The 72,089-nt window shown below is 39.6% G+C and overlaps 1 protein-coding gene across 1 annotated transcript; it reads right to left on the bottom strand.

Moving 5' to 3' along the window:
• Positions 1 to 36,342: 36,342 nt before the first annotated feature.
• Positions 36,343 to 71,160, bottom strand: C25H14orf39 (chromosome 25 C14orf39 homolog). Its single transcript, XM_049828312.1, has 20 exons — positions 71,083 to 71,160; positions 70,714 to 70,820; positions 70,422 to 70,651; positions 66,999 to 67,055; positions 66,608 to 66,664; positions 63,400 to 63,526; positions 57,897 to 57,986; positions 53,217 to 53,404; positions 52,693 to 52,735; positions 52,157 to 52,277; positions 50,853 to 50,947; positions 45,918 to 46,057; positions 45,376 to 45,455; positions 43,192 to 43,277; positions 43,032 to 43,096; positions 41,839 to 41,906; positions 40,000 to 40,157; positions 39,328 to 39,463; positions 37,778 to 37,835; positions 36,343 to 36,545 (listed from the first exon to the last, which is right to left on the bottom strand). Exons 1-20 carry the CDS (start codon positions 71,158 to 71,160, stop codon positions 36,343 to 36,345), a joined length of 2,187 nt encoding a protein of 728 aa, XP_049684269.1.
• Between the last annotated feature and the right edge of the window lie 929 nt (positions 71,161 to 72,089).

Below are 72,089 nucleotides of genomic sequence, written 5' to 3'. Positions count from 1 at the left end.
CTACAGGCTCCCTTTGGGGTTTTGCCCATGGCACATAGATACCTCCGCTGCCTCTGAGCACCAGGTACCCTGGGCTTTCTCCGGGACATTTGGTCTCATCGCTTCTTCTTCTTCTCAAATTAGATGTGGGCAGATGGGAGGTGTTCCCGCTTCCCCTTCCTGACCTACTTCGGTGTTCATCCCATGGCAGCAGCCACAGAGAGGAATCGGCTCCATCTCACGATTCAGTAGCAGAAGCAGACCCAGAGCCCCGCAGCTCGTCCTGGGTTGGGGACGGTGCGGCGCCTCGGGTAGCCGCCGCGCTTGCCTTGCTCACAGCCCTCAGAGGGAGAAACCTCTGCCGCACGCAGAGCTGGCACAGGCGTAACATCTGAGCCCGTAAATTCAGCCCCGTGGAAGTGGAACTTGTTCATACGGGTAGCTGAGGTCCGAAGCCTTTCCGCACATAAAGCAAGTTGCCGTTACCTTTGGAACAGTTTTGAAGGAGAATCTGCTCTTTGCTGGAGTATTGCATTAGCAACATCCTCAGGACTTGCACTCCCAGTCCGAATATGACTTGGGCCACACCTAAAAAGAGTTATTTAAGAAAGGAGAAAAAGACTGACGGGTTAAACTGACTTCTTTTACAGCCAGATCAGGTGGTTATTAGTGTTGAAAGTGTTTTCAGATGCGTATTTCTCCCTGGTAAAGTGAAGCGTGTATGAGCGTGACTTCGGCGTAGCTGATCAGCGATCCAAGAAAGGTTCAGTGCCGAGTAACAGCTTCAAGAGGACTACACGGCCCCTACCGGTATTACAGCACTAGGATGGAGTGTGTGCATCTCTGAGAGAGATCAGTCCGTGACACAGGGCAGATGAAGGCAAAGGGTACTCTGGCAGCCTACCCTCCTTTTGGAGCATCACTACCCTTACCTGAGAAAGAATGGAGACAGCTGCTTAAAAACGCTTCCCTGTCTTCTTTGCACATTCCTCCACTGTTACTAAAGACAGCTTCCCCGACCAGGTTTTTGAATATGCTTCTATTCCATTTTCAAAAAATAGTAAATTTATAATTTTTATAAATATATGCTTCTATTTTGTACATAGCTACGTGTTAGTATTTTGGTGCGATTTTTTTCAATTTCACGTGTCCTGGATGTGTGTTCAAATGTGTCGTTTCCTCCTGAGGATTGTAATTTTCGCACTGTGGGCAAAGAAGCCTCGAAAGAATAAGGTTTTTCAGGCAAAATATCCAAGGCACAATATCTGCTTTCATAAAGTTCTGGACATGCTGTTTGCCATTTCCTAATCTTATTCCCGTTTTTTTATGCTGCTGGAGACTAACTTCTGGTGGCAAAGTCCTTGTACAGAAAAAAGTGAATATTTTGACCAATAGCTTGAAATCACACATTCTTTCATTGAAAACAGTTAATTAGGAATTGAGCTCCGAAGTTAATTTCACCAAGGTCATTCACTGTTCTATGGGGTCCAGTGACCCTGTCTTAAGTAATCACAGCATTAACATACAAGGTTATAGCTTTCTTTTCAGTTGATGACATAATCTCTTTAATTGGTGTCAGGAGGCCTGCTTATGAAAGAACCATGGAAAACACCTATAGACTATAATTTTACTTTCCCCATTCACAGAGCAAATGAAACAAGCCTTAAGAATGTACTAGAGGCTCATTACATCTCCTAGCCTGTCAACACAAAGCCCCTCCATTTCAGTCAAAGCATTAGGAATGATCAATTCTGTTTACTTCTAACTTCAGCCTGTGAACTATTAACCTTTTCAGCAAAACTGGTGAATAGTAAATGTCAGATAATCCTCTCTGAGAAAGTTAAGAGGGTAGATAATGCATTTTAATTGATTAAAGCTTCCATGAACAAAAGTTTAAAATATCAACAGGAGAATCCCTCGCGATTCCTATTTTTGGTGGGACGTAATCCAACTATTCTGCGTTGACCCCAGTGTCCACTTTAATTTTATCTTCTCTGTGATAAAACTTTTCTAAAAACTATACCTGAAAATTAATATCCTGCTTAGCAGAAACTCTGGTTTTAGAAGACAAGTTCCCTTCCGCAGCTGGTGTGCACTGGCTCAGCAGGAGAGGAGCTACACAGAGTTAAGCCAGGGCAGGATTTACACAGGTGGTTATTGTAGGTAGATTTCAACAAATATCCCCAAAGCTCCAGAAATGGGTGTAAATACTTTTATGTGTTCTTTTCATTCCACAGTACTGGGAGTTACCACCTGGCTTTTTTTTTTGCTTTTTTTTTTTCAGCAATTTGGACTCTTGCATATTCTATGATCAGTTCAACTCCTTCACAGGCAATTTTCTTTGTAACTCCTATGAGATCTGTTGGCACTCTTTGAGTGACAGAGGGTCTCAGATTCTATAGTAAACAACACTACACTATTTCTGGAGATAGCAAGATGTATTTCACCAGCACCACAATTATACACGTTCTGCTTTTTTTTTTCCCCACCGCATTCCTCTAAACCTTCTACTCTTTCAGGTTTTTACCATCTCTTTGGGGGGTTCACATAACCCACTTTTCTACTGTTGCACATTACCTTCCAATCATTCCAGTGAGCTTAAGTTCATATTTATCGGTTGAAATCACCTTCGCAATTTTTATTTTTTGATTGAAAATAATTTTTGGTTTTGTTTAAAAAGGGGGGGAAAAAACCACTTTGAAAACAAATTGATTGTTTTCAAAGGAACTATCCTTTTTAAGAGAGAAAACTTTAAAACTAGAAGCCTGCTTTTTCTTGGTTGTGGGTGCACAACATGTGGCAGCCTTTCCCAATCCTTTCTTTTTGAACAGGCTGTGTTATATTCACATTGAAGTGAATACTGCTTACATTAACTCTCCTTAACTTCAGAGCCATGGCTATTAAAATAAAGGAAACAAAGAACCCAACTTATTCAATATACAAAACAATGCAAAAGACTGGCAAAAGCGTTGATATGGCAGAAAAATTGTTAAACATGTTTCAATAAGCCAGAGAATGAACTCAGCATTACCCATCTCTTACTAGCGAAGCATTATTCCACTGGTATCCTTATTCTGTGGGATGATCCCAAAGGAAAGCCCACACCAATTGCCCCTGGCTCTGCTACGCTGAGCACAGAAAAAACAAGATCTAGGTGTAAGTCATCAGCTGAGATATGCCCATCGGCAATTCCCTCCCCCCCCCCCCCCCCAGCTTGCTATACGGCTCAGAGCAGCCCCGTATGAGAAGCTGGGCTCTATGGATGAAGTCAGGGGGGGAACGGGTGGTCGGTTGGGCAGAGCAAAGTCGAGGACCAGGCGAGCTGTGGCCAAATCTCTCCCCTTTCGCAAGCAACAGTGGTGGCAACAGGCCCAGCGAGTGCCTTCTGGTGCTCAGCCCCACACAGGGGAGGGGGCATTTGGGCAGGAACGGGCATCTGGGGGTTATAGGTACAAGTGGGGAATGTGGTTTTTCACCTCTGGAAATACCCACTGGCTAAACGGTGGCCCTTGCCTTTCATCCCCTCCCTCTTTAGGAGAGCAGAAGGTGGAAACAGCTGAGCTTGAGCAAAATCCAAGTGGGTCTGTTTTGGTGGGATGAAGTATTGTACCCGTCAGCCTTATACTGGCCTGTTGTAGCCTCCTAGTGATGCTATTCTGTGACCATCAGATTATAAATTATACTGTCACCTTTCCCATCGTCTGGCTGGGGCACCAAGGTGTTTTTTCAGTCTTTTGTGTAGCTTTTTGGGGGGAGAAATTTCACTGCCGCATTTCCTTGTGCACAGGCACGTGACTTTTTTTTACGCTGAGGAGCATGAAGAGAAGGCGGTTCTGACGTCCAGGGAGGAAAATGCTGTTCTACCTGCACCACCAGTGCTTTAGAGAGTGAAGTGATGGGCCTTCTGCCAGTGCAGCTGGGACACTGTTTTGTTATCCAAGGAAGCTGGGTGTTTGTGGTGTTCCCTACCTGTGCTGCACTCTGGGACTCACTGGGATCCATCCCCTCTCCTCTGCAGTCTCGGTTTTGGACGTAACGATGTGCTCCACACTGATGTGCCTGATTAGTCTTACTCTACGAGGAACTCCAGATAATTTGGGGCATTGCCACTGGTTTATCTGGAGTTGCACAGTTGCAGAGTCAACTGATTGGTGTCAACGGGAAAGCTTGTCATGTGTTATTGTCGTTATCTGATCCTCCAGTGCATTAGGTGCTCTACAAACAGGACAAAAAAACCCGCTTCCATCCCAAAGAGCTAAGTGTGTCAACTGAGCTCAAACCCCTCTTCAGAGGGCTTCTTTTCTTCTGCCGAGTTTGCTGCGAGCATCCACGTGAGCTGGATGGGGCTATAGTTTCTCTCCCATTACCTTCTCCTCTCCTTCTACTAGCTTCTGGACTCAAGACGAGACCTACCGATAAGTCTTAGGAAGACACCCAGCTCTCCTGGTCCAGCACCCTCAGCTGTCCTGGTGATGGCAGCAGTGACACTGCTCTGTGAGGAGCGCTCACCCCAACTTCTGCCATGGACCACAGTAGAGCTCAATGTGTCAAGGCTTAGGTCTTTTAAACTCAGCCCCTTGTTTATTCTTCATATTTAGATAATCGTTATCTCAAAGCACAGTCCTGACTTCAACGCAGAGGTAGGGTTGTGGGTGTCTGTGGGCGCACAGGTCATACGTGGGTTTGCTTATAACTTTTGCACGGATTCAGTAATAAAAGGACTCCTCTCCTCAGACAGTGGTACTTCTTCGTTAGGCAGAACAATTATAAAATGTATTCTGCCCTCTGCACCCCGGCTTCCCCTCAGAAGGAAGAAAGCTTCTCTCCAACACAGAAGCACACCACAATTTTCTTATTTGTCTTCTCTTTTTTCAAACTTGTTTAAGTCTTTAGGAGCCGGTCTTGCCCATTTAGCCACAAAATGCATGTGCGTGCATGCGTGCGTGTGTGTGTGTGCTTCCAGTGAAAAGAAGGGAAAAAACCCACAGGTTTGAGTTTGTACAATGTTTGCCCCTTTTCCCAGCAGGGATGGGTTTTGAGAGCCAGGAGACAAAAAGCATGGCCTCAACAAGCTGAATTTAAAAAAGAACATCATTTTCATTATGTAGTCAATCTCAATTACAAGCAAATGTTTTCTCTGTTGAGACTTTTCTCTTTTCAGAGCATTATGCAAGCCTCTTTTGTGGGTTGAGAGAAAGGATCAGTGGTCAATAGGGAGCAGAGTGTTGTGTACAGTGGATTTTTGTATCCTTTAGTCTACTACATAATGCGTTTTGTCAGGAGAACAGCCCAACATCCTGAGCAGATTTGCTGAATTAAAGAGCACAGCAGGGATAGGAAACTTGTTGCTAGGTGACTGACAACTGCTGCATGTCAGTATCTCTGCGCCGGAGGTTACTCTTCCCTTTTCTTCCACCACTCGGTCTTGCCTTTTAATCTGCATCTATAATTAACTCTCTTAATACCGTGCAGCCATTTCTTTCCCTTTTGCTTCAGATGGCTGTCTTGCCGTTCTTTAATCTTGAACGGAGAGGAAAAACTATTTAATTTTTGTGCTTCGCTTGGCGGGGAGAAGTTGGGAGTTTTACGCAGCGCGATGTCTCATGTCTGCGCTGGGATGAGATGGCTCTTAAATGGCATTTCAGAAGATATGTGCTCTTTGTTCATCTTAATGCTCAGTGAAACATTTCTGTGTTTACCGTTCTTTCTAAAGCCTGTTTGTTTCAGTTCAACTTAATTGAAACGCGATTGCTTTTAACTGTTTAGGTTTGGTGACCTTCCAAGCTCTTTCACTTGTGTATTTTGCAAAATAGATTTTCTTTGTATGAGGCTCTTTCTTCAATGACTGGAAATCCAGGGCTGCATCTGGCCTAGATTTGTAGTGGCAGAAGTCAATTAAACAACGGTACTTACCCTGCTTATTTTTATTCCTATTTTTCATGTGCAGATCAACCATTTGTGAAGCTCTGCGCTGTTCCGAGGACGGATCTGCGTTCAACAATTGCATCCCTGGCTTATACCCATCAGTCGCTCTGGAAATGTATTTATTTTAATGTTAGTTTTTATTCCAACAGCGGATCCAATATACATGGTATTTAGTAAACGTCCTAATTGCGGGAATGTGATAATTTGCTTGGGTTTTTATTAGAAAATGACAAGAAAATACATGCCAACCTTTATTCTGGGCACGCTTTAAAATAGTGAGCTCTTTTCTGCATTGTATGTGCACGTGTTTTGGGGACGCTGAATTCAGAAGTTCAAAGGAATTAAAACAACAATGAAAGCTCTTGTTTTTTCTTGCAGGTTTGTAATATAGCTGCAGTCATGGAAAGCATGTACCTTAGACACTCTTTATACTGAAAATTAGACAGCAATTTAAGAAGAATAGCCAAGTAGATGTAAGAGGTGCTGCTGGTGAAAATAGGTGGCAGTCATTGCTTCTAGGGGACTGTCCCTTGTTTGCTCAGTAGACTGCTGAACTTGGGTCATTTAAAGGGGGAAAAAAACCCAAAACCCAAAACAAACCAAAACAGACTGTTAGTAGCTGTTTCTAAGCAGGAACTCTTTCCCCACCAGTGCAAAAGGCGTTACTGACACCAGAAGATGTAAATTAAATCACTCTCTATCAGCTTCTGTGAAACAGGTCCACTGAGGGCAGGTTGGGTCACCAGGAGCAGGTAGCATAACGAGCACTATCTTATTAATGTCCATGATCTCTGACTTCAAGTTTGTAGCCTGGGAACGTGAGCAGAGGGACTTTCACCCATAACCGTGGTGGTGGTTCTCCTTCCCTTTAGCCAAGGGCAAAATCCTGCCTGGGGAAACCCAGCTTCACACTGGAGGAGAAGAGGAAAAATTTGCAGTGTTTGGAGGAGCAGCACACGCAGTAATAGGGAGGGCCAGGAGAGGGCAAGCAGGGAGAAGACACCAGCATGGGGCTGTGAAATGTGCCCTCAAGTATGGGGTATGAGAAAACCAGCAGGGGCTGATCAAGAAGCACCGAGCACCCATAAATGATCAACCTGTTCAGCTGAGGCTTTCCAAGCCAAATAAGGTACAAATCTTGTCTCGCTCTTATCAACTTCTCGGGAGCCAGAAAAAGGAGATAAAGACCTTACCACTTAAGGCAGAAGTCTGGAATTGAACTGCAGCAATTTCACCCTGTCTTTTGTGCACAAGGAAGCCAGCACCAGTGTTGAATAAAGCAGTTTTGCCTTATGCTCTTCCGGCTGCTCTGAGACCAGAGTTTGCTCTTCAGCCTTTGTACAAGGTTCAGGTGTGCTGGGACAGGCGTACAAATCTGGGGCAGGCTGGGGTGGGATGCATGGTCTAAAGGGTAGGCTCTCATGTACGGTGCGTTGTGGTAACGTCGCTTTGTTCGAGTGATGTTCAGCGTGTCCTAATTTCTTCACAGTGATATGTCACCCACTTTTGTGCTGACACATTTTGCAATGAATTTTGGCCAAGTCGAGCAATACACCGATCCTTTCGTGTGATGTTGTCGATCAAGTTCTGCTCCCTTTACTCAGATAAATAGTCTCTTTGAAGCCACCTGGAGAAGGTGCGCTGGGTTCATGCTACTACTTGGGAGACTGGCTATGAATTCAAGTGGTTGCATTAGTTAGTCTGAGTTGTAATCTTCATAATCATTGGTTGATATTGAAAACTTGGTGATTAAATTATATGCTATTAGTGACAGGGTCATGTTCATGGCAGTTCCCCAGCCTTGAGGGGAGAGAAGCAAGTTTTCATCTTTCTCTCCCTGACTCGTAAGGGTGATGGACACACAGGTATTACGGCAAAGTAAACAAAAGTGGGATCTTCCTGCTAAGTAACTAAAAGGCTGTAATTTTCCTGAGTGCAAGCTCTAACCCCAGAGAAAGCAACTGCAACATCACACAACCCATTCATGTTTGCCTTCACCAACTCCTGCAGAACCGTAGGAAAAAGGGCTCTGCAGCAAAAAAAAGGTAGTACAGATCACCTCCATTCTTATCTGACACCTTCCCTTCCCCACACCCTTGGCTTCCAAGCTCCCTCTTAGCTTTTTCAGTTTTTAATATACTCCTTGTTACAGATGCAGCTGTTGCTAGAAACTGCCACTGCAAAGCTGAACGAGCCCTTTGCAGACACTGATCCCCAAGCATGAATGGGAGAAGGGAAGATGAATGGAGATGGTGGGAGAGAAGGAGACAGCGTGGACAGGAGAAGCTGATTGACAGAGCTAGCTCTAAGCAAATGCCTTGGTCCCTCATCCAGCACTGACCAGTGTCTGGACACAAGGTCTACCCCCTATGGGGCTGTTTTCCCAAGTATTACACATAAAACTACGGTAAAATCTATGACCCTACTGGCTGTACCTGTGTTGCCCTTGGAGGAGTAGTGCATTGTATGGGGCAGGAAGATCATAAGAGAAATGGGAGACGTGTCTCTCAAGGCCAGGTCTAGTGTCTAGTGCCTGAACAAGCTTCCAGGCTTCTTCAGGAGAGAAGTTCTTGCCACACCATGCCATGCCTGTGAAGTACAAGGACATGAAGAAGGGCAGTAAGACAGACTATGCCATTAACTACTCTGAGGTGACACCTGCTTTCCTGCTCGCCTCTCTGGGAAAGACGAGATTCAGTCCCTTCCTCCAGTGAAGGGAACCAATTCCTGATTCATATCCCACCTCTTTCTTTTCCTACCTTGCCATGTAATGGATCTTCTTCTTGGCTGTATCCTCATTTGTGCAGCACTGGAGGCAGATCGCCTTCTCTTGCTATGGATTTGTTTTCTTACCTGGAAAAATGTGTGAAATACCCAGCCGCCTCCATACAAAGTCTGAGATAAAAGGTTAGGTACTGTATGAGGAATACAACTGAGGATCAGTCATCACACCTGCTTTGCAAAAAACACGCAGGCACCAGCTAGGGCTTCAAACAGACTCCCAGGGACTCCTTTGCTACGTAACACATAGGAAATACTACTTATTAAAGAGCATGTCACCCACCCACTGCTGAAAAAGAGAGGAATCCCAAGGGTAGAGGAAGAAGTGTGGAGTCACTGGGCTGGAACAAGCAGCCCCTCAGCATGGGGAAGTCTTGCTCAGGGCTGGCCAGCCAGTTGCTCTTCCTCAGTGCGATTTTTTTCATAGTTAGGAGAGTAAACCTAGACTTAGACATGTAAATCAGAAAATACAATATGTGTTTCATACCCCAAACTATCCTTGACCCACTAAAAGGAGAAGCAGCTCTGCATCTCAGAGATTCTTTCCTGACTCGTCTTGATCTCCCTTATTAATAAATTTATGGACTCCGAGATGACTCGGCCAGACTGTATTCTTGTCTAAATTTAGCAGTCAATTTGGTTTATCGCTTCAGGGCTGCACTGAAGAAGAATCAACAAAAAAGCATCCCTTTTTTTTATCACTGGAGTTGAAAGTGCATTTGTGTGAAAATGGATCTGAGCTTGGAAATAACAGCAATTAATTATTTATTAAGCACACATTGGGAACGGGCTTTAAAAAAAAAAAAATCACATTGCACATCTTTTGCTCAGAGTCACTCATTTCTCCTTTGTCTGCCTGTTGTCCATGTTTTTCACTGGCTCTGCCAACACCATTCCCTGGACCTGAGTGATGCTACAGGAGACCGTGGTGAGGAAGCGGATGTCTCTGAGCTAACACAAGAGAAAGAGGTGTTCTTGATGATGGACTGATGCCGTGGCTTCTTCGGGGCAGGTTTCTGCCATTTCAGAAGCCTAAAAAGCATCTCCTGTATTTTAATCTGCTCTGCTGAGAAATAAAATTAAATCCCTGCAGTGAAATCAATAGGACCAAGTAAAACTTATCTGGAGCCATCTGCTGCCTAGTTAGAGCACAAAGAGAGACAGTTTCCCAAATTACTCTTTCAATGGAAAATGAGTAGCAGGTTTTATAACAGAATTTCGTCTTGCGGGAAACCAATCAGAAATGCTTTTGTATCCGAACTTAGTCCCTGGCTGCATCTCTCATAATCTCTTACTGAGGCTCCAGCTCTGGCAGCTGTGAAAGAGTCCGCTGTTTTATTTTGTTGAAGAAAAAAACCCAGCTGGAAATAGGTTAAGAACTCATCTCTTTGCCCCAGTTATCAGTCATTTGAAGAGTTGTTGGTTCAGTGTCTTATTTTAACTCATTTTCAAGGCTCAAGCGTGTTGGAGTGATGAAAACCCTCGCTGCATCTTCACTGCAGTCTCCAGTCCCTCTTCTCTTCCACCCACTTACAACCAGACGCACAAGGTGGGGACTGGGCAGCACCCGGTTTTACCCCCTCCTGCACCCCTTCTCCCACGCCGCCCTGGCTGTGGCCCGTGGGGGCAGGGGCAGAGCGGGGTGCTGGGTCGCAGGGAGCAGAGGCATCGATGAGGGTGAGCCACGGCGTGAGCACCAGCCACACACACACACACGTGGATGCGCAGCGCTTAAGTCAGGACAGCATCGTCTGACCTCAACTTTGCACCCCAGCGACTGCCCCAGGACGCAAGCGCACGCAGAAATTGGTTCACAAAGAGCAGCTCAGGCTGCTTTGACCCATTCTCTAGGGCTTTCTTAGTATTTAATGAAGGAAAAGGGCAAAGATAATTAAATACTTCTAAATGGTTCCCCAAAGCTCTATTGTTTTGGCTGGTAAGATGTTGGTGAATGTTCTGTTGAGTCCAGGTTTTTCTTAGTCTTTATTTCAAAACACTTAAGAATGACAGAAATGTAGAAAATTATCAAAACTGGAATTTCCATTCATCTTTTTCCTGTTAGAAAATTAAATTCTTTAGAAATGTAACCAAACTTTTGTTTGCTTATGGAGCAGGGAGCTCTGATGCCATTAAATTAGTTGTGACATTTTAATGTAATTAGACAACATTAGTGTCAGATAAGATTCATTAATGGACCTTGATCTTTGGTGGTTCAAAATCGATTTTTGCACTGGAAATCTATGTTGGATGGAGAAAAAAAAAAATTCATAAATTCACCTTTCTGCTAAAATGCTCAGCTAATTGACATAAGTACATTAATGAGAGCAACACACTAATAGGATTATATCAATATTCCCCCTGCATCAGTTAGAGACCCAGCAGCAATGGTCATTAATTATTGCCTTACAGTAATCCTTGGCAGCTTTTGCAAGAGTTGGATTGTTCTTCTTTGAGAAGATCTTTCTGCTTTGTTATTTTTCCCAGATTGGGGGCTTTGCTGTTGTTTATACCACTGTAATCCCATTGGTTAAAACTTCAAGCCTGGGTGCCTAAAATTAGTCTCCTAAATCTATACTTTGATATCTCTCCAAAATATAGTTGAATTTTCTCCTCTCAGAACAACTGCAATTCCAAGGCAACAGGAGAAACATACTTAAAATACAGGATGCTTTTGAAGTCAGAGCATAACTATGCATTTGCAGGGGATTTGCAAGAGCAGGAAAGATAATGGTTCAATTCTCACTAAAAGTGGGATTTTCTAAAAAAATCCTATTTTTCAATGTCCAAGCTGATAATTTTGTCTAAAGATTTCAGCAGAATTACTCTTAATTCATACTTTTATATACTTTGCCCTGACTGCATTACACAAAAAGAAAATGTTAAAACTACTTAGTTTTAGATACAGGCCAAAAATGATGAACCAAGTCTGGTATTTTCGAACTGATTTGGTTTTATAATGTTAAAAACAACAGTGATACTTAATCTTTAAAGAACATGGGTTTAGTGGTTCTTGTTTATCTTTTACAGCAATTTTTGTTTATCATCTCATTCTATTTGATCTTTAGCCCAAATAGTGTAAAATAAAGCAGCTCAATGTCTGTTAGCGCACTGGGCTGCACACAATTCAGCATTTTAGCTACATTTCTTCCAATTTTTTTTTTCTGAACAGAGAGCATCTATATTTATGTAGAACAGTAGAGATACAAATAACCCCACTGCTATGTACAAGAAACTGTACATTTATTACCAATACCACTCGCCTGCTCAAGGAAAGGCAGTATAAAAATAGGGAAGATTCCTCTATTTATAAACTAGCTCATCATAGTTAGATTTAGTCCATAGTGTTCAGAAAACTTAGGGGGAAAAAAATGCTATTAATTCCAGGTAGCTTTGGACCAGACTCTGAAGGAAAACATTTCTACTTGCAGGTACAGCTCCACCAGCAATTTTCCTTTCAGAGTCTGAATCTGATGCACGACAAAACCATTTACTGCTGAAGTCGAGGAGCACACACAGCAGTACAACTCTCAACTATGATCTGAGATGAAAGGGTTGTTTCTCAGTAAATATTCTGAAAGCAAGTATCTCAAAATGTCATCTTATTATGAGCTCAGGAGATTGATGCCAATGAAAGTAAATCTCTGCAACAGGTACAAGACACCTTTGCACCAGCAAGCACAAGTGAGCAGCTTTCCAAACAAAGAGGAGTCACTGAGCCTATCTGACAAGATACAGCAATCATCCTCTCCAAGCACACAGGAAAAATAGGTATCTTTGCCCCAGCCAAAAAGAGGGAAAAAATGAACTGAAATGTTCACAATTTGAGATTTATGCAATGGCTTGTTCATGTAAATGCACATGCCAATTAAATGAAGATAAAAACGTAGTGCTGACTAATGAAGTAATACTGCAACATGAAGTAGTGATGCCTCAGTTGCAGCGGGTATGTATTCTTTGTCCCCCAAATTTCTCCCCACTGCGGTGCTCCCAGCTCCCCCTCCCCGTCTCCGGCAGGACAACATCACCTTGGCTTGGTTGCGATGCTGCCTGGCCAAACGCTCACATCTGGGCACTGGGTAACAGCTAAATTCTGCCTGTCCTTCCTTCATTGGAGACTAACCTGCCTCTCTCTGTTCTTTCTTGGCAAAACTGTAAGGAAACCGACCGTCGAATGTGATTGAAAGTGCCCAGTGAGTTCAGAGGTTGGGAGAAATACAGTGTGATTCCCTCAAAAACAAATCTAATGAAAAAGTGGGATATTTTCCTTCACAAAATGATAGTGAGGGGTTGGACATGCCTAAAGACCAGCTTCACTGCTGAGTCTATCTACCCAGTACTTTTTTACATAAACAACTCGGGTTTTTATTGTGCTGAGCCTCGAACATGAGCTTTGAAAAAGATGCTGATGATGGTACAGGTTCATACCAGTAGCATGCAAATCTGCTAAAAAGAAAACCAGACTGATAGAGAGGAGAGAAAGCACACTTTGTTACATTCCCAGTCTGCAAAAGACTCGGTATGCAACAGGCTGCCTGGGTAAGTAGGTACACAGACAGAAGACAGGGAAGCCTAAGAGTTTAGGGCCAGAAGGATGTACTGCTAAACAGATAGCCATTTAGTTTCCCTTTATTTTGGGTGATCATCCTAGTTAGAGCATCATCTGCACAACATATATAATGGCCAACATGATTTTTCCTTGTCTTATAACTTACACGGTATCTTGCACAAGTGCAAGTGAGCATAAGAAGCTGCTGTCTGGCTTTACAACCACTTTAAAGTCCCTGTGCAGAAGAGATCACTGCTCTTCGCTGCCTCCAGAGCGCATCCTCGCTGCTGAGAGAGGCCCTCAGCTAGCACAAATACCTCTGCTCAGGTAGCTTTAATAATTTGTCTGATCAGAGGAAGCCCATGAGCGAGTGGTAAACACTTTCCCATCGGTGGTCTGCAAATCCTCAGGGAGTTGTGCGTGATGCTTCAGAGACTCATGGAGGGCAATTAAGAAAAGTCAGCCTTTAAAAGGGATGACACATTGTTTACTCACACTGGAAAAAGACATTTATCAATCAAAACAAGACAAAAATCTTCTTTGCCGAGACAGCATAGCTTAGGAGTGTCCGTTCTGTCTGACCTTCTGAGCCACATCCCAAAATCCTCCTGCGGACAGGACTCACCAGGCGCAGCCCCTGTGTGTCCCACGGAGGTCTGTGGGGGCAGGTGGAGCTGATGAGACATCGAGGGCTTCCTGCTGCGGGCAGGGGACCAGCAAGTGTCCCAGGCTGACCCAAGACCCCGGCTACCTCCCTCCCTTTCCTAGCCCCACCACCTCTCACGTACCATACCCCTGCTGCAGGAGCCACAGCTAGAGTCAGAGGCAGCCTCCTGCTGTTACTTTGAAGGCACCCAAATCCACGTGCCGTTCCTCCCAGCGGCTCGCCGTTCCCATCCCGTGGAGCTCACAAACCGCTTCACAGCAGCCACCAAGATGGACGGGCTGGGGAAGCACAGGCAAACACACCAGCCCTGAAGCTACATATTCCGTGAGGCTAACGCAGAGGAGGAGCGACAATTCCTGTTGTCATGTGGTAAGTGGCTGAAGCCACCAGGAGTTGTGTTTGTTTAAGGTCATGGAAGAAAAGGTTCTTCAAAGAGTGTTGAAAGTAGGTGAGAGGGATGACTTCGTGAAGCACGTCAGGAAGGCTGTGAATAGTGGCAGGAGGGGAAAATGCCAAGAGATTTTCAGAGAAGCAGATGCACAGGGTGCTGAAGTTGGTATATAGGGCATGGAGGATGCACAGGGGGTAGCACGTGAAGCGGGGAAGAGCTGGAATTACGCAGGTCACAAAAGCAAGGACAAAGAACTTGAACAAGATGCAGGAGAGGAAGGGGGAGTTAGTGATTGAAAGAGGCTGGGCTGATCTTGGCTAAGACAGAAAGGGATTTCAACAGCTGTGTTCTGTCTGGGTGGCAGGGAGGATGGAGAAAAGGAAGTTTTATTTAATAACTAGTAAGCAAATAATTAGCCTGGATTTTTAGCAGTGCAATTTGAAAGGCACAATTTCACCCTTACTTTGCTTTCTCCCTACACACAGATTTTGTTTGATTCCTGCCATTGCTGGAAAGAGCTCTGGCATTTTATTCAGCTTTGCTTTCATTTGTATTGAATTTTTCTTCCTCAGCCACACGCTTGGTAAATGTGTTCATTTCATCCTGGCTCAGAAATGCTCAGGACTCACTCTGATCTCACTGACTCCAGCTCCGCAACGCTGCAAATCCATCGGTAATGTTGCAGTTGCCTCAAATGTTCTACAGATGTAAATGCAAGAAGCATTAAGCCTTGTATTTGGATCAGGAGGACTGACTGCCTCTTAATAGAAGCATAATGAAACCATCAAGAGTTTTCATTCAATTAGACGTTTTTCCCTCTGGCAAATGATTATAACACATTTATAGAGTAATGGGCAATTACTTTATACTCCTTGTCTGTTGACATCTTATTAAGTCTCCATTTTCTGTCCCTAACAAAGAGATCAGACATAATTGTTAGGAACTACAAGGAATACATAAGAACTACCAGAATACATTTAAGCAAAATGAATATGTATCTGTTAGTGAGATGCATGATATGCGGTGGCAGATTTCGCCACTCCTTTCTGCTCTGGGGAAATCTCAATTACATATTCTTTTATTTCTTCACACATTAACTTTTCCTCTGGTGTCAAGAATGATCTTTGTGCTGAGTGGGTGTGGATTATACAATAAATTCTGTGCTTGTGAATGAGACTGAGAGATACAACGAAGGCTGCAGGGGAAAGTTTTGCCCCTGGAAGTTTTGAAGATACATGTGTCGCTGGGGTTTTTTAAACCTCTAGCTGGAAGGCAGGGCAAGGGCAAGAACTGATGGAGTCAGCTGTGTCGTGAAGCACAGCAGGTAGTTCTAACGACGCTGATGTTTTCTTTAGCTCACTAACATTTCTTATCCAGCCTCTGAAGAACACAAACTTTCCTGCAGTGCTCTACCACCTTGGGATGTCCTGATGTCGGGCAACAGGCAGATGCATTCAGCATGAATGGGTACTGATGGGAGCTGTGCGTGCATACCCCTGAGAGCAGAATCCAGCCTTTGGACTGGGCTACTTAGCAAAACTCTTACACGAGGATTTTAACAGAAATCTGGTAGGTCATCACTTTCGAGCAGCAGTCTGCAGAACCCACTCTGGTCACGCTCAAGCTGCCACTGATCTGGGATTCACCTGTCTCAGCAACAGTCTGGAGATCTCCTATACGTGGCCATAATTCCCTTCTGAGTGACCCCGCTCACCAGTGCTCAAAAGCTTTAGGGACTTGTTGGGTGGTGGGCCAGGAAGCATCTCGCAGCTGCACTATCCTTGGTTGCTGTCACCGTTGCCGAATTACACTGCTTGGAGACGTATTATACCAGTAAGACATGAGGCCTTCGCAAACTGTGGATCTTCACCTAAACACTTGTCTCCCAGTCCTCGTTGGTGTTCCACCTCATTGCATTAGAGCTCCTAATAACTGCAGCGTGGCTGTCTTCTTACTGACAGGTTAAAAGGCAACAAACAGTACCTACAAAGACCTTTTTCACCTGCTTGGTTTTATACTCTTTCATTATCCTCTGTGACTGCATACCTGTGACTGATAGGATAAGCAACGCCACATCCTGACACAGTTGCCTGGGAATCCTGAGCGCACGCCGGTAATTCCTACCTGGCCGCTGCAACTGGATCAGTTTGCAGCTCAGGAATCACCTTACAAAGAGTGGCTTTAAGAAACAGTGACAGAGTAGTCACCCAGAAAGAGACGTTACCCAGATGCTCTATCCACAGTGTCAGGCGAGTGGGACAGAGCTTGGTCTGTGACAATTTCCATGGCAGCAGAGTCCACGCCAGGACTATGGGATGTCTGAAGGAGGCAATGAAAGCAGCAAGTCAGACAAAACCACTTCATCTGCGGGTCCAAAAGCCGCAAAGAAATACTTTTAACCTGAGCACCCAAGTCCTCATTCTTCTTGATCTGCCTCATAATTCTCCCTGGATCTTGAGATAGGGAAGGGTTCGCCTGCGATGGGCAGGGGCACACTTCTATGTACGGTCTTCAACATTTTCATTTTAGAACCTACATCCAAATACCACAGTGCTTCTCTGTTCTGAATGCTCTTTGAGGCTAATTCTAACCATTTACAAGATTCCAAGGGGGGGGGGGGGGGGGGGGGTTCACTCTTAATGCCAAATAAGAGGGTTTAGGTTGCTTTTCTCCAGCCTTTTCTGAAACACCCACATGTGGATGGATTTCCATGTGAGTTAAGTTGGTGCTTCTGCTGATCCCAAGAAACCTCTCAGGTAGTGGTGTGACTTATCACAAAGTCAGGGCTAAGCTGATGACAGGCTTGGGGTCAAGAAGGAATCTGTGCCATAAATCCGACGGACATGTGCCATTGGTTTAGGGCCACAATTTTTTGCTTTTACCCATAGCATGGGGTAAAATCTTCTCCCCAGTGTCACCCAAGTTCTCACTGACACACAATAAAGGTGTTAAACACACTGGAGGTGTTAAAATTGCTATCGATGTCAGAGGGGCATGCAGGGACATGTCACGATGGCACGTGGGGACCGGCGCACGTGCTGAGCTGTGAGTCTCTCTCAGCCTGATGTCTATCACCAAACTGCTTGTGATGCCAGGGTTGGACTTTGGTGAAATGGGGGTCCCTTTCCGAGCCTTTGTCCCCATGTATCTATGCAGTCATCTATAGAATAAGAATGCGAACATCTGTGCTTCTGCCTACTGTTGGCTCTTGTCTCTTCCTCCCATAGATTCAAGTATTACTTTTTTTCATGCTCTAAATTATCCATTTTGCACCCATTTGTCACAGATTTCTTTTCTACGGCAATTATCTGAGTTTTCTGAAATCAAATATCTGTATGCATTTTGTTTTCAGAGTAAATATGAATTTCATTATACTTTGATTATTGTTTAATAGCACTGGGGACATGATGGTTGGAGGCAGCTGAATTTTGGTTCAAAATGTCAGGTCTTTTTCTGAATAGCTCCTTCAACTGGAGACCTTCCCCATCAGCTCTTTCATAAAGAGAAAGGAGACAAATGGGAAGGTAAGCTAACTAGGAAAGAAAGAGATACTCCTTCCCTTGACCTAGAAGCCTGGCAGGACTCTTTTTCAATGCAGTGTATTATGTAGTGGTTTTCACTATTATGCATATATTTAGCAACTGCCGCTCACCAATCTGCAAAGGGAATAGGGTGTTGAAAGATGGAATTCAAGGAAGGAAAGAAACACAGGAGATGTTTTGTTTCTGCTTTTATATTGCCAACATTGCACTGGAATATACACAAGAATATCTCTCCATTGTTACGTGGGACTCTGTAGCTTTTAATACCTTCGGCTTCTCTCCATTAATTTACTTCCTGGTGACATTTCTGAACAACAAAAAAAACCCACTTCAAACTGCTTCAAGACCAATCAAAAAGTACCTCTAATTACAAGCAAAGGTAAAAAGATGCATCACAGTGCAATGAGGAATACAGGGCCTATCGGAGAACATATACCAAAATGGTCGTCATCCTCCAGCTAGAGAATAGATATTGGGAAAGACTTTGCCCAGAAGCTGGATTTTGAGCATCTTTTAGGCAGGTTATTTTTGCCGGGTTCCTACTTTGCATGCAGTACCTATACCGACTCATAAATAACTTTCACTGATAAAATCTGGCATCTTGAGTGCTTGGTACCTGCTAATGTTTAGATTCTCTATTTTAAAGACCTGCTGGGGGAAAGTACCTATAAATGTCAATGTGTCATTACGTACTCTGAGTGTTCTTTGTTTCCTTGCCATTATCCCACGGCAGATTATCCAGCTTGCAAATAAAACACTTCTGCATATGGGCGCTGTGCAAGCAATATAGATGGAGAGGGTCTAGTGCAGAGTCTCAAAAATGCCGCTCTAGTCTTTCTAAGTCTGCTCAAGTATCTTCACACCATCCAGTTCAGAGCTGACTGTATATTATAACGCAACTCACGAGAAGAAGGCTAATTGTGAGCAGACCTGGCCACACTCTCTAGTGCAGGGACTGTGCTTGCACAGCTCCTACTTCATCCTGCTGGATGTGTCCACAATGTACATTATAACAAGTAATGCTTCAAGCTGGGGTTTGCATAACAGCAAAGAGGATCTGGTTACTCACCCATCAGTTTTAAAATATTACAGGCAGACCATGAAGACAGAATTTGGTTCTAATGGAGGATACAAGGGCAAATGTCTTGCTTCAGTCATTGTGTCTCTGGGCCTCTATAAGGACAAAAGAAGACAACAAGGGTGTTTTGATTCCAGAAGGTGAAATAAACCCTGAATCTCAGCACCATGATAAGCAACAGGAAGAAATGCACATCTGAAAGGCATGGTAAAGCCACATTAGGAGGAAAAAAGAAAAGGGTATGAAGGTGATTGGAAATCTTAAGCTTGTAACCGATGCAGGTTTATGAAACAGGACAGTCCATCTGAGTAAAGATACAAAAGGAAATAAGGCCAAGGGAAGAGATAATTTAGTTAATACATGGTAAGTGTGGCATCTCACAGCATGTCTTACTTCCTTTATATGTTCAGCTATTTGATGTTATTTTTTTAAGTTTATTGTAATGCTTTTGTTTCAGCCCCCATCTGGTCAAAGGCAGTTCATTGTGATGTATTGGGTTTGTGTGGTAAGGTTTTGGTAGCAGGGGGGCTGCAGGGGCGGCTCTCTGAGAAGCTGCTGGAAGTTTCCCCTATGTCCGACAGAACCAACGCCAGCCGGCTCCAAGACAGACCCGCCGCTGGCCAAGGCCGAGCCCATCAGCGATAGTGGCAGCACCTCTGTGATAACATATGTAAGAAGCGGAAAAAAAAAAAAAAATTCTGCGCAACAGAAACTGCAGCTGAAGAGAGGAGTGAGAAGGTGTGAGAGAAACAGCCCTGCAGACCCCAAGGTCAGTGAAGAAGGAGGGGGAGGAGATGCTCCAGGCGCCGGAGCAGAGATTCCCCTGCAGCCCGTGGTGAAGACCCTGGTGAGGCAGGCTGTCCCCCTGCAGTCCAGGGAGGTCCACGGGGGAGCAGATCTCCACCTGCAGCCCGGGGAGGACCCCACGCTGGAGCAGGTGGGTGCCCAAAAGAGGCTGTGATCCCGTGGGAAGCCCGCACTGGAGCAGTCTCCTGGCAGGACCTGTGGCCCAGTGGAGAGAGGAGCCCACACTGGAGCAGGTTTTCTGGCAGGACTTGTGACCCCGTGGGGGACCCACGCTGGAGCAGTGTGCTCCTGAAGGACTGCACACCGTGGAAGGGACCCACACTGGAGCAGGGGAAGAGTGTGAGGAGTCCTGCCCCTGAGGAGGAAGGAGCAGCAGAGACAACGTGTGATGAACTGACCCCAAGCCCCATTCCCCGTCCCCCTGCGCCACTGGTGGGGAGGAGGGAGATAAAATTGGGAGTGCAATTGTGCCTGGGAAGAAGGGAGGGGTGGGGGGAAGGTGTTCTAAGACTTGGTTTTGTTTCTTATTACCCTTCTCTGGTCGATTGGTGATAAATTAAGTTAATTTTCCCCAAGTTGAATCTGGTTTTGCCCGTGACAGTAATTAGTGACTGATCTCTCCCTATCCTTATCTCGATTCATGAGCCTTTTGTTATAGTTTCTCTCCCCTGTCCAGCGGGGTGGGCGAGTGACAGAGCAGCTTTGGTGGGCACCTGGCATCCAGCCAGGGTCAACCCACCATGTGTGAATATTGAGTATTTGGTATTAGACAATTATTCACTGGATTAAACTGAACATACAGTGAATGTTTAATCATAAGTCATCATCCTTCACCATCACTCCTGACCTCCCAGCGTCCCTCTGCAATTACAGCATGAATTTCTATGCAAGGAAATTTGAAATACAGTTTCTGGACACAGAGGAACTGGTACAGAGGACACATGCACGGCCTGAGACCAAACATAGGAGTCAGCCCTCAACCAAACAAACTCAGAGAGGAGCTGAAGTACAGCCATGTGAAACGTTGGCATTTATGGTGTCTCTTCACTGTATTCAGCACTGCTTGTATCACAGCAGACAAACATTTCTGTGAAAGCATCCATGAACAGAATAAACCAAGTGTTTGCCAGGTGCCTATGAGGCACTCACTCTCCATTCTTGTAATGTTCAACCACAGACTGAAGAATAAAAGCCTCCAGGTGAGCCTACATCACACACCTCCTGGGTTCAATGGCTTGTACTGACATTGTTTCTTCAGGGACATTTTTTGTTTATATTACAGTGAAAGCCTAACTCATTTATGAGGTATTCAGTGTCTTTTAAAGGCTTTTAGAAGCAAGATGTGTGACTTAAGTTAATTCTGTCCTTGGCTCTGTAGTAATCCCAGAAATGAGAACCATTTCCATGGCTATCTACCAGTCATTTTAAGCACTATTTTTGAGTGGACACTGAAGTGACTGAGAAGTCTGTAACACCTGGGTATCCCTTGGTAGATGCAGTATTCAGAGCCCAAAGGATTGACAACCAACCTTTCAACAAAAAAAATCCAAATTTATTTATCTTTGTCAAAGTGATTATTGATTGGCTTAAGGCAAAGCCGGTAACTAACCATATGGGGATGTCTGTTATACGATTGGATTAGTGTTTCCATCTAACTGCACTCCATCTCTATCTTTAGGATCAATAGAAGATGATAAAGAATGATTAGCCTTGCAGCTTCATTGTATGTTGTAATTCTTCAGCCATACAGCAAAAAAACATCGAGAAACTAATCAGGAGATTTAGAAAAATTACTATTATCTCTAAAACATGCCATTCCATTGTTTCCTAAACTGAGGGAAAATTTAGCAGTAATCAACAACACAGGAATATGAAACGTATATTCTTATTTAGTTCAACTTGCTTTTCCAGGAGATGCCTCTACTGCCTAGAATATGCAAAATCTTAAACACTTTGGCTGTAACTTTGCCTGTAAAAATTGTCAGAGAATTAGATCAAAGTCATTTCTTTCTTAAAGGATGGAGATGCATGGATTTCACTCAAAACCACAAATTCACTAAGACATTATAAAGTTTTCTCTACGTTCTTTCAAAAATATACTACCTTCCCTTTATTCTACTTTTAGAATATAGCACAAGGCTTTTCTTTTCTGCTTTGACATGAATGTGGAAAAATAGATTTTAGTACAAAAGAACCCCCTACCTTCTAATATTAGAAACTGCTTGGGTTACTAATCTAGGAGCAGATGCTGATTGTCCTAGTAATCAAAGCAAATCATTAGGCATTAATTACACTTAGTAACAGAATAATTGCTTGGTTTACCTAAACTGTGGTAGGAATGTTTTTTTTCCTTCTGAGTAGGATAAGCTTATTTAAATTATGTCACGTGCACCCTCACAAAACATAATGAAAGTAGATCAAAATCTGGTTTGTTTTGCACATGTGTGAGGTGAGCTGATCTTGGAAACGATGTCAACGCACTGGTGTACACAGTCTATGAAAAGATCAGTCTCAGAGATATTCTGGCAGAAGGGAAGATTGTTGTGGTATAGGAGGAAACAGTCAATAAATCTTGTATCTTAATTGGTGGAAGTACTGGCAACTAGGGTTTTTTCTGCTTCCCCTGGTTGAGGTTTGAATGCTGGGTGATCAGCCCTTCCACTGCACTATAGAAAGGTGAGTCAGTCAAATACACCCTCTGTGTTAGTGGAATACCCTCTCTGATCAAATAAAGCAGTAAATAAAGACACAGAGGTACAATCTAACAGCACGTTATCATACTTAATGTATTCTATATATAAGAGTTTCTTTAATTTTGTTAGGGAGAGAGGGGACCCTTTCTGTCAATCTGGCACTAGAAAGAAAGGCTGATGTGACCAGGATCGTGCCCACAGTACACACAGCAGTTCCAAATGCACAGGAGAGGTTAGGGCTCCAGCATGAATACACACCTTTGGTGAAACTTCCAACTGAACAGTGTTGGCTTTTTCTGCCAATAGCTTTAGAAAGACCATGTCTTTCCCTGGGAAGGAAAGGTTATGTTCCTGGTGAATAAAAAAAACCCCAAATTTTCTCAGCCAAAGCTTAGAATCGCTTTCACCAGGTTTCCACTTGAAGTTCTTGGAGCTAAAAGCTCAGCACAGCTTTGCTGGGTTTTTTCCCAATAAATGTCCTATGAAAGTTTGTGATGTTTCAGGTATGGGAAAATGTATCTTTTCAGTCCTGTAACAAGACAGCTGCACAACCTAGGCGTAGCAACCCAATACTGGCAATAAGAAGCATTTGTTGTCATAAGTAAGTTAAAAATGTCCTACACTGACAGAGATCTGCGTTTCCCCAGCCCAGAATAGCTGTTCCTCTGCCACCTCTGCAGCACATACTCAGCCATGGTCAGAGGACACTGTTCCTCTCCTGGAGAGCAAATGAGAGCAGCACCCAGAGCAGACAGTTCAGAGCAAGCTTCATGCTGGCCTAATGGTACATATCCTTCTGACAAATCTCAGTTCCGGTAAGAAATCTAAATATTTCTCAGAATGCTTTGCAGGAAAAGCTGATCAGCAAGATATGAATAGAGTCAACATCAGCTGGAATATTTTGTTTTCCATCAACACTGGAAGGTTTACCAGATCTGGCCAGAGTCACAGAACATAGTTTTCAGATTGTCATTTCAGCTTTTATATTCTGTACACTGTAAAGAAATCTAGTTTTTAAGTACTTGAAATAAAAATGTCTCAACTGACCCCACACATCCATAAATGATTTTCCTTAGAAAACCACTTCTCTCCTGCAACACAGAAAAAAGTTAGTATTTCACAATGTCAAAACCTGTCATAAAACCTTCTGCCTCCTGCACAGCTTTAATCACAGGCTTAGGTGGCAGCACCACAGTCACTGCCCTCCAGTGTTACAACCCCAGACTTCTTCACCTTCGAGTCAGTTTGGACAATCCTTGTAAACAGCACTGCAGCACAGCAGATATTAGTCATGGGTAGAGATGATGTTTTCAGATGAGACCTTGAAAAGAAAAGTGCAGAGGCATTTACAAAGTCCCTCCCTGTTGCTAGACACAGGAATCAGTTTTGCAAATTACATGTTCAGCCTTTATGAAGGAGTGGGAGAAGCTGCCAATGTATGAAAAGAGGGAACAGGAAAAGAAAGAGGCAAAGTCAACGAGACAGGCTGGACGCATTGGTGGAGAAGCAGGGCGGTGGTGTATAAGTCTGTTTTCACTGGCAATCCTGGGATGAGTCATGCTTATGTATTACTAAGATCATAACTTAGCTTTATCGGAATCATGACTGCATGTTCAGAGACTAAAACCTTTGTGTAAGAGGCACTCAGCTCACTCCCAGGAAGAGATTAATCATGCCCAGTTCAATTCGCAGTCTAACCAACCAAAAGATGCACCATCACAAGTGAAGCTAAATCAAATGAAGAGTTAGCTGGTTTCTCACTTGTTCAGTCCAATGAAAGACACTATCTCTTCTTAAAGACCTTGTAGCACATAAAAATAACAATGATGATGACAAAGCCATTATTAACATGTTAATATTTACCCATTGGGAACAGAGATACAGGAAGACTAGTGACTTGCACAGGGACAGACCCAGCTCTCCAGAGGCTAAATAAGAGATTTGGAGCTTGGCCATTGACCTTAATAAAGTAAGACTGGCCCCATAAATGGTGACATGGCATTTACAGTTGTTCTAATTAGAAATTTATTTAATGGCACTAATACACAAGGATGTTAGTGGCTTTACATTCATTCAGCAGTTAATTTACACTCCACACTACTACCTTACCTTCCTATATCCACATGTGCTTCGGGAATTGAGAGGTTGACAACTGAAGCACGTGCGGAACAGGGACTGTGCTGCTATCCGGTGGTGTGCATGCGCCTCTGCTTGCACATATTCACTTTATGGAGATAATGTTCTTGCTGATCGTGAACATGTGAACAGCCAGACCTGCCAGCCATAGGAGTGTGTGAGTGGTGCTTATACCACGCTCCAAGTACTGGCAAGAGGAACAAAGCTGAAAAGCAACATGCATTTTGTCCTTGCTCTACTTTCCAAGGCTCTGAGAAAGTCTCAGGAATGTAACCAGACTCAGTTAACTCTTGGCTTCTTACTAAACAAGCTCATCACACGAAACAAATTTATCACCTTGGATAACTCTGCCAACAAACTCATTTGTTGAAATCAGCTGGTACCTCCAGCTGTCCCAAGGAGATGGAGAAGAAAGTGAGCTCCGAGTTCAGGGGATCGGCTCCATCCACCACAAAAATCCCACCTCAGTGACACAGGCATCCTCCATCTGTGATGCTCTACGTGTCCTTGCATCCCTGACAGTGTATCCAAGAAGCTGGCCAGACACGAGCCCTGTTCTAGCAGCGTGCAAGCAGCTCAGATGCAGAAATCAATTTTAGCAGAGCCTGTCGGGCTGGAGCAGTGCCTAGATGAAGTACAGCCTACATCACAAATGAAGAATGACGGCTTTGGCCTGTTCAGGTCAACACTGCAGAACAATGAGGCACGTTGTAAGCAAACACCAACTGAAAAGATACTTTATGCCGTGATCAAACCAGGCCGGTGTGGCAGCACCGAGTGCCAGGGCTGGCACTTTGTACAACAGTGGAGTTACGTAAGTGGAAGCACACAGAGGCTTAGGCATTTCCACAACAGGATTTCCAAATTTCTTTGCTACTATCCATCTCAGCAATGGTTTTACTAGCTATGTCTTTGCTTCAGCATCTCCTCAGATCACTGCCCATCTAAGTTGATGTAATCGGCCATTGAGGTCCTAACAATAAGCTACAAAAGTGGCAAGAAAGCAGAGGTCCCTGCCTAGCAGTAGTTGGCCACGTCCTCAGAGCAGTGCCCAGCACTCTCTGGAGCCAAGGCACAGCAGGGAGGAGACACTGAGGAGATAAAGCATTTGGGTCAAAGAAAAGTGACTCAGCTGGAATTAACAGGACCCATTTGGGGATCTATTTTCCTACCCAGTGTTCCTTCTTCACGCTTCATGATTCTGTTCTTTTTCTGATATCCTGCTTCTTGCTTATTTTCTGTTTTCCCACTTGTCGCCCCCTGCTTCAAACCTCTGTTTAAATGGCCTCCCTTTCACCGTGTTTCTGTGTCTGTCGTTCTGCTCCAGATCTTATGACACATGCAGTAACTGACTTTGCATTTGGCCAAGTGATACTCTCAGCATCTTGAGAGTTGACCGGCAGTGAGACTGGAGGCAGCATAACTAAGTTGAGTGAATCACATCTACTTCCCCAAAATTTCTTTTCTTTCACAGGGGATGGAAAAAATGAAATTGGTGGCCTGAAACAGTGGCCCAAGCCTGCCTGTCTGCAGGTCCACTCTGCCTTCCGTCTCACTGTTGCAGGAGAGCCGGTGAGAGCAGCATATGACCCTGCATTTTTCACAGTATAGTGTGCACATCTGTGACACTCTGTGTATAATACAAACAGAATTGCCAGGGATTAAGGTTTTGTTTCTGCTCCTACTAATAAATGCCAAAATCCCCACTGACTTTGTTGGAATAGAATTGGGCCTTAAATGACCCACCATTGACGTTTGTAAGAATCTTCCCAAACATAAGACACCTTTGATGTGATACGCAGTGCCATATGGATGGCCGCCTTTTCACCTCCCACAACAGCTGCCAGAAGCTGTAATGCTGACTGTAGTAATGACAATAAAACAGAGATGATATTTATTACAGGAAAAATAAGGCCAGCTTCACAGGCCACTTACCTGGCATATGGCTGTTGACTGCAGTATCTTTACACTGACTGACACTGGCCTGCACATGGAGTACTGCTGCACCGCTGTGATATAATGAAACATGCTAAATGCTGGGCAATGTACACCTGTGCTGCAGATCTACCTTACTCTGCCTGAATCCAGCTCTGAAAGCACTGGAGCATGCAGACACTGATTAATCTTACCTCTAGTCTTACTGCAACCTGGGTGTTAGAAGGAATAAATGTGTTGTATTTCTGGCAGTAATTGTCAATCTTTTTCTCCGTAACTTATTCCTTCTTGCTATTTGCCTCTCTTTCCCTCATCAGATTTGCTCTTTCATCATCTTTCTAGACTGACATGCACTTGAAAGGACATTCAACACTTTGAAATCTGCTGTTTTTCAGATTTTATAAATTTCTCCCAGCTTAAGTTCTTGATGACAACTCTACTCAGAGCGCGGCTTGTCAGTAACATTGATCTAGTGGAAATGGCCCAGTTTGAATTTGGTGCACGATGCCTTCCCGAGACATCCTAACAAAACCTGGCCAACAAGAGAATTCTGTTTTATTTCCAACTATTACATATTCCAAATTCCTAGTATTTATTTTAAGGCTTTTTCCTCTCTGTAAATGCTATGAAACTAGTGGGAATTATTTATTCTTTATTATTTTAGTTGATATTTTCTTTATAATGAGTCCTACAGGCTTGATGGAGAAGGCTGACTGGTACTGAGAGGTGCCAAGCAACCTTAACTCCCATTGGCTTCACTGGAAACCAGACGTGCTCAGCACTTGTGGGAAGCACTCGGTATTTATGATCCAGCCCATCACTGTCTGCCCAGCCTTTTTAAATTGTAAAACGTTTAAGGCTTGGACTCTCTCTCATTGTGCATAACACAATGCAATCCTAAATGAAGCTCTACCCTGTGGGCACTCCTGTAATATAAATGATAATTGCTATATAGGTCTCCCAGCTATAACTACAAAGTAATTCAGACAGAGGCTTGCTTTCACTGATGAAGGGAGAATAGGAGGGACTGCTCCCAAATCAATCTTTTGAGTTGTAACAGCAGCAATATTTTCCTAACTAGGAATATTTACACAAAGTTTATCCTATTCTTACATAACGTGAACAAGAAAGTCAACCTATTTTTTATTTAGAAGCAGCTGATTGTGTAAAACTCAGTTTTATTAGTTTATTACTACACAGTTCCTGAAATCTCAGCCATATTTATCAAAATGATTTAGCAGTGATTATTGTTTTCTTTTGCCAGTACCATAGTCACACTGGTTATACTTTACAACGCCACATATTTACATTGGAATTACAGCATAATGCAGCTATATGTCTTGATACTTAATTATCATTTAGTCATATGAGTGAAGAGTTAATTATGATGTCAATATTTAAACTTTGCTGTTCTCACTGTTGTTCTTTCTAATATCCTGGTATATTATTTAAACTGTATTCATATTACAATCCTCAATGACAGAACTTTCTAATTATAAGGACTAGTGCTTCAGCTAGGGAAATGTAACGTATAGTTAAATGTTACCTGTGTAGATCATTAGGTTATAAAGCTAAAATAGCATTAAAGACACTGTACTGTAATACTTGACAAAACCAGCTAATAGAAGCACACATTTACTCTAATAACAACTTCCACTCAGGAACTTGCAGAGATCTAATTATTTCCAAAACACTACAAGATTTCAAGAGACATGGTCAGCATAGTATTTTTATCTTCCCTGCTTTATTACAGAAAAAAACCCCTATTCTCTGAAGTTGTTCTGCACAACTTAACAAGCACCAAGAGTTTTACTAAGTCTGAATATAAGTACATGACAAATAATCCCATGGAATTAACTTTATAAAAGCAGAGACATGCATTTGCTGCTCCTAACTTCATTTTGTAATTTACAAAGACAATATATAAGCACTGACCATCAACTGTCAGTCCTGATATGATGATAATAACAGATAACTTAACTATTTCTGAAGTTCTGGAAGAAATCACTAACCCAGCAGCACTCCCTTGTCAAAAACATCACCATAACTGACAATGTAAGCCACAAAAGACAGAAAACAGAAATTCAAATCATTATTTTACTTAATGCCAATACTTGCAAATGATAAAAGCACTCTGCCCAGCCTTTGACAATCTACTTTATTCCAGTAGTGTCAGCTCAGATAAAACTCAACGAAGGAAACTGAAATACATACACTATCCACTGTAGCATCTTTCTTTTTTTTTCTTTCATTTTTTCTTGCATTTTGTGATGTAAAATGTTCTGTGTTAAAATATTGACACTGCAATATGTGAGCTAGCTGCGATAAACATGCAAAGCAGCATATGCTGCTGCCAGCCTTATGCTGCTGTGAATGTGTAATTTACATACTGAAAAAGACATGCCTCAGCCCTTTGCTTTTGCTGTGTATCACAGAGATGTCCAAGGTAACACTAAAGCAATTTTGGCAACACAGGAATTCTTCCGGTTTAGATCATCTGTGCCTTCCTCCTTCTCCAAATTCAGCACAGGGACATGAGCAGACGGTATGTGTGGATCTGCCATACCCCAGCAAACCCCAGTTATCGTAAGACACAGGTAGCACATAGACTTTGAGCCAAACCCACATACAAAGGGAGTTGATCTGTATCTCATCATTCTGATGCAATATCTCTGATTCTTCAGAAAATAAACTCTTATGGTCCCTCGATGCTAGCACAAAAAACTCTTCTACCATTAATATTTTTAATTATTTTATGTGAATGTGTAGCTGTTGGAAATATTGACAGCCATGGAGATTAATGTCTTTTACATATATGGTATATACCCATATATGGTCCAGCGGTTCAGGCAGTAGCAACAGTTCCAGAAGATCTGAGCTAATATTCTTGCCTGTGATCCTGCTTGTAGACCTATGGGAAGTCTACAACAATTCAATGTCCCTCAACAATCTGACCCTAAACTCAGTTCCTCATTATGTTACTGGGGATTGTGAGATGCTCAATGACTGCGATGATGTGGCAATATAATCACCTAAAGCATATCTATAGTTTCAATGCCACAAGTAATCCAAGTGTCCTATTGATAAGCACCGAGAATACCTCAGGACTATTTAAAAGAGCAATCTGGGCAATTAATCTCTTTTGTCCATCAAATCATTGGCTTTTTAAAATATTCTTCAAAAGATTGTCACTACAATCGGTCATTTTGATACAACTCTGTCTACCATGCGCGGCACCACTCACTCAGCAGATTATAATTTTTAGTCACTACTATACTATATTAATTTGTAATTGGCACACAAGAATTATAAACTTATACAGCGACAACATCACCCCCCCAAACCCCACAGTGTAGAGCCTCTCTCATCACTCTCAGGTCAGTGAAGTTAGCCTAAAGCAGAAAATCCTATCCAACAGTTATTGCACTGGTTTTGCGATCAGAATGCTTCTCCTGTGCTAGCAAATACCCTGTCTATTTTTTTTTTTGAAACCTGGTAAAAGCACAATGCAAGGTAAAGTGGAGGTTTACATGAAATCATGACCTACTTCAAAGAACCAGCTTATTTTAAGTGCTCTGGACGGATGGCCAATGTGGGTTTAAAAGCTCCTCTGAAGTTCAGTGTTGGTTTCCACATAATCTGTGATTTACATCTTTATCAGAATTCTACTGCTCTCTGGCCTCCAATGACGAGTCACAAGTATTAGTTCAAGATGGGGGAAAAAAAAATTAAAAAAAATAATCTAGGAAGGCATGTTCTGCCATGACTCTTCTTACAACAAAACAACAGCAGTGGCAAGCAATGGGTCTGCAATGAGCACAGGTGGTCAGGGCCTTAGTTTAACATCTTGCCTCTAAGATCTCATCGGTAATAACTGGCATATTTCTGAGAGCCTCTTCCAACTGTGCGGGAGAAAAAGAAATAAGCAGCTGCATATTATCCTTCAATATATGTAGCATTGAGAAACATGACTGGTCAAGTATTTGGGGCAAGATTCCCATGGCAAAAAATCACCTTGAAGTATGTATTGTATCTGGTGACATTTGCCAACCCACATGGCATGATTTGAAATTGTGGTGCACACCAGTCCTGCTTGGGTAAGGGCTGGAGTGCTTCAAAGGCATGGCACCTCCCTGAAATGTAATGGAAACATTGCTTACAAAGGACTTTGTGGATAATTGTTAAGAAACATTTTTAACCACTTCTGATACCCACCACTTCTGGACATGAGCCCTTTGCAGCTGTGGCAGTAAGCAACATCACTGATCACAGCATCATGCATTTTCTGGAAATAGTAAAACTAGCCAAACACATGCCTCAAGAAAAAGGAAAAGGCAGCAAGAGACCACGCTTAGCTCAAGGCAGTCCTGCTCGAGCAGAAGGGAGAAGATAAGAACTGCAAGCTCCAAACTGAGTTTCAGTATGGACTGTCAACTACCAAGCTTCCCACCAGTCATAACAGCTGGTTCCCCACTAGCGAGAACTTTTGTTACTTAGCCCTTTACTTCTTTCCCTGTTTTTCCCCAACCCAAGCCTCACAGGATTATGGAGTAAGTCCTGTGCTGTGTGAAATAATTTTGTGGCTGCGTTGTGGATTGTGGTACAATACAGAAAAATAAGTTCATGTTATTAAAACATTTGACATGATTTCTCCTGGGGAATAACAACAGTCCAAATGTTTGCCTTTTGCATATGTTTAAACATTCTATTAACATGGAAATGTCCCTTGTTTAATATTCTCTTTTACACACTTTTGGCAGCATCTTTTCATGTGAATGAAACCAAATATAAGCAACGTGTTATTGCTGAATTCAAGTGATTACTGAAAAGAAGAAAATCTGGGATGTAGCAAGGTGTGGGGGGGGAATTTACCTTTCCAAAGGTAACATGTTGCAAGTGCTAAAAAGAGCATCATCTTCACATCAAATCAAGCAAGGTACAGGATTCAAGAAACAACGTGCCAAGAGGCAATTTCTCAGCAAGATGTTAGCATCAGAACACAAAGTGATGTGTCTGGAAGCAGAACTGCTGAGCTGCAAACAACCTGGGTGTGAGTCAGAGAATATTAGGACAGTGCCTGTCCACCAGGAATATAGACTTGATTGCATGTGACTTGTGTCAACTCTGGAGACATCAAGAGCAGAACATAAAACCAAGGCAACAGAGATATTTCTAAATGAGCCATTCAGCCTCCAAGGCAACAAATCTGGCAATAACTCAAGTTCCAAGAGAAAAAGTCAACATTCCAGGTTTGTGTTCCATGGTTATATCCTTCATTCATTTTTTTCAGGAAAAAGGTCACAGAAACATCATGTTTTAAATCATTAAAAGACAGAATGATCTCCTTTTAAACTAGCCCATAACTTTGAAACCAGAATCCAATTGCCTGTTCAGGCTCATTAGTGTCTTTGGATCCTAATGACCCACTCAGTCGCAGTAAATGAAAAACTAATCCTTGTTTTATGCCATTGGCCAAAAAGGATTAGCCAACTCTTGCTACCCATGCAATCAGCCTTGCACTGGGGAGATTACTACCATCTAATACTGTAAGTCTACACATTCCAATCTGTTACAATAAGTAGCACTTAAAGCTTATTTCCTTGAAATGCTTAAGCGTATTAATGCTATAGTGTAAGATTGTTTTCTTACGATGCAATGATTCTTCTACCCCTGCCACCAAAGTTTGCATTTACCCACATATATGCAGTGATGCCCCTTTACTTCCAACATTAAGTTTTAATTATGTTCATAGTCTTGAAATGAAAAATTAAATAGAAATTTTTTCTTTGTGTAGGGCCCAAACCTGGCAGGCAAACATGTACAGAATTTCAATGGGGTTCAGTGCAGTAATTTTCTTGAATTGTGGGGAAAGACTGCAACTCAGACTGTAAACAGATGCAACTGAAACCAGGGTTTTAATTAATTGCTTGATGTTTAAAGATCCAGGTGACATTTTTTGCACTATTTTACTATTAATCTTAACAGGTAGCTAGAAAGAGAGCCACTACTTACATTCAATATCCAACTGCGGGTTGTAACTCAGTTTTGTACCACTTGTATCACTGCAATTTTCCAACCTAGAATTCTGGTTGCTCTTGCTGTATTACACAGAAAATGAGTAACCAATTATATGAGATGAGTCTACAGTGTGATGCTATATACATTATATATATACATTTTTTCCCCTCAAAGTATTCACACAATGTTACCATTAAAAATTTAAGATGGTAAAGAAACAATTTTAACAATATTATATGCCTCATTCATACTTGAACACTGAACAGCTTTTCTGATACCAAATTAAGGAACTCTTGTGGTTTTATCACCTTAAGCATTATATAAAACAGCACAATGAAATTTGTCCTGAAGAATGTTATGCTGTGCATATATGCCTTATATTGGTAGACTTAGACTGAAGTTACAGAAAATTAATAAATTGCTTTTAACTGGAAACCTGATTTGGGGAATAGTTTGATGAATGTCTAATTTTCTATGAATGGTGGTGTGTGAAGCCATAAAACAGCATTATATTAAAATAAATGCTATATCCCACAACTGCTGGAAGTCATTCCATTAGCCTATACATCCTAGTTTCTAAGTTAATTTTTTAGCCTCAAACCTGTCCAGCTGTTGCTAATTTGTTAGCCAAATACCCCAGACTCTTTATAAGCATATTTTACATTTATGCATCAGTAAAATTAACAGTAAAATAGTAGATGGGGCTCCAGTCAGTATTATATCACCTTACTAATTATAATTATTTTTTTTTTACTGGAAGACCACTTTGCACAATAAGGCAAATGTGGAGAAATGCTCTTTGTGCTATTTCTGATCAGAAAAATGACATCTCCATATAGGTGTTATTTCTGTCAGAGAAAGAAAACTGAGGCATCAGTAGGTAAGAGTGTAAATTTCATTCTTCACTCTTCAAAAATTTTACTCAACAAAAAAATGATTTATTCAAACATTGTGATATTTCCTACCATTTTGGTGACAAAGTATTGTCATCGTTTAACCCCAGCCAGAAACTAAGCTGTACCATACCAGCTACTAGGAAGACAGTTAACTCTATCCCAGCTGAAACCAGGACAAGTATTTAACCAGCAGTCTCCTAATGCTGGGTGGTACAGCAGCTTTTACAAGGAAATTTCAAGTTAAAAAGTTTTCTGTCAAAAACAACATTAAAAACTTAAATGGAACAGAAAAGACATCAGGGCCCTAAATAAACATTTGCCTTCTGGTTACGATACTCGTATAAGATTCAAAGTCAAATCCCTGCTCTGCTTATTTAAGAGAGGTTTTTCATTGTTATTCCCTTAGGGCTCAGTTGTGAACCTGAACTCTTTTACTAGGTGCAACACAAGGATAGAACAAAAAGGCAACCCCCACCTGCAAGGATTCACAGTAGAAGTACACAGTGTAACCATATTACCACTTTGCAGACAGCTGCACTGCTTTTAAAAGATTACAGCTCCCAGCTGCCATTGCTACCCCGCTGCTGGAGGTTACTGGTCTCTAGTTAAGTTGTAGTCATGTGTGTAATACCTGTTCCTCATCTACTGGAGTAGAGTCAGACAAGTTAGCTTTCTGCACTTCCAGTAATACAAATTAAACTTACTGACTCCACACTGAGGACTGAGGAACAAGTGCACAGTCCATTTACTGTATCTGCATGCCAGGGACAATAACTGCAAATAACAAGTGGTAATGAACAAATAGCACTTTGCTCTCAAGCAGTCCCTGCTACATTGACAAGAGGATCTCTGTCTACACTTTCAGACCAGAGATGGATGTAGTCGGGTGTGTAAGTAGAGGACAAAAAAAATTTACATTGGTCAGTGTAATACATGCTAGTCTCAGCAATCCAGCAACATGACTGCTATCATTTTTATGGGCATAATAACAAGGAATCATTTTTAGGCAGAATTTGACAGATACTAATGAAAAAAATCTCAGTGCATGTTTATAAGCAGTTCACACTCTCAGATCTCAGAAAAGTATGCCAAATACCTAGTGGTTGCCTTTTCTGAAGTAGCTTTCTCTTTTATGTTATTAATCAGCCTATCCAATTTGTGTAGCGTAAACATCCAGCAGGACCTAGAACTAGGGTTTCTCCCACTTCAGCCAGCAGCCTTAACTACCATACTGTAATGTCAGAGACATGGATGACAGAATTCATCAGAAGACAGGAAAGCAAGCTTCAGTTATGGAATAACTGAGCAAACAAAACTGTACTTTCTGGCTTTCTAAATTATCTCAGAACACCTGCCAGTAGCGTACACTAAAACACTACCCCAGATAATGTAGACAGGCTCTCAAACTTGCCTCTAGCTTATGTTTTTCTGATTGCGAGGTATGCAGTAGATTAGAAAAGCTGTTTAAAATAGATTAACATGGAAACCCACATTTGGAGAGCATAAAGTCCACCAAATCCATGTGTCTCACTTATTAGCTGCATCACTTCACTAAAAATTCCTGAATCCCTCTCCAGTAAAGAAAAATCCAACTTTCACAAATCTCTAGGCACGAGTACTTAAGGAGAAGCTAGGCTGCACAAAAATAATCCCAAGGCATTTATGAGTTTGGCAGAACAGAAGTAGTGGCAGAGATAACTGAGCTTTTGGTCATTTAGAGCTTTGCAGGTCAGCAGAGGAAAGGAGATTCTACTCCCCTTTGGACTTTGTTGACATTTTATTAGCAGACTGTGCAGACTATACTGGCAGGATGCTTTTTGTCAACTTGTTCCACTCACTCCATGTGCTCTCTGACTAGTTGGTGCATTTGCAATGTCTTCTGTGAAGTTTGCTGAATGATGTGGTCTGCCCTTTATTTGCTTTGATTCCATTTCAGCATTTTGATTGCCTGCTATCAGGCAGGTTTTTTACTTCATAGTAAATGAGTGAGAAACCCAGTTTCCCTTGCAAATTCATAAGGGGGTTCAAAAATTAGTAACCTAGGTTTCACATGTAACAGAAAAAAATAACTCAAAAGTGATCTGGTATTTCCTTCAAACGCCATAAATGTGAAACTGCTGGTTCTAGAGAAAATGGTTCCAAGGGATTCACAGGGCACAGTGCTACGGTGGCTCAGAAGAGTCAGCGTTCCTTGCTTACTAACCCTGATATTGTCTTCACAGCCAGCCATTCCATAACAAAAGCCATTTGTGGAGAGCTGGTGGATATACTTGTACTGACCACAGCTAGGGAACTGTCTGCTATTGTATCTTTTCTTGAAAGATACTAGATAAAGAAAAGGGAACTTGCTTTCAGTGTTTCAAGTTAGAAAGACAGAAGTTGAAATGTTAAGTATTATAATTGCAACATATTTCACTTCAGATATTAAGAAATACCTACAAAACTTTACAAAAAATTAACAGAAATGTTTATTTCAAAGTTTTATAAATATTCTGTGTATAACAGCTAATTTAAGAACATTGTCTTTAACTCAAATTCAGCTTTTACTGCTACAATAAACAGGTACTTCTACTAACACAAGTTATTTAGTTTATATCAGAAGCTGAAAGTACTCATCTAGAAGTTTAGATGCTCTCTCACAGATATTGAATTAACTTGACACACTACTGTAAAATGATATTTCTGCTGCTTGTAAGTACCAATTTAGTGAGAGTGTATCATAATATTTTATGAAAACAACATATCTAGAAAATGAATAAGAAAAATAAAAGCTGCATCTCAAAACATGTGTGCCTGACGAACATACACATGCTCTTGCAGCAATTGCAATAATGTATTCTTACATGAAATGAAAGGAGAAGATGAAATGCTTTGTACTTTAACTTAAGAAACTGAAAACATTTGTCAAGGCTAAGTAGGAAAAGAATTTAAAAGGATGTCAAAGGTATTCAAAAGAATGTAAATGGCTTTGTATTTTGTAAGGAAGAATGAAAACCTTTCACAGAAGGAGAGCGTGATGATCTCTGATCCTGTCCAAATGCAAATGGAAAATTAAAGTCATCTTTTCCATCTTCAAATGCATGAGAAGTTGATTCCGAGGGGAAGGGAAAGGCAAATGCATCCTCACTTTCTGATTTCCCAAACAAGCTTCCTATGTGGAATACATATTATATTAATTATTAGATTAAAACTTACTGAAAGAATACTGCACTCAGCATAATATGCTTCTTTAATAATACTGTACTCCCAACATCCCACTGAATGTCAGCGTACAGTTGTGTGTTTATTTCTGCACTAGAAATGGTACTTCTAGGATGGCATTATTAGAATCTACATAGAATGAAGCGTGAAGTACTCGAATGATTTAGAACAACAAAACACTTCTGCATGATATACTGGGTGAAACGTTTTGAATACTAAGCAACTGAGATCTTTGTAAACTGATACATTTTTGCAGATTCTTTCTTCTCTAGAGAACAATGCAATCAGTCTTTGAGATACTGGAGACACAAAGCTACAGAGAGAAAAACACCCGAAATTTCTATTTAGTAACACAAAATTCACACACTTTTCTCTACAACAGTTATATATGCATACAACCTTATATTCATGCATTATTATTCAAAAAAGTAGCTTTGCACTCGCAGCACCTCAAAAAAAAAAGTAGTTCCCTTCAGAGAAGCATGTGATCAAGAGTAAGCTTTCATCTTATTGATATCACAAAAAATTGGCCTTTCATTTCAGTAAAGCCAGGATTTCACATCAGAATGTGTAAATGTGTGTGGCTCACTTACTATGAGTGGCAGATACTGTAAGTCTGATTCTCCTCTCTCTCACTTGTGCTATTTTTACATTGTGTACCTCCAATGGTTTAAACTGATGGAAGTCAGTTTACTATCAAGATTTCTTTAATGAAATGGAAACTTTATTTTTATTTTAGTTGAGGGAGGAAAAAACCCAATGGATGTACTCTTTCCAACACTAAGCTGGTAGCCTTAAGTTAAAAAGTAGTATTTACCAAGTACTATAGCTTTTTGCATTAAAAGAACTGTTCTTTTTATCAGTGAAAAAGCTTTGACACTTGAATTTTTCTTCTCCTTTGCAGCTCCTCTCAGTTTGCTTCAAACCCACCTAACACTATCCCTATTTCTTTCTTTCTTATACCTCTTTTTTCATGACATCTCATACATTTGAAGGCAAACATGCAGGGAAAGATTTAAGCTAGTCAAAACACAAATGAACACAATAAACCACTGAACTATAATATCAGAACTGAACATCCTTTTAGACAACCACAGCTGCCTTGTGGAGCAGGATCACGAGCTTGTCAATCACACAAGTACAAGTAGAAGACAGCTGGTATACACTGAGTTTCAGACTTACCAATAACTTTGTGTGGGGACAGAGGGTTCAAGTTTCCCACAGAGTAACTTTCCTCTGTCTGAAATGTAAACAGCCATTTTATTTAACAAATGAGAAAGACAAAAGATAAGCTCTAATGCTGATATGTAATAAGGTCATTTGCTTTTGGTGAGTAAGACACTGTTCCAGTGAATGTTAGCAGCCTTCACAAAATCTGCTTTTAAATGTATATATCAGTCCCTAAAGTTGCAACGTGAACTCTTTGATGAGATAAGCAAATACCATGAAACCTATGTCTGCAAACACACTCCCCTCCATTCTTCTGGAAAAAACATCAGATTGAGAACAGACCAAAATCTGATCTGGTCTACTGCTGTTTTTTAAATGGAAAAGATTAAAAATTATTTAATTCTGTGACATTTTAGAAAACCTCTAAGCAACAGCATAATTACTGCCTACTGAGTAGGACCTGATATTGGCAAGAAAGAGTAGCAGAATAACCACTTGTCACTCCTGAGAAGAGTTCTTAGGCTAGATTTATAATAGATACTTAAGTCCTTCAAAACTCCCATCTGACTTCAGAGAATCATACATGACTGCTACAGGCTGGTAAATTCTTGGTTTCTGCCACTGAGTAGGCACAAAATTACATGGGTTCTGACAGTACTAGGTGGTGACTTAATACCTACCTCATTCCTAAACAATTCACAAACTACTCACTGATGTATTCTCTCCTACACACAGCTTATGTTAGGAGTTACCAACAACACATATCTTGCCAAGCACAAAATAAAACAGTATTTTCCCTCTTCCCTCCTTCAGCTTTTATCTAGTAACCTCAAGACTGAGCACACCCACTAAAATAGGAGATAACTGGGTTCAGATCCCTTATTTGCATAATGGGTTTTGAATCTACATTGCCAGCAGTGATACCTAATCACTGCACTATGCACTGACACACATCTATCCTGAATACCCAATTATCTACCTATTAGCCCAGGAGAGTAAAAATTACTCTAGAGCACTGTAGTTAGGGAACCTGCAAAGGAAAAGGAACACCTGGATTTCACTCCGGGTTCCAATTAGTTGCCTATCTGTCTCCACCATTTAAGTATAGCTAATCCATATTTGCTCTTCAATATTCCTGATAGTCCTTTCTTCCTTTTCTCAGGGGGGGGGGTGGGTTGTAAGTACCTGATTCCCCACTTCAGCAAGACAAAACCACACAGGATAGGCATGTGAGTTGTGAATTCTGTTAGGCTACCTAAAGTTTTGCATTGCAACGCTGAACCAGAAGCCTTCTTATGAATCTAGTCACCTGTATATTTGCGCAAGATCCAATTTTGCCCATATTGGAAAGATTCATACCTGATCAGAAGTCATCACAGGGAGATCACCAGGAAAGGAGATAAGCATTTTCAAAGGATATCAAATGTAAAATTAAGCAATCGAGTAAAACAATTATTTGCTACAAAGATAACCAGTCTGAAAAACCTCATTCACTGTCAATGCTGGTTTTTTAGCATATTTTGCTTTGTGGAAGTTTAATATTCTCAAGTACTCATTTTTACCTCATCAGATGAATGTTCTGCCCCAAACACAGAAGAATCAAATAAATTAAAGCCAGGTGACTTCTGGGAGAAGTTCATGAGAGAAAAGAAAGCAGGAGATTTTGATGTTCCTTCTTCACAACCTAAATCGTGAGTGCTGTAAAGACAGAAAGGAAGAAAAACTACATTAATAGTTTTAAAAAGTAGCATAGATGGCTTTTTTTTTTCTATTTTTAATTTTTCTGTTTTGTCACTTTTTTAGATTTCCAAAGCTATCAATAATTGTTCCTTGCAACACAGTACAGGTCACACAACTCTTTAAAGGAAAGTGAGGTGGTGTTCTTACCAATTGCTTACTCTTTTACCAGAAAAACTGTTTAAAGACAGAAATTGGTGTAACAAATATTACTGCAGGAAAAGACAACTGCTTTAGCAAAGGAGCTACAAAGAACCTGTGTCTCATATATTTCTAAGCAGAGTTTCCCTCTTTCAAAACAGCTTCAAGTGGAAATGATACTGTAAGAAGAAAATCTAATAAATTACCTAGCGTAACTCAGAAAAAAAAATTGAATATTTTCAGAAAATATTTCTAGAGAACTCTTACTATAGTATCTTTCAAAAACAGCAGAAATGCTCTTACAATAAACATCAATACAACTTTGCTCAAAATCAAAACAAAAGCTGGTATCGTACAAGTCAAATGAAGGTGTTTTAGGGAACTGGGTTTTCTTCCCCTTTGAGTTAGGTGTTCCTACAAACTCAGGTGTTTCAGGTGCTCTTAAAAAATCTTCTGCACTTTCTTCTGCTGCGTCAGGATTATCTTCATTTGACGTAAAATATGTGTGTATGTCCTATTAAAAATAAATATACAATGTTTGTGGCATATAAAATTTCCCCAAATATCATTAGTCCGTTTAGCTATAAATATATTCATTATATGTTTTATGCTTAGTTATTTATATTCTCATGAAAAATAAAAGGATTTTAATTAAATGCTCACAGTGACATATTTACCGTACTTAAAACTGTAACCTTAATTTATCTAATTTAAAATGGACTCCTTGTCAATGAAACTATGTGCGACAATTTTCATCCAAAAAATAAAGAAACTCGTGAACTGAAAACACTGATTTTGAATAAAAGAACTATTTCACTCTAAAGTAGTTCTTAGCGTAATGTTTAAAGTCACACTGGAATCCTCTTGATACTCCCTAGTGAAATAAAGGAATATCACCATCAGAATGTATTTCAGTTGACTGAGATAATTCCTCTTCCTCAGAAAATGCTAAATGAGAATGTAGCTCTTGGATTTGGTGGAGCAATTTCCACCAGACTCAATATTGTTTTAAAGACATTCTTCTCCACCAGCTGCCTGCAGGCATCAGCCTGTAGTGAGCCAACCAGAAGATAAGAAGTATCTTAAACTCAATCTTGTGTACTGGTTTTGGCTGAGAGTTCATAGCTTATATGGTGCTATATTTTGGATTTGTGATGAAAACAGCATTGATAATACAGGGATGTTTTGGTTATTGCTGAACAGCGCTCACATGATGTCAAGGCCTTTTCTGCTTCTCATGCTGCCCTCCCTGCCAGTGAGTAGGTTGGAGGTGCACAAGAAATTGGGAGGGGACACAGCAGGGACAGCTGACCTCAACTGACCAAAGGGGTATTCCACACCATATGATGTCACACTGAGCAATAAAAGGTGCAGGGAAGAAGGAGGAAGGGAGGGATGTTTGTAGTTATGGAATCTACCTTCCCAAGTAACCCTTACATGGGATGAAGCCCTACATTCCTGGAAATGGCTAAACAACTGCCTGTAGATGGGATGTAGTGAATGAATTCCTTATTTTGTTTTGCTAGTGTGCATAGCTTTTGCTATACCTATTAAACTGTCTTTATCTCAACCCACAAGTTTTTGCACGTTTACCCTTCTGATTCTCTTCCCCATCCCACTGTGGGGGGAGTGAGCAAGTGGCTGTGTGGTGCTCAGCTGCTGGCCAGTGTTAAACCACATCTTCATATCACCTGTATATGCAAGCTGTACACACAACTGGCTTGAATACTGTGGCACAGTGAGCTTGATCTCACATTCAGGCACAGCTAGTAAAAGCAGTACCACTGGAGCCATACAAATGCTGTAGCCAGCACAGAGCCTATTTAGTATAGTTCTGTGGGAGAAACAAGTTTCAAATGCAAACATTTTTTTTAAAACATTTCATCAGCTCACACTGAAGAAAATTATATGCACCGATTTATACAAAAACTATGAAGTACATAGGACAGTCATCCTAAATAGCCTACTGTTAAGGTAGCATAAAAACCCACAGAACACTAACATGATCAAGAGCAATGATCACTATATTAGTAATCAGAAGGCGTTGATTGGCTTCTCACCTGTTGGGTGCCTTATGATGAGTCACTTTGCCAATTTCTGGGACTTACCTCTTGCCAATAGATTAAAATATGTCAAGATACTTTGACTATTCTAAATAAAAGAATTACTTATTACATATGAAATGCTTTGCTTACTTGAGGTATATACAAAGAATCCTTTGGCTCATCTTCTGCTTTATCACCACATTTGGCCTCTTGGGTTGCTATACAAAAAAGACAGCACTGCTTTTATTATAACAGCATTTTAAATGGATAAATAAAAATTACATTGTGGGAAAGAATCCTTGAGAAAGGTTCACTAACTTGGCATTGCTATTGGTAAGGAAGTGTTCTGACTGTAGTTTTCATAATAACCCACTTTGTGGCTATGTCCATGATAGTTACCTCTCGTTCTGTTGCTTACTCCCTACAGTTAAAGCAATGCTTAGGCTGCTTCATATAGTTTGGTATGTTCTTCAAACCTAGCTATTGTTCCCCGAGGTACTATGTTTGTCTAATCCAGCTATTGCCCTCTGAGAGTGCCAATACCAGTCAATAGAAACCAGGTGGAAACAATATAAAAAGCACATCCATATGACACTAATGAAGTGTATCTTAAGGAACTGGGCAAAAGCCAGGATGAGAAATTAGAAGAATGTTATCAGACTTTCTGCTCTAAGCTGGAGACTGGGCAGCCTTTCAGGCACTGTGGGTTAAGATCCTGTGTTTCAGGACACATGATTAGGATCCTATTTATAAACAAAATAGACTACAATTTTTTACATGCATCTAAATTGGCAGTATAATTAGAAAAAAAAATTTGAAATTGAAACTCAGTGCCTGGTACTTTCAAAAACTATAGGTGCATTTGTAACTACCCTGTTTTGTTTCTGTAAGCATTCTGTATGTATTTCTCAAGTTAATTTTCATCTTTAATAATCTTAATCTGATGCTTCAAGATTCCTAAATTACTGAGTTTATTATATCCCCTTTCTCTGCATTTTCTAGTGCCTTCTGGGCAGATTTTCAGACTGGATTTCTTTTTACCCAAGTAATTTGAGACCAGAGCATGGATTTACAAGAGATGTTGGAAGATTCCTGTCATTAGCAATGGTCAATGCAGAATGAATCCCACATTACAAAGCAGTTAAGTCAACTAAATTAGGACACTGCCTGTCTGCTATACTCAAAGTTTGAACTAAATAATCAAGGTGGAAAAGGAATACAAATGGTGGCCCACTTAATACCAGAATGAAAATTTAGCCCCTAGAATTCTCCCTATTATAATTATGTGATCCAGCATACAGTAACAGCACAATCTATCAAAAAAAATTATAGCGATACTGTACCTATTACTGCCTTTTCACTCTCAAACTGTTGATTGGAAGTCATCTGCTTTGGAGGAATTACCAGTCTAAAAGACAAAAATTACTGTTTGTCAAAATATGGATTATTTCCATAAACCTCTATCTCAAGAATGAAAACTACTTCATATTAAAGAAAACCTACCTGAACTGCATTTGGTTTTGTAAGCTTGCCATTGATGGAACTTGGGCAATTTGTGGGTTATTAGTCCCTGCAGTGTCAATAACCATCTAAAACATAGCAAAAAATTCAAATGAGGCAGCATATGAAATTGTCATTTCAACAATATCACTCTGATTTCTCCTTAGACTGTGGTAATCCCTTCTTTTAACCACTCTTTAGGGGTCAGGCGACATAAAAACTTTTTTGCCTATCTTTGCTTTACCTACATTTTAACAGCATGATACCCAAAACCACTTCTATCATTTTTTATAAAGTCTCATTCACAGCACTGACAACTAGATGTGAATAATTAACTTCTCTCTCACACAAATAACATAACATAATTTACAAACTTTATCCAGGTTTTCTACTACTGCAGCCAGATTGCTCCTGCCTGACAACACAGAAAGAGCTGGAGCCAGGCCTGTCTCCACCACCAAAGCCAAAGTGAGTATGCACATCAGTAAGTAAGTGTCTCCTCTGTGGATTGAAAAACTGCAGAGAACATGGAAATACTCCTGCCTCACAGATTTTCATCAGATCAGAAGCCCTAACTCTTATATGTAGCATGTATTTATGCCTTCAGGGCAGAATGGCACTAGGAATCTATGCCTCAGCATCAGATAACACATTATTTCACAGGGAGCTGCTAGTTCTAGTTTGGTTTTAATTTGCAAAAAGTATCAAATTTAATTCAATTCGGGGTGGGGGACAAAAGGGCTAGTTATGCAGCTCTGTCTGCCACTCAACTCCTGTAGTTTATAGCACGCCTTTTCTGAAGCATAGCAACCTTCTTTCTTCCAGTCTTTTTATTTTACCTCAGACTCCATCTTCTTTTCCTTGTTGCCACCATCCTTTCTTAAAGTTCCCTTAACCTTGACTCACTGCTTCCCACTATTCTCTAAGTGCAATCCTAGGTCCCAGGTTCTCATCTTCATCTCTGGATTACCCTGACAACAGCCCTTCCATCATCCTCATCATGTTCAACTCCCTCAGCCAGTCGCAAATCAGAATTGCTTGAAATTTCTCCTGGTCTTGTTCCACTCAGTCTAGCCATTGCCCTTCAAGTTGCCTTATCTTATGAAGGCTTCTTCTTCTATCACAGGCTCCACTCTAAACCATTTAGTTATTCACTCACTTCATCCTTGAGTTCCCTTGAAATTCTTAAGAAAATCACAACTGGTTCTCTTAATTTTTTACTTGATGATTTTTGTTGTTCATTAAAATCTGGTTTTAAATAGACCCAGTGAGATGTCCCTTATAAAGAAAGGTTTTGGTATAGAAACTTCCCTGAGCTTCTGCACAGCAAACACAGTTGCAAACTATTTTATCTCCTATGACCTTACCTTATCTGAGTACTCCTTTTATACTTTAACAATCTACTGGTCCTATGAACGTTCTTGCACTTAATGAGATTTTATTACTGGTTTTCTTAACTGTGCAAGTTGTTCCTCCAACTTGTTTCTGGATTGGTTTATTGTGTTTTTATATTTAAGATATTAAGCTGCAATATACTCCACCTTTTCAAAAAACCTGCCATAGGATCTATTTGTTTATGGGTGAGAGATGGAAAATGTAGTTGTGGACTCCACAAATGTACAAAGCAATACTTCTCATGGTTTTATTCCTCTCAGCCCAGATTTTTGTTTCTAGTTAAACCTCAGAACTGAGCTGTTAACAGTAGGCAGTCCTCTATAGCACCCTGCACATTTAGTCCTTTATGAAACCCTTCATTATGGAGTAGACGGCTGACAATTAATAAGTAATAGGAGATTATGTTCCTCCTTTGGAATTAAAAAAAATTTGCTACATACAGCCAAGCGAATCTACAAAGATTATTCTAAATTTTAAAAACTATTATACAAAATTAATTGGATAGATGGTCCACCTCAAGTTTGGCATTAGAATGCTTACTATAACTACTACAAGTTGCACTTTGTAAGAACATACATATTTTCAGCTGAATTAGAAATGGCACCAAAGAAAGATTTTTATTATGATTACCAAGTAATAGCAGATTACCAAGATTAGCGTACTGATTACAGTGTTAACAAGTTTTATGTAAAATATAATAGCACTAGGTATATGTGAAGTGTTTTAAATTCAAACAACCACATAAAACAGATTATATAATCTCATGTTTTTACCAGTGGGAGAGCTGCATACCTGTGATGAATTTTCTGCAAGGCTGGAGGAACTGCTAGTGGCCACTGAAAGTTCCACAGGCTTTTCTCTTTCTTCTCTCCCTAAATTGACAAATATTACTTAATACTGTTAATAGGATTAAGTATCCAAAGCATGGCATTGTTAAACTGAACTTGCAAGCAAAGCTTATAGGTTTTCCTGTTAATAGAGAGCTAAAAGAAAATTATCACAAAATATGAAAGTATCAATCCATTTACTGCAAATACTTGGTTAATATTTACTGTATTTATGCAAACAGTGCTAAAGGTATGTTTCAGATTTTTTTTTTGATACTATGCATGAGGTATACCTGTCATGTTACTTTACTCATTGCACAGAAAAGAGAGGAACTGGACATAGAAGATTTTCAGAACATAAAGACAAGTAACTACCCAACTTCCATTGAAAGCCTGGCTTCAACTATCACATTAGGAGCAGCTCACTAAATTTGTTATCATGGTTTCTATTCATTTACACAAAAATAATCCAAAATTCTCACAGAAAGATCATTAAACACACTGCACCTGTTTCTGTTTGTTGCATTGAGAATCTAACACTCTGTACAGACTGGACTAATTTCTGAGGAATGCATGGGACATGTAATGGTTTATACAGTTGATGTTTCTCATTTAGCAAAGATGGATGTTCACTCTCTTGAAATATCCTAAAAAAAAAAAAAAGGTTAACAATTGCAAAAGAAAGGAAATCATAAAATATAACTGCTTCAGGTAAGCAGAGTTTTCAAGGGAGATGCATACTGCCAGGGAGGTTCTACCCCTTTCAGCCCTAGCAGTTGAAAAAAATTGAAGTTTTCTTTAAATAATATCAGACAGAGAATACCACTGAAAGAAGAAGACATAAAGTAGTAATAAGCCAATCATAAGAACAATGCTGACTTAAATTTTGTCAGTATCAAAGAAAAGTATTAGTAGCTTGGCATTTTACGCTTTAATTAAAGTACTTCATTACTGTAGTTCTGAAATCACATTTTCACATCTAAAAACACTTGTTCTCTCTCTGAGATTGTCTGGAATACTCACACTACACATACACAAAAGAAAACTGCAGCAAGTGTTTTCACTTGTGGTATAATTATTTGTGTAGGGTAAATAGCCTTTTACAGTGTAGAAAGACAAAGGTTAGCAGAACAATGAAGGGTAAAATGGCTATTTGGCACAGGAACATTTACCATTTTTTAAAATAATGAGTTCTATTTTTTTTCTCTCTGGCATTCCTGCTTAGTGCCTCTGTGCTTCTAGCTACAACATCTGGTTTATAGCTGACTAAACAATGCTATTCAAAACAAATTAAGAATCTAGTCAGTTTTTTGTTCTTCTTGAAATTTTCCATAAATAAAAATAAGATTAAATGTAGGATGCACTTTGTAAGGTAGTGTGGAGTAAAATTAGCACTAAAAAACATCCAGCTAGAAGCACTGGTTAAGATATATGGATGTAACAACACATTAAACTAATATACATGCAGAACTGTGATCACATAAAACCAGGAATGCACCTCAATCAAAAAACTCTGATAGAAAGGACTATCTTCACCTGTAAAGTTACATATACCCCTAGTGCTCTGCTGAACTGAGCCCTAACAACCTATATAAACCATATACCACCTAATACATCAATCAAAAAAACTAGGAATAATAAAGGATTTTAAAAAAACCCTGTATTTCTTGCAGTTACAGTAATTATAGTTATTACTTTTGCCATGAATGAGTACTACAGGAAATAAGATGTGTATATGGCTGGTGTATCTTTACATTCAGATGCAGAGAGCGCAAAACCAAGGAGAAATAAAAACAGAGCTAAAGCACAGAAACCTGTCTAAAACTGCTTCACTTTGTTCAAAATGGCTTATTTGGCCACTTTACCACAATCATCATTCAAAAATGAATTGAACAAGGCTGCTGCTGCTGCTGAGGTCATGAGTCAGATCACCATAAACCATTTTTTTTACAGAACTTAGGATGCCAAATTGTGTTTTTTAAAAGTTCCTGGAGTCAGTTTCCATGTGCTTCTGTAGAAAGTAGCAGACAATTCTTAATATCTAGAAATTCACTCTCCCTGAAATGAAGCATTCTTTTACAGTGCATATCTATTCAGAAAAATGTATTGATGGCAAAGTTACAAACAGGACTCAGAAGCTCTTAAGATATGTATTTTTTAAGTAACAAAACCTTCCAAAGAGCCTGCAGTTAAACTATGTGTATGCAATACACCTGCTCCCTTCCCTCCCCAAAAACAGTTGAAAAAACACGCACGTCTTCTCTAACATAATTAATAGCCATTGAAAGAAAAATCAACTTCATACTGAAGCTCAAAATTGTCCAAATTGCAGTAACAATAAGAAAGATAATTGGCCTCCTTTCTCTACTTGTTTGCAGACATCTGAGTAGATAAAAAAATCTTTATCTTGATCCATACTGCAAAATAGATCACTTTTTTTTTACTAAAGTGCAAAGAAAAAATTAGATATTCTTAAGTCAAAATAAAATCTCATTTCCTTAGCAGTAGTTTCTTCTTTGTAGCATAATGAAGCCCAAAGATTAATATGACTCTATCTTCACTATAGGAATTAAGTGTATTTGATTATACATGTGAAGAATCACACTTCCTACTGTGGTATTTACCAGGACTCTCTACTGAAGCCACGTTCAGTATTCTAATTAGGCGCATGCCAGCAAGTCCTTTTGGAAGCAAGACTTTTAATAACTGGCTGCCATAATAACTAATAACTGATAACTGCCTATGAGGTTGTGGTCAGCACAAGGATTGACTCTTCATGTATGTTTACATTTAGAAGTCCAGAAACAGCTTTATAATTTTTCCAAGAATTATATTACAAAGTTTTTTCTTTGATCAATACAAGCTAATCACTTGTAATGCAAAGATACTGAAAGAACTGCAGTAATCTGCCATGGGATATCCTTTACAAAAGAAGCTTTAGCAAAAATCTCTCACTTGGAACATAAGATATTTTAGGTATTCAGAGGTGGAATTAATACATAATCAAATTGGGGGAAAAAAAACCCAGAATTACAGAATAATGGAATTAAAGTACTCTCAAATATTTTACAAAAGCAGAGAGAATGAACATGATGTATGCCAAAGCACAGTTCAAGATGTCAGCCTTTCTATGTAATAAATATAATCTCTAATTGAGAAATGAAGACCAGGGCTTCAAAAGAGTTGAGTCCTATTTGGTCATTGATGAGAACTCTTGATTTAGGAAATTTTATCTATGATACTTGTCTGTGTAACTGGTGAACTATGAAAGCCAACTAATCAGAGAAAACAGCTGGTATACGAAGAGGAATTTGTGTTTTGCAGTCAGCCTGATCAACGACTAGCTGGCCAGCAATAAGTGATTCAAACCAAAATCTTCCAAGCCTTTTAAAAGAACAGTTACCACTGCCATCCTCCTACCCAAAGGAGAACATATATATCAGCACCTATTAATTAACTTGCCAGCTGGTTTCATGTCTTGTAGCTTTCTAAAGCATTTCATGGGTATTAATTTGTACATGGTTCTGCTCAGTGCTTTCATTGCTCTGTTTAGTTCTTTCCCTTGATGCTGCTGGTTTCTCTTCACACTGGTCTGCATTAGTTCATGGAGACTCACGGTACAACTCCTCCTCTTCCTTCAAAAAGTTCTCTTTGCTCAGAGTAACCTTCTAGTGACTGCAGTACAGCTCACAAGACACTACTGGCTTTGGTACCCACATTTTGCTGTTATATTTTTGTACGTTACCTTGAGTCTGCAAAGCTTTTCATTCATATGTCTCATTATCTTAGCACATTTTCTGTTTCTGTTTTTTTCACAGTGTTTATAATCACAGATTCATAATACACCTGTTTTTTACATAAGTAGTTACTTAATCAGACACTTGAATGCTTTCTAGTGATGACTTCTTTTTTAATACACTAATGCCAAATAGGGATTTTTTTAAAACTATTTTTATGCCATTTTCTACAAGCCTTTATGTTATGGATATCTTTGACATAAATAAGCTTTAAAATTTACTCTAGGAAAAACATACTAATTAATAATCAGGTTATGGTCTGATACCATATGCTATATCACGTAAATGCATACATGAAGGTTAAAAGGCAATTTGAGTTAGGATAGTGTAAAGTATCTACAACATCTTATAATCATTATGCAAGCCATGGAATTATTGCTTCAGTAACAGCACCAAAAAGATCTACTTGTATGCAATCAAGACACAACTTCAGGTGAAGGTAGAAACACCTGAAGACTCCATGACACATAGGTAAACATGCAAATTGCAGGTCTAGCAATGCACCCTATGAATTTCTTTCCATGAGGAGCCTGAGTGCTTCCTATGCCTCCATGTGCCGAGCATAGGTCTCTGCCTTTTATAATATGCCCTTAATTGGCATTTTGCTTTCTGCAGACTGAATATACATGGGTTTCTTTGAAAATTCAAAGGGAGTACTTCCCATCTCTCTTTTTACCTAGTCTTAAAACTAAGTGGATTTCTTTCTTCCCTATGTTTCTGAGGTCTTGCCAATTACAAAAAGCTTACATAGGAAGGTAGAACAGGTGTAAAGGCTTAAACCACAAAAAAAAAAAAATCATCTGAGTAATGCATAGGTCTGTAAGAAGATATTAAAGACATAAAATGCCCCTGTGGGAAGGATCTTGGGGATGATTAAAATGACATATCTCTATAGACATAGTCCACTAAATCCCTATTTAAAGCCTTAAAAATCTTCTTTTTCAAGCCCACCAAAATCAGTTGGACAAAGTCTTTTGGACATATTCTCAGTCTAAAATGGATTTTGGTCTAAAAGGGTCAGCTCTGAGGGTGATGTTTCAACATTCACAAGGACTCCAGTTAAGTGCAAGATAGTCCTGATGGTGATTTTCAATCATTGCAATTGAGGTCAAATTAAAGTGAGTCACAGTTGTAAATGACCACTGACTAATTTACTAAGCCATTAATCCTGTCTATGAAACTTTCACTCATGCTTGTTTTTAAGAACTAAATTAAGAGTTAAATTTCTTAAGTAGTTCAGAGCTGAAGGCAAATGACATGTGGAACCCTGACTCTTTTTCCACAAGTATGCGTTTAGAGTTAATGTATTTTATCTCTGACTGCATAGTCACTGTAGTTGTATTCAAAACTTGTAAAACTATTCACATAGATCTATCAGCAGTAGCTGTGAGGAGCAAAGGTTTCTACAAAACAATTTTGAACAGTACATTTCCAGATACATTTAGTTTCCAAGAATCAAAATTTGCCACCATCTTAACCCCAAGAAATAAAAAACTTTCAAAATTACATAATTAAATCACATGACCAGGGTTAGAGAAGATTGCCAGTCATTATTTAGCAACAGTTTGTGTTTTGTGGTCTTTGTGTAAATGCTGAGATAGTACTCTGGATGAAAGCAAGGGAAAGAAATCATCTTTAAGTGTACCTTTCTTTAAACTCCTTTGGCTTCTCTAGACTTTTCTGATTTTTTCCTTCAATCACTTTGGGATTATTTTCATCTTCTGTAGTCTCTTCAAATGTCTTAAAAGATAAAGAACAAATAAAAATTTAATAAAAATGAAAAATTATATCTATATGTTGCAAATATTTTCTAAATGTTTTCTAAACCAGTGCACAGTAGTAGAGTTTTTGTAGCCAAGACTGTCTGAAGAAATAAGCAGAAGAAATTTAAAGAGAGGCAATTATTTTTTGTTGGACCAATTGTAACAACTGGAATAAACACAGAAGTTTTTAAGCACAGGCTCTACATACCTATTCAGGACAAGGAGATCCTTACATGGTCTCCTTCATAGTTATAAATAAATTTGCAACATCCCTTCTCACTGTATGTTTATACAGCACATACAACATTAGGAACTTCAATCTGTAGCTATAAGTGTCAAACAGTACCACAAAATATAAATAGAAAACACCATCTGAACACAATATGCTTCTATCAGCATAGGGCAGGCTGAAGAGGACTCTGCTAACACAGCAGTAAATGGAGTCCTTGATCATCTGATCCAGACACATAAAAGTGTCCAGATGCCATAGTGTAAAAACTTACCAAAATCTTTACAAGATTGGTCTACTGGCCTATTTCAAGCTTAGGAGAGACCTTTTACTTCCTACCAGAGGAGTGGGTCAAAATGCTGTCCTGACAAAGTCCTTTTTTTGGAAGACCATCACTTTGGAGTCAGTGCTGCTTCTACTCAGTGGAACTATACTGATCTCCTGCCTAAAATCAGCCAGTTTTACCTCCAAGTATTATTTACCCACACATTTATTTGGGGGGGGGATGGGGGGTGGAATTAAATGATTCTTATTGTAAAGCATATTTAGTTAAACACATTCTTATTAACAAAACCTTAAAAACCAGTAGGACCTGTGAAAGCTGTATACTCAAGCTCTGGGCCTCACTAAGGAATAGCCCTGCTACATTTTGAAGTGTATTCTCTGGCCCTCTTGAGCTAGCACAGAAGTCACCGTGACACGGTGACTTTATGGAAATTATGGTATAAAATGAGGTCAATAAAAAGCAAGCTTTAAAAGCCTTTACATTCATGGACCCCTCTTCTCCAAGAAAACATGTGATGCTGTAGAAACATAATTACTAATACTGGAATTATCCCGTTGGTCTGTGTGCTTGAAAATACACTACTTGTTATATGTTCCAGAAAATATAATGGTGGTATATATAACTACATATATAAAATGTATTTATATGAAATAAAATTAAAATACAGTTACCTTTTTTAAAGAATTAATTTTCATTTCTAATTCCTCTGCTTCTTTTTGTAGTTCAATGGATTCTTGCACAGCAACTGCAGCAAGCTTTAACATTTCCTGTGTTTTTTGCCTTGAAGAAGCACTTTCATGTTATGGAATATAGATTGCAACATCACTTTTTTCAAGCAAGGGATGCCATCAGATCCCTGACCCCTCTATGCCATAAGCGCAAATGCTGGAGGTGCAGAAAGTTCTGACAAGTCTACATTTCCCAGACAAATCTTCAAATCTGATTTCAACTAGGCCTCTCCTCCTTAATGAAGCATTTTGACGGATATGTCATTAAGTTAAATTCTATTCTCTTTCCTCAAAATGTTCCCATAAATTTAAACTGAAGAGTATTATTTGACCTTCAATTTTCTTACAGAGAAATGCTAATGCTGCCACTCTAAACATAAATATATAAATAATTACTATACTTTCTAATAGGAAGTTGTAAAAGGCAGATATAAACTTTCTTCCCTGTCAACTGCATAAACACTACAAATCAAGGATACATCTGTAAAGCCCAGTCATTTAGGGATTTAAAAGGAACAGGCTCTGCAGAAATAAAATTTCATTTCAGATCATTAATTCACAAATATAATTTTCTTTACAAATACAAGATAAATTAATAGATCAGAAGCACTTATCTTTACTTAGTATACATAACAGAAATAGCAGTATAACAGAGAGTAATGCCATTAAAAACAGCACTAAAAAACATATGAAAAACAAATTTAAATTTTTGGGAGGCTAGTTCTAAAGTAATTTTAGGCCTTTTGTACCCCAAAAAGCCCAATGACAAACAGAGTTTACATTCATGTGTTGGAGGAAGGAATAATAGTATGCATACTCTAAATTCTTGTTCAAAGTTCCAGCTTGCTACAGATTCTTTTCCTAAAAATGGTGTAACAAAAAGACCTGTTTATTAGCTTCAGTGAAAGTGTGGAAAATTAATTAGAGGATTTCTATACAGCACTTTTAATGTGCAGTGCACTACCACTAAGCTCTACTGTAAAAGCATCGATAGTAGTAGTACCCATAATATCCACGCAAGCGTCTTCTTTCAATTTATATTTTTCAGACTGTTTCAAAACTCTGTTTCGGATTTCTTCAAGTTCTTTCTTTTTTTTGTAATACTCCTGTGCAAGACCAGTTTCTGCATATTTTTCACGGTGTTGCTTCAAAATCTCTTTATACTGGGTTATGTAATCCTGATACATTTTCCTATAAAAATACACGTAATTTAAATTTTTTCACATGAAGCCATTGTTTATAAGGAAAAAAACCCTATTAATTTATGGCATCAGCTCAATTAGTCTTGCTGCTGTCCTGTAAAAAAGTTGAATTATATTTAATATGCCACTAATTGGCTCTATTTTTTATCTTCCAGCTATTCTTGAGGAAGACTATGCTGTATGTAACAACAAATACACTCATGATGCAAAAAATGGTCATACCTCATTGTTCTGAAAGGAATGTAGACCATACCATATTCAAAGGCAGCCTGGCAGATGACAAATGTTTTTTCCCTATGTAATTATCAAGAAACTCACTGCAGGTCAAATTCTCTGTGTATATTGGCACAACTCCACTGGTTTTGGTGGAGCTGTATCAAACAGAGTAAAAGAGAACTGGCCTAGCATTCCATATTTAGAGCAGCCTGATGCTTCACTGAACTAAGAGCTGCCTCCAAGGAGATGCTGAGTAATCTGTGTCTGACTTGGTGAAGCCTTAAACACACACATTAGTCACACTAAAACAATAAGACTATTCATGCTTAAGGTTAAGCAAACACTAATGTGTTTAACTGGCAAAGAGCCAGAATGCTCAGCTTCTTGTAGGACTGCCCTCTGAATTAATGTTACACTAACATAATTTCACTGACATCATGTGAGTACATAACTACAAATTATTAAAGTAGGTAGCATCAATTAATGTTCATGACATTTTAACAACTTTAAATCAGCCTTTGAAAAAACTGTACTATAAAAACAAATAAATACCATAAGAAGTAATAGGATGTAACTCATCACATAAACCTGAAAATTGATCAATATATATTTGGAAAGAAGAGGAAGAAAAGTGCAGTTGCACAGAACAGCCATCTGCTTGTGTTAAATCAATGACAGTGACTACATTGGAAAACACTTTTTTTCCCAGGCTTTCTCACTCGGGCAAAGAATTTAACAGATAGTTTGCTGATGACAGATGAAACAGTCAAGTATCTCATTGGGATGAGTCTTTTATTACACCTATAATGCTGCTAGGCATAACTTTTATTACAGGTAATTTCCAGTACAAAAGTAGTATCTTTCGGGAAAGCTGAATAATTAACAATGCCATCAAGGAACTGGTTCTGGTTCTTAATGTCACAGGTAATCTAAGTATAGACCTGCAGGAAGTCTGTATTTCCTACACAGACAAGAGTTAACTATTGATAGTTTTTAAAATTATGAATAATAACAACCAGTGCCCAGTAACTATTCTTCTCTCTGCATTTGAAAGCAAAAGCTTAATAACTGCTTCAAATTAAATTATGTCATTTTTTTTGAATGTTGATATTCTATGCCTCTTATTCCTGAATAAAGATACATTTAGGCATATGCAAAATACAGAAGAGATGGATGGTGAGTGTTATGCAGATGGCACATATTTATAAAGAGATATCACAGCTACAGACATCCAGCATGTACCACTAACACAGAACAGTCATTTAACTGAGAAAGAAATATTACACAAAGTTGCTTGATATTAGAATACGCCAATATAAAACCACAGAAGGTGAAGGAAATGTCATCCTCTAGGAAAAGGTTATATGAACAACAGAGAGGCAAATTTTAAAATATTAAGTTATTAGTACACCTGTAGATTAGCCAGAAATTCCTTTATGAAACAAATGGTGCATAACAGCAACTAAAGCCAGAGACCCAGTTGTTTACCTGCACCATGAATAAAGCCTACATTAAGGAACAGCTCTCACTACTTGTGAAGCATACAGTATTCCATTTTATCTCAAACTGCCATTAATCATTTAAATGCAGCATGACTGAAAGGCAGGCACTCCTGGCTATCCGCTGGCTAGCCCAGGCAATGGAAGAGAGAAAAATTTGTGTCCAAATTCAATAGTAGAAGCTTCTGCTCCTACAAAAGGAAAACAAAAGTCACAGGAAAAAAAAGTAAGATCTTAATTTTCAGATAAAACTACAGTCCAGGCACTAGTTTCTGTTAAATTGACTGAAGTTCAATACACCTGTTTAGGGAAAAGAAGTTGTAGATCAACACTGTGAAACCAAGGAATTGACACTTCCCAAACTTCATGTAGAAAATTACATTAATCTACTTGTTTTTCTTCAGGGGTGGTCTCGGGAATCTAAGCTTCTTGATTTACTGAATATTTGTGTATACTGTACAAAATTTCCCAATTATGAAAGATAGAAAATACTCAGTTCTATTTAATTTAATAGATGCTACAGACAATAACTGAGCAACGAAGAAATTTGCTGATATACAATTAAGAATGCATTAAAAATAAATTTTAAAAATATAAATAAGTAAACTAATGTGTTGTAGCAGGTACATTTCAAGCTTCTGAAAATAATCCTCAAACTTTATATTCTTTTCCCAAAATGTATTTTCCACAGATCAATATTTATGACCTAGTAGAGTACAGTACAGTACAGTATAGTAGTCTTGAGAAATTGTCACTGTTTTTAATATTTTTCCTAAGTAATTCACATCCTCCAGTTCACGTAGTTAAACATAGGCTATTTAGAATTCAGCACTGTTCACATTAAAGTCATTAGAAAAAGATTTAATCTAACAGCAATGGGGAAAGGACAGCATCCACAAAACCCCTGAACATCATGTGGATAGTTATTTATTCCTCTTTCCTTCTTCATATCACTTATTTTCAGGATGAACTTCCAGTTCGTATAAGCGTTCTTCTATGTTCTTGAAACCAATAATAACAAAAAAATGTGGAATGTTTTTCAAACCTCCATAGTAAGTGCCTAATTAAACGGAAACTGATCTGCCCATCTTTTTAAAACATCTTCCCATATAAACCAGTATGACCTCAGTGTCCCCAAATGCCAGGCTAAAAAGCACATTCAGCACATAAAATTCCAAATGTACTTGGTTTTCTTCCTAATTTAAATATTTAGAATTTGCAGAAAGCACATTTTGCTGATTTTAATATATCATCAAATGCTTCAGTACAGAGGGACTATATCTGAGAAACCACTTTTCTAAAATACATTAATTAATTTTTTTTTATGATTTATAGTCATGATGTCTTATAATTAAGCTCAGGAAAACAGATCAAACACTTTCATGTTGGAATTGAAACTAGTTATCTGAAGAAGCAATTTAAAAGTAATGCTTCTTTGGCTTGTCAGCTCAAATTAGTGAAAGCCAAAATGGCTTAATCATATACTCATAGAAAGCCAATTTAGTCTTATTTTTCACCAAATATAGAGCTCTGAACAGGAAGAAGAAAGATAAGCTACGGAGTTAACTAAAGGCTATCAGGCATGCTATTTCTGTTGTCTTGGACAACTGGCAAAAAGAACACTTGCAAAAGAATCAAAGCCAACATTTCAAATTACCTAAAGTTACACCTCTGAATTGGTATTTAGATATCTAGATGGGACTGACATGATTTTTTCACCATAGGGCCAACCAACCTCTTCCCCTTCACAAGCAGATCCATAAAGGTGAGCAACCTCTCTAAAATGAAGATCAGTTTTACCTGAGTGTTAAATAGAACTTCATAGGATTAACTTGGCACACCACTTTTTGAACATTTCAGTGAAAATCTTCAGGGACTGTTCTTTATTCCATTGAATGTAGGCAGCTACATTGCACAACTAATAATTTCTTTAAAATGCAGAATCTAATTAATGAAGATGAAACAACTGAAATGCCACTTAGTGAACAGAATTGAATTTGCAACTAATACTGACTAGAATCTTACCCACAACTGGTCTTAAAATGGTTTTAGACCAGGCTTTTCTGAGCCACTCACCCTATTTTTTAGGATCTAATATTGAATTTGCATGCTTTGTAGTTATCTTGAAGAATATACAGCAGTACAAAGAAACTTGATTTGAATATTCTAATAATCATTGGAATTCATATGCACAAATAAAGAAAAGCATAGAATTATCTGAATGCTTCTGTTATCTTACTTAGTACGTACATGAATTTAAAAATTTAGGTTCAATTAAATGATGCTTCTGAAAAAAACATAAAACCTGTGTATTTTCAAAAAAGTCTTCCCAAACCTGAATATCTGAAACTACTGAAATCACAGTATACATGAAGACATGTCATAATAATGGCAAAAAAATCATTCATAGATAAAACTTATGTATGCTTTTGTAAATATGCTCTGATATTTCATATTTCTACCAAAGCTGAAACATTCATTGCCTTTATTTCTTGGGCTTTTCTTGAAATTGTAGGGAACTGAACACCGTTCTGAAAAAAAGGAAGCAATTGAATCTGAAGAAGCCATATTTTATCCTATTTCATTGGTAACTACAAAATATCATATGACCTCATAATAATGTAAACAAAAATTCTTTTAATTACTCAGTCACATTATCCTGAAAAGTTTACAACAGCTTCTTGGCACAGACTATCTTTGTTGATCAGTTTAGACAGGTTAGTAAGTACTACTGCTAGAAACCTCCTCTCACATGATCATAGATACCTCTCTTTTTCTGTATCTTCTTTTAAAACTTCAAGTTCATTTTTCAAATATTCTTCATGCTTGCTAAGTATTACATAGGTTGGCTTCCACCTGTGGAGAAAGTAAAAAAATAGAAAGCATATAAGTGGTCTTTCCTAATAAAAAGCCATTCAGAAATGAAGATATCAAGTTACTTTAGCTAGCTTACTGGAACAAATAATTTACTTAATGTTTTGAAAGTCAAACATAAACAGGTTTAGTACAGAAAGCTTTTACATGTGTACATTATTTTCTTAAGGTTTTAAAGCTGCAAATTCAAGAATATACATATGAGATTAACAAAGATTATAAAGCACTTTTTAAGGAATAAATAAAGTGATCTTCACAAATTTTTGGAGACTACTGCTAGGCAATTAGGCATCTAAATCCACATATTAGGTACTCAGAACAGCGCCATCAGTAAATCATTTAGATATGTACAATCTTCTCATTGGAGGTGCACACAGCTTTGTTCTCATCAGTATCACCAGCACCTATCTCATACCTAAATGCAGGCAGCAGCCACAAACTCAGAATTTCCTCCATTTGCTAAGCAAGTCCTGCTCAGAAAACAGTCAGAAAGAGATGCTGTCTTTCAGTACAATAGCCCAGACACTGGCAGCACTGACCTGGCAATTTGGAGTCACAGGTCCACATACCACCTCTTACTGACTACATTTGAACTCAAATTCTGCCCCTACAGGAAAACACACCAGCTAACAGTTAATAATAAATCAATGGCAGGCAAGAACTGAGCTTCAGTTGCTGCCAAATAACATTCTGTTCTACCTCTAAGTCATCATCCACATATATTTTCATACTTCATGCAGTTGTTATCTGGGTATATAGTATGTCTACATTGTTAAATGCAGCCATTCCAGAAACCTGTCTCCAGACAAGTGGTGCTGAGTGGCTTATACACAGCTCATAACTAGCTTCCTCTAGAGCAAACTGATGGGTCCACATTCTGTAATGCTTAGCCTGGATCTCCTCTCATGGGGCTTCCCTATGGCCCTGAAACACAACTAATCAATTTTTTGTTCTTCTTCTCATTTCAGGAGCCTCCTATAATAGAAGAGCTATGATGCAGCCCGCCAAAGTGACTTTCTCACAGTAGGATGCTGTAGATTGTACTGAAAGCACAGCAACTTCAGGGAATACATAAAGGACTTAGGACTAGTAAACTAATAGTACTTTCTCAACATCCAGGTATTAGAGATGCCTCTTCCTTGATTGTGGGAGCTCTAGAAAAACAGATAGATAAACTTTCTGATTCAAGTGAAATTCAGATGTGATCTTTAGGAAAGGCATACAAAGGGTATTTATTTCTTTAAAAAAAAAACATCCTGCCTGAAAAAAAGATGGTGTAAGGAGCATAAACCATCCACGCCTAGATGACTCCCACCCTCCCAGCTGAGGTGACAGCTATCAGAAAAGACATTTTCCGAGGAAGTTGTAACTGAACAAATGGCCAGGATATTGCTCAATTAAGGATAAGAAACAAATTCAGAAACCTCTGGTGCATGGAGCCTCCAAACAGTGAGTAATGCCTTAATAAGACTTAACAGACACCAAAGCGTTGTAAGTTGAGGGAAAGAGCAGAAAAATTACTTCAGTCTACTGAGCGTATGTGCTATTGACAAACACACTGCTCATTCTGAGAGAATAACCTCTGTAATGACAGGTTGTCAACAGGCAAATTCTGAGATGCTGGGAGCTGAGAATCCGATGACTGCCGAATCACCTGAACAGACTGGGCTACAGTAGGACAGAGATACTACTTCCAATGAAAAAAAAATCACATGCTCCCTCCAGAGGAACCTTCTACAGAAAAAATTAGCACACCCTCTCCCTAGTCAGGGCTTAAAGTGACCTATAAATTCAGCTTTTGTCCAGAATACAAGCTACCCAAAGGCAATACAAACACCTTCAATGTTTGTCTGAGTGGAACTATCTGTCTTAGGGGATGTACGCAGAAAACCCAACTGTAGGAACACGTACATAGATACTATCAAAGCTAAACACTGAAGAAATAGAAGAAGGACAAATCCATAGGACTGAAGAGACTAAGTGAATCTGGAACAGCAGTGATACAGCTACATTTAAACAGTTACACCAACAAGGAGGAGGGGAGACGTAGCAATACAGAACAAGGTTGCAACTGAACAAAGCAAATAGTTCATTACTGGACAGGTGGGAGCAACTGAGGACATATGGTTCACTTTGCACAGCATATTCATGAGTAGGGTAAGCAAAGGGCATTTTTGGATGTGAGTATGCCCTATGGTTCAAAACTAGAGTGTAGCATGCAATCACACAAAGTATGAATGGGCATTTGGACAATCACTCCAAAGGTGGAATAAAAGAGAGGCTTCAGTAACAGCTAACTTAATGCAATTTCCATCACGGAAATAAAGAACAAAGACCTGACAATTAATTTGCTGAAGTGAAGTCCAATAACCTTGAACAAAAGATAACGTACTCCAGGGGGTGAGAGAACACAACATATAATCAACATTTATAACAGCAGTAAAGTTTGTCAACAAAAAAGCTGAATGAGAAATTGCAGCATCCATTCAGGAAATTCAGCACTATTGGTACAAATTGTTTGACACCACTGGGGATTGAAAATGTAATTACAAAATGTTACTTCACCATATCTACTGCAAATTCAGCAGAAAGCTGAATTTTTAAAGGGTCAGATTTTTTAAAAAGTAGAAACCAACATACTTGGATACTTATATAAAAATGTACTGGCACACAAACACTGTGATCTTCTTCTACTCAGAAAACTCCATGCCTTTCTTTGGAGGAAAAAAAACCCAAGCAATGAAAAAGTCATAGAGTTTTTGTTAATCAAAGTACAAACCCTGTTGTGCATTATATTTTGTGTTCATATCTATTCTACAGACATTCAAAAAACACATAATACAAGAAAACTGTTTTGTAAACACAACAAAGTATACAGGACTCAAGTAGCTCATCTACTAGTTTGCTAAATGCATCACTGTTTCACAGAGGTTCTCGGTAGCTATCATATTTATTTGTCCTTCCTTTCATCAGCTAGTGTATAAAAAAAATCTTTATTCACACTAATCTGAAAGCAATAAAAATATCCTGTCGTTTAGCTAGTGGGACAAGACAACAATTTATTTTCCAAATTAGCAACATTCTGAGTTCATCTGGCTTTTTTTTATTTCCATGAAATCTCACCATCCTTGAACCCAAATTTAAAAAATGGAAGAGAAACAAAATTGGAATAGCTTCCATCAGCAGTATTTCATCATTTCTTATTGTTCTAGGATCAATATTTCTAGTTTGAATCATTCAAGAAACTAAATATTAGAAAAATGTCATCACTTGTCTAAAAATATATATTTCATTTAGGTAATTTTGTGCCTTCAGTTCTTTGTTATGTAGACTAATATGGATTTCTTCGGAAAACACAGTATCCCAATACATCTGTCTCATATATAATTTTTCTGTAGACTTGTTGAATATAAGAATCCCATATTTTGTTCAAAGTCTTCAAACATGCTTCGATATACTTACAATGTCTAGTAATCCAGACAAAAAGTTGTTTCTTTGAGAGCTCCGTTGAGCATTACTGGCAATTAATCGACTATGAGGGTGATTGTGACTCCAAAACAATATTTGGATTTACAAAATCAACATTAGAATCATGTCCAGTATACCTAGAGTATCAACTAGAATAAATTTTAGAAGTTTAAGATGATTCTACCACGTAAGTGCTCTAATTGTCTGATCTTATAGCTAGGGCTTGTTTATCGCTGTTTTCAGTATGTCGTTAAATGACACTTTCAATAATTTAAGACACAGAGTCTCTACTCTTCTGCAAGCATTGTCCTTCTATGAATACATGTATTCATTAATGAGTCACTTCTCGTTTTCAGTCTCTTTACACTAATGCCATTAATTATTTTTTGTAGGACCTGAGCCAAAACCCATTGAATTCAATGATTAAAATTTAGATCAGATCCTTAGTTCTACCCTTAAGTTTTTATTTTTTTATTGGCATCTCTTAACAGTTTGTGATTTGCAAACAGATTTGCAACTTCAAAAGATATCCAAGGAAATAGTGAATAGTTTCTGAAACTTACAGAAGTGTTCATTTTATACTGCATTGGAGGCAAGAATTTAATGTAAAGGAAAAGTGGAGTTTTCTTGTCAAGGTCAAATATTTTCCTAACTCTTGATAAAGCTACAAATTGGTATGGTGAGACAATTGATTCAAACAGCCAGCCACTACACCCACTTCATTCACTAATGATTCCATTCTTTCTTCCGTTTTCAGATAGTTCAAAATAAACCTGGAAAGGACCCTGATGCTATCTTTACTTCTCTTTTTATTCTTAAAAACACCCATATTTTCCATTCACATCCTAAAAAAATATTTCAAATATATGTTATAGACATTTTTATTCAAGTACTTATCTTTGGGTACAGAATTGCAGGGAAAAAAGAACATATAGAATTTGCTAACAAATCACTTCAACTGGCAAGGAACTAGACAGATTGTGGAGAGATGAACGCTGCAATGAAAAGACAGGATTATATCATCCGGGCCAAACTCTCTGTATTGTTAAATACAGATTTGCCCTTTCACCTACCCTTGCAAACACCTGAGATTTTCATTTTTAAAAATTAGACATTCCATGAAAAAACTCCTTGTAGCCAAATTCTTGCTTGAGAAACTTTTAATTACTAAGACTCAAAAGTGATCTGCATTCAAAACTTCCACTAATAATCTGATAGAAAAATTTCTGTGAAGAAAACTGTGAACTGCAACCCATTGCATTCATCAAAACAGAGTGCCTAGAACAATTTTGCAGTCTGCAGTAAAAATTATACCAAAATCTGCTAGTAGAACTACTATGTAGAGGCAGCTATGAGACACCTTAGGAGACAATACATATTGAACAAAAAGTAATCCAAAACACATTGTGAACAAAGAGTAGGCAGATGCTTCAATTTCAGGAAGCCAAATTCAGAATTAAACAATGAAGAACATAACAGAGACTTATTATCACTGATAGTTACTAACTTTTTTTAGTTAAAAAAAACAGTTAACTTTTTTTGAACAGTGTTCTTAATACTTTTCAAATTTGACAGAATTCACATGCATCCAAATAAAGAAAAATTCTGTTTCTATTACCTTACTGCTTGAGTATTTAGCATGCTGCAAACAGTACCTGTGATCTCTGAAAATCATTGATTCTAATAAAAAAACTAAAACAAACTTAAATGTAGTCTTTTTTTCTATAATTTACTTTTTCAAGGGGTGGATAATACTGCAACTTTAGTACCTGATGATTTGCAGCTTGAAAAAAACAGAAGAGTACTAAAGTTTTCTTTAACATCACTCCTGTCTGAACACACACTTACATATTTATTTTTACACTACTTCATCACTGAGTTTCTTAATGCCATCTGTAACTAAAAGTTCAGGCTATATTATACTTACGCATTACAGCTCTTCTTACTACTCTCATTCTGCTTGTGCAAATCAGCTATTGCATCATTGCTGTTATTTATATTTTCCTGCAACCTGGCAATTTCATTCTTTTTTTCTGTGATTTTTACAGTATACACTGAAATTAAAAATAAAAAAGTAAGCATATGTATTTTCAACATTTCCATGAAATAAAAAGTCTACGTTCAGAATGATTCAAGTTTTCTTCCAAAATACTTAATCTCGATAGTGCCAGATGAGTGGACAGACTGCAACTAAGCAAAGCAACAACAAAGTGAGTGAAAAACTCAAGAAGTTTCAGCTGTGTGGTGAGTACCTTGATTATCATCTAATATTGTGAGACTGACTTTGGAAGAAAAAAATTATTTGTACCATTTGTGCATCCCAGTCTATATAATACTGAAGTAGCTATTAGTGGTAGAAAGCAAAGCACTCTTAATAGTTAGAGCTGACCCTTCTTTTTTGCAGTCCACAGTGTCTGCAGATAATGGAAGTAGTATGCAGGGAAACCAGAGTGTAAGCCACTTTGCCCTCAATAATGCTTGTAACTGGGGAGACTGATTGAAGTACAAAAGTTGCTTGAGATAAATGTCTCTTTCAAACATTTGTTTTCTTTTACAGAAGTCCAGAAAGACAAATGTTTTGAATGGGAAAGTTGACTACAACAAGGGAAAAATAAAAACATCACTAAAGGCATATAATCAAATTATTACTAGAAACAGAAACAGAAATTAAAATAAAAAGGGAATTTACTCAAGGTGGGAATGTGTAATGTATGATAATACAAGAGGCAGCAGTTAATTAATGAAAAAATGCATTATAACGACAAATTCTGCAGCTCTATGATATTTGCAGAGATTCTTAAGGCAGATTCTTAATTCTGCCTTTTCTAACAGCAGACAGCTGATAACATTTTCTGAATGAGTGGTTAGTAGAGAATCCATACTGTTGGTCATGATCACTGTCCTCTTTCACAAATAAAAGCCATGAGAGCTATCATGCATGCTCATGCTGCAATGCAATGAGCACAACTAGGTGCACTTTTTTTTTTCTGTGCTGTTTATTTCTTTTTTTTTTCATACAAGGTTTCAGACTTATTAGTGTCAAATCACACCTCGCCATCACTGCTGCCCTGATGTGCTATATGCCAAAGTTGGTGGCCGTAAACAGAAGTGAATCACAGACATCCTGTCCTTCTCATCTACTTAACCAGGAAGGGCATCTTAGTTATGCCACAGGTTTCTTGAGCTGTTTGAATTACCACTCTAGAACTTCAGGTCATCCTGAAGTTTGGGTCTGGTTTTGCAGCACTTGCTATATATTCACTTTCAATGCCAGCTGCATCTATACCAGAAAAAAAACACTTTTCAGAGAGGAACATCAGTCCGTGAAAGCAAAAGATTCTCGATGTATTTTAATATGTTGAGTTATCATGAATATCTTCAGTATCTTAATATTTTCAATAGCTTAAGTCAGTAACTTGCCGTTACTTAGCATGAAGCACAAATATTGGACAACTGATGTATGCTTCATTTCTGTTAAAAAACAGGTGTATTTGGAAGTATCCTGCAGATGACAGTTTGAGATTTACCAAGATATAACATAACTGTCTTAACAAAATATCTGTTACATAAGCAAAGCTATACATTTAACATTTCATTCAGTATTTTCTGTAGATGAGCACTTCTGTGACAAGTGTGAGTTGTTCTACTCACCCTTTGCTTTCGCAAGCACCTTGTGGATGAGATCCATCTCACCCAACTTTACAATGCAGGCACCTAATTCAGAACTAGACACCCATGGCTACAGCTACACTCAGTGGAGACAAGTGGACATTTTTTAAAGCTTACTTTATCTAACCTACTTTAAACTCTTTCTTCAGGATAAGACAAATCACACCCTAAAAGTGCCTATTTCCCTCCACTAGTGATAAAGGGACTTTAGCCAAAAAAGCCTGATGAATCTCACACTAAAAGTCCGAGGCTGAATGCTACAGCTGTTCCTATGCCAAGTAATACACACACACAGACGAAATTAAAGCAGTGGAACTATTTCTTGGTAAGTTTCTGAAAGACTTAACCCAAACTTTTACAAGTCTGTGTTGGTTGTGAGTTCACACATAGTTAGATATCTCTGAACTGATCATGCAAATAGCTACGCCATGTTACTACACAGCCTTTGGATTTTCCCTAAAAGCATGCTCATTTACCATAAGGTTGCATAAATGTTAAGAAAAACCTCAACTCTAAGGTTCAGTTATGTGACTGAAGAGTTAAAATGGAAATCTAGGTGCCCCAGATTTAGTTACAGATGTTAAATGATTAAGATGGTTCAATTTAATAATCTTCTTAATGAGTAAGTACTTGCTTGGACATATCAGTCAAGATTATTAGATATGTTGCCACGAAGGAGAACAGCAATTAGACCAGAATTCTCTCTTGTTCTTTTTCCTGAAGGTTATGAGCTTCAATATCTACCTGTGAAGTACCAGTGATGAGCACAGATGTCCTCAGATTGTCTAAAGAATAGTTCACCACAACAATTCTCGTGAGATAGTGATTCCATGTAGTAGCATGGTAAAAAAAAAAAAAAATCAGTCCAGACCTAAGTCCATAATATTATGCTATCTGTAAGTCCTAGGGGGAAAGAATTTGATGTGGAGCAAGACTTTCTCATTGGGTTTACTGTTTTGAATTTCAAATAAGATTACCAGCTGCTTGATTGCAAAAGAGAAGAACAAGGCTTGAGTAGGTAGTAGCAACTGAGAGAACTTTCATTATTTTAAGAAAACAGAAAGAGAGAAGCAGTGAGGCAGAGGTCCAAATCTGGAAAGAACAAAAAACATGAAGAAAGAAAGGGAGGCAAGTGGCAGATGTATTGAGCAAGCACAGCTGAATCAAAGAACTGCCAGTTACTGTGAGGAGCTACAGAGTAAGAGCAGGAAATGGCGCAGCATGAAACTGGCTGTCCATGAGACAGCTGAACAGCATTAGCTAAAAGTCGCAAGCAAAAGCAAAGTCTGCTAGGGAGAATGAGCAAGTATTGATGGCAAAAGATGAGGTAGGGTGAGAGTAGGACACGGGACAGCTTTCATTATTAGGCTTGCTTCCGCCCCTGAAACACAGAACATGTACCAGGACTAATGAAACAAAAGCAGTGTGTTCAATGTCTAATAAAATGATAATTTATCACTACTCACAATTTATCTGTTGAGTCACATGTTCCTTAGCATAAGAAGCTTGTTCTAGCTGGAAAACTAAGAAGAAAATAAACACTTTTTCATACACACACACACACACACACACATATGAGTTGAGCTGCGAAACAAATCTATGTTGTGCAGCATTAATTGCACAAACACTGATTAACAAAGATTTTAACAAAATACTTAAATAACAATTTTACTATTAAATAACTGTTAGTACCCCTCTCCATAACATCACAGCTAACAAAACTTTATGTATGCAAACATCAAAACCTTAATATTATAAATTTATTTTAAGTTAATATAACTGCTTAAAGCAGAAAACATCACTATATGTAGCACATTAGCAATTATTAATTAAAAAATATAGGATATAATGACCTACCAAACTCGAGCAGAAGTTTGTCTAAGTTGCTCAAAAACCTGTCACTCATTGTGTAAACTATAAAAGAAAAATGCAATTCAAGGATTTACACAGTCAAAAGCTTTACTGATACAATAAACAAGTCAAAATTGCAAGACAATACCATACATTTTAAGGTAAAGGGGAGAAAAACAAAGTTTTAACTGCATTTTAATTAGTATCTAAACCACTTTAGTGGAAACAAATTTCTCACTGATAGTGGTAAGTCTAAACCACAGTTAGGAAAAAAGGAGGTATACCATTTAGGTGAAGCTTTGTTCCTGGAGCAGTTCTATCTTTGAGAGGCTTAATGTTCTTATAAGGCACAAAGAATGCAGGAAAAGATGCTTGTGTACAATATGTATAGTCTCTACTCCGGCTGGTTTAGTAAGCCTATCGACTGCAATGCTGGTAATGGAAAAGCTACTTATCCATTCTCTACACTCCTCCCGTAGTAATTGCAAAGTACATTTTAATCAGAAGTTATATGCATAAGTGTGATTAAAGGCACAACTCATATACAATGGAAAGGAGATTATTACAAATTAATTTTTCTGTTTGTATAGTGCTGCTATGTGCAGAAATTCAGGTATGGGTTTTTAAACAGTTTGGGAGTCATGTAGTCTTCTAAAAAAGAGACAATCACCATTTTATCAGAACGTACTGAATACAGCTAGTTAGCTCAGATATACTTAACATTAAGTAAAGTTATCTGATACTTAATTGTCCCACAATGGCTTCCCCATATCCTTAGTACTGTGTAAGAAGTAAAGCCACAACAAATTGGTGATGAGGATGAGATCCTAATCCAGGATAAAGTGGAATAGAAAACAACTGCAGAATTTAACTAAAGTGGCATTAAGGCTACATAGTGTAGCACTGAGACACTGAAACGGGAGGGCGGTGGAGCATTTAAAATGCTGGATGTTTGACAGAAATGAGTTTGCCTAATAGTTAAGTGAGGATCAGAACACCTAATCCAAGTGACTGGATTAGTATAGGCTGTGATAAAAACTCTGAGAAAGAGATAACAGTTTTATCAAATGTATTAAAAGCTTGTAACCCTAGTTCCTACTGCCTGGAAACATTTAAGATAGCAAACAAAACATTTTCTGAAAATACTAAGAAAAATCTAAGAAATGCTACCTCAAGCCACAGGTCAAGGCAGAATATTTTTGCTTTTACACAACGTGAAAGAAAATACTAAGTAATTCCTTTGGATGCAAAAATTAGTTTGGATCACATATTAAAAATCTGTTCTCTAGAAAGAGTTTAACGATGTTTGTTAGTTGACAGTTCCCATAAAAACTGCAAGACATTGGGGCATGCACAGAAGGTACACAGATGGATGCAAAATAAAAAGCACAAACATTACTTTAAACAGCAAAGAATTTCTATTCATTCTATTCTATTCAAATCACAACACAAAGTTCACCAATAGAGCAGACTGTACAACTGTATTATTAAGATACATACTATTCTATTGTCTAGTCACTAAGACAGTTACGATTGATTTTATCTTTTGAATACTTTTGTAGAAGAGAGAAACAGAACTGAAGTGAGTGTTTAATATTTTTTTCCCCGTAATTTTGCAATACAATTTATGTAAAAGGTAGAGTTGCAGAAAACGGCAGTGCTTCTGAAAGCATGCATATGTAAAAAATCTGCTATTCTGGATTTTGTTAAAATGAAGTAACATAACTGCAAATGGCAAATGCTATTCTGTGTTGTGAATTAAAAGGCTACATGTGTCACTGGTAGAAAGGGCTGAGAGATTCAATTACACTGGTAATCTACAGGATGTTTGTAGATTTTAAAAACAGTGGTTAATAACAGCCTGAAACAAAAGACATCTAAATTTTGGACAATGGATAACTTCCAGGATATGACAGTAGTAAAGCCTGATTCTTCATCCTGCTGGAGAAAAGTAGCATCAAACCATTAGCCAACTCTGGATGACAAATTCAGAGGATGTTCTCATATGGGGCTGTTATTTTGGTTAAAAGGAACTATGTAATACACAGCAATGGGTAAACCACATTCAAACTCCAGATATTATTTCTAATGGTGCTGTTCAGAATGCTGCCAGAAGAAAAATATTACTATGCATCTTGCATTTTTGAATCTCATTAATGTAATTATATGTAATTCAATTGTGGCAATAGTTTCATATATTACAAGATTGCATTGAGTGCAGAAACTTCAAACAAACTGCCTGATGGAGTCTCTAGCCATTATCATAACACTAACATTAATGCCACTTCTCAGCAGAGTTACATATCCCATCTGGCAACGGCCATTCCTCAGTTCTTCATTAAAAGGTGAAAAATACCCGTAATCTATGAGGCAAATTTCTTCCTTAAAATCAAATGCTCAATTCTACCCATTGTCAGCTGTGCAACAGTACTAATTTCTGTTGGCTTTATATAAATAATTTTCATTCCAGCAGGGCTCTTTTGAGAGCAAGACGTATTTCTCCTGTGCTATTCAATACTGTTTAAGACTCTCTTAAGTGGCTATTTGATTCTTCTTGAAATTTAGTAGAGTTCACATGTCTAGACTAAGTTTTTATCTCTGTAATAAAATTTTTAAAAAGTGCCTCTCGTCGTGCTGTTTATGTTCCTCTCCCCTCTTCTGCAACACCGTTTTAGGGACCTTGTGAGGAGACTAGAACCCTGCATTCAAGGTGAGGACAGGCAGTCTTTTTCGAAACCCACTGCTGTTTTCAGTGTTTCTGACATCATAGCCCTTTCCTGACTGGTGATAATTCCAGTTATTACATCTGAGGTAACGTAATTGTAAGGCTTTTCACTTATGAAGTCCCTGTTTCTAACACTTAAGTTTTAAAGCTCCTTGCCACCATGCATTATGTACCATGCTTTTATTGCTAGCTAAACGATGTGTCTGTCAAGTCCTCAGAAAGTCAAACATCTTCTGGATTGCCCCATTTTACTTAGTCGGGCGCATACCAAACAAAACGATATTGCTTCAGATTATTCCCCAAATTCCTGGAATTTAAAAATTAAACCGATTTTTGTCAAAATGGTGGAGGGGGGGGTAAACTCATCCTGTGGGGTACCACAGGGGCTGCGCCTAAGCTCCACAAAATGGCGGCGCAAGAAAAGGGGAGCGAGACCCTCGCGGCGGAGAGGGGCGATGGGGTCGGGGCGGCCGCGTAGCCCCTCTGCATTTTGGGGGGCTATCAGCACTGGGAAAGCGACCAGGACATGGTGGCCCTGCACCGCCAGAAGAAGAAGAGCGAGGAGAGCCACGACAGCCGTCCAGTGCCTCACCCAGGGCCGTCAGGCGGAGGGGGCCGGAGTACGGCCACCGCCCCGCTCCCTCAGCTTCGTCCCCGCCGTCCTGGAGGGCGACAGGGGCGGCCCAGAGCCGCCGCCAGCCTACCCCGGGAGGAGCTCCGCACCCCGGCGAAGGGCCCGCTCCAGCCGCTGCGAGGGCCGGACACCGCCTCGTCGCTCTCCCTCACCGCCGGCCGCGACCCGCGCCTCCCGCCGCAGTGAGGCGGGAAAATGGCCGGGCAGGCCCCCGCGCCCCTCGGCGGGCCGAGGGGAGAGGCGGCGGGGAGCCGGCAGGAGGGTGCGGAACGGGGCAGGAGGGGCTGCAGCAACGGCCTCCTGCGTGGCGGAACGGGCAGCTCAGCCCCGTCAAATGGTGCGGAGAGGGCGGCAGGTGTCACCTTCCCGCCGCCGCCTCGCCGCCCTCCTTGCCGGCTGTGGGCGGGTGGGCGAGGGTGGCAGCTGCCGGCGGCCGGGCTTTCCGCTGGGAAACCTGGAGCAGCTTCACCTGCCGGGAGAAGGGGCTGAGGCCATTTTGGGAGGAGGTCGACAAGCAGAGCCGGGCGGGGCCCGCTGCCCATCGCCAGGAGCCGCAGCCCTCCGCTCCCCCGGGGGCACATCAGCGGGGTGCGTGTCCCCTCAAAACCCACCCGTTTGCCTTAACAGTGAGAGTTATAAGGGAAAGATCAACATTTCCGAGGGCTTCGGGGCGGAGGGCCGAGCCAGCGGCGCCGGCCGTGGGTGAAAAGCGATGAGGATGCTCCATCTACCGGGGAGAGGGCGCAGGCGGGCGGGAGCCGGGCGGCCGCCGGGGACAGGAGGGAGGCACGGCCGCCGAAATGGGGCATCTCCGGGGACCGTGCCGGCGGCTTCAACACACACCCACACCCCGGGATGTAACACACACACACACACACAAAAAGAGGCTGCAGCGTGTGACTTGCTTTATCCACCCTCCGGGTCCCACGCGTGTTGCTGACCCAGCTGGGGGTGGGGGGCAGGTGTAGCAACTGTATAAAGCCTTCTTCTCGCCATACCTCACGCCTAAAGGTGCGGTTTATAAACGCATTAAATGAGAGTTTATAAACGCATTAAAGTATAACACTTCACATCCTGGAACAGTGCTTTACCTTGAAGACGGTGGGGAGTGTCACCAGCCCCGGCAGCTCTGGTGCGCATGGCAGCCTCAGCACAAGTTGCGCTAACAAAACCGTGTGCGTTTATTTATTTATTGATGTGCAGCATTACCAGGCAAAAATGCATAGGCCGGGCACGGAAGAAACTAGAACATGATACTTCCCTCCAAACTGCGGTAGCAACGGGGTTGTTTTTTCCTCCCTGTTGAGATTACTGAGGCGGAGGATGGATTTAAGTATATCAATAAGCAAAGGAAAATAAATGAGATGGGGGGCACGGGGTGGAACGGGAAAAAAAAGACATCGGCACGGCTGATGAAAGAAGAAAGGACGGGGAAAACAGAAACAGGACGGAAGAGATGAACGGAAAACTATTTGTGCCACCCGCAGCACAGGTGTCGGTCAGATACGATGCTGCTTTCAGAAGAGTCAATTGAACCAACAAGAAATGCAGCTTCAAAGAGGAATAGGTGACCTACCTGGCTTCAGGTCAGAGATGAAGGAGGGGAAAAAGAGAGAGAGAGAGACAAGTGGAAAACGACATGTTCTTTTAGAAACCACACGTCTGCGGCCTCTGCTCTGTGCACCCCGCTGGCGGTGAGGCCCCCTCCTCTCCCACAGCAGCTCCGTGGTGCTCCCAC

The sequence above is a fragment of the Accipiter gentilis genome, chromosome 25 (genome assembly GCF_929443795.1).
Source record: "Accipiter gentilis chromosome 25, bAccGen1.1, whole genome shotgun sequence".
In the NCBI taxonomy this organism is placed as follows: domain Eukaryota; kingdom Metazoa; phylum Chordata; class Aves; order Accipitriformes; family Accipitridae; genus Astur; species Astur gentilis.
This window is presented reverse-complemented; position numbering and strand designations above follow the sequence as displayed.

What these genes read in the sequence shown, in the direction of transcription:
- C25H14orf39 (XM_049828312.1), bottom strand. Translation starts at nt 71,160, where the DNA reads ATGCCCCATTTCGGCGGCCGTGCCTCCCTCCTGTCCCCGGCGGCCGCC. An exon ending in TGTGACTCAACAGATAAATT is followed by an intron (nt 63,527 to 66,607) that starts GTGAGTAGTGAT and finishes TTTTAATTTCAG; the next exon opens with TGTATACTGTAAAAATCACA. An exon ending in CGCTTGCGTGGATATTATGG is followed by an intron (nt 52,736 to 53,216) that starts GTACTACTACTA and finishes TTATTTCTGCAG; the next exon opens with AGCCTGTTCCTTTTAAATCC.